At 42.7% G+C, this 72,089-nt stretch overlaps 1 protein-coding gene across 1 annotated transcript; it reads left to right on the top strand.

Moving 5' to 3' along the window:
* The first annotated feature begins 23,190 nt into the window (after positions 1 to 23,190).
* Positions 23,191 to 69,307, top strand: Kiaa1210 (KIAA1210 ortholog). Its single transcript, XM_052749410.1, has 11 exons — positions 23,191 to 23,251; positions 30,707 to 30,860; positions 34,355 to 34,481; positions 42,008 to 42,163; positions 51,412 to 51,589; positions 55,870 to 55,968; positions 59,714 to 62,373; positions 62,425 to 64,249; positions 65,179 to 65,366; positions 67,124 to 67,220; positions 69,141 to 69,307. Exons 1-11 carry the CDS (start codon positions 23,191 to 23,193, stop codon positions 69,305 to 69,307), a joined length of 5,712 nt encoding a protein of 1,903 aa, XP_052605370.1.
* Positions 69,308 to 72,089: the final 2,782 nt, after the last annotated feature.

Raw genomic sequence — 72,089 nt, 5'->3', positions numbered from 1 at the left:
AGCCACAGTGATGGAAAGTAAACAGATTTTGAGATGTAAGGGAGACCTTGGCATCAAGAGAGGTGAAAAGAACCAGGAGACAGGGATATAAGGAGAAGGGAAAATTTGGATTCAAGGAAATCGTCTTGCATTTTTTTTAAGCTGTCACAATTTTCTAAATCTATTCTAAGCTGTATTTTCAAAATGTATTCCATGTAGTTCCTCGATGAAGGAATTTTTCCTCGATGGAGCATTTTCTCAAAATAGTAAATCCTTTTTGAGATGTAGGCTCTGTAACTCAGGCTAGCCTCAAACTTAGATTCTTCTTGCCTCTCTCTGTCTTTTAAGCACTGGGATTACAGGTGCACGCACCACCACATCCAGCTTTCAGCATATTCTTAATATATGTGCCCAGTGCTGTTTTTGAATTTGTGTGCAAATTTTAAGCATTGCCAACAGGGAGCGTATAGCCAAGATAGAAGTAGTCATGTGCTTCACTATTGAGTATGTTGGTATACATGGTCATTTGCCATTCACTAGCAAAACTATTTGTTCATTTGCCTAGCTCTCTTCAGCTCTTACAAGTAGTCAGACTTGGAAACCCAGCTTACTCATTGCAGCTACGGAACGGCTGATCTGCAGGTCCAAAGTGGCCTTCCACGGCATTTGGAATAGCACTTCATCTGGGGTGTATGGTGAGGTGGTTTGGGCATGGAGATGTGGAACTAAAACCCACTTCCTGCTCTTTTCTCAATGTCACCTCCACAGCATGTTCCTATTTCCCTGGTGTTGAGAAGACATGAAGCAGTCACAAAATTAGAAAATCTGTATTAAACTTCATTAGGGAAACAGTTTTCTTGGTGGAGGGTACTAATCATGGGGGAAACCTGAAACACACTATAGTGTGAAGTTAGCCTTTTGGCCACACGTATTAATACCCTGTGGGCCTAGTCTCTGGGAACCCTGCTGATCTCTGTATAAAGTGTCCTTGGCAACTGTTTTAAAGGAATATCTCCAGATCTCTCCCCTCATTGCTGTGCCTTCTCTAGGGCCTTGAGCAGATGCTGTGGAAGTTTACAGGGCTTTTTCTATGTGGCTCACTATAACATCAGACAACAGAGAAGTTGAGAGTGAATGGTTAATGCTTAGACAAAGAGGGTGGTGATGGTCTTGCTGGTGGGAGATGATGTCACCACGCCCAAATAAGCAATAAGCTGGTCCTCTCTGGGACTCAGAGCCAGGTCATATTATATTCTTCCTTTAAACCCCTAGGGGTTTGTTTTTCATGGCAGGATCTGTTGCAGCCTGAGGTATTTGGGGTGGAAAAGGGAGACTCTGTGGATTCAAAAGCCTGTGGCCTCAGGTGGATAAATCTGGACTTGAGCTCAAGGGGCAGCTTATTTTACAAGTAAGTCAGGGACTGTAGCTCAGTGGACAGAGTACTTGCCTCAAAAGTATGAAGCCCTGGTTTTGATCCCCAACGCTGCATAACTGTGGCATGGTGTTGCACACCTGTTATCCCAGCACTTGGGAGGTAGAGGCAGGAAGATCAGAAGTTCAAGGCCATCCTCTGCTACAGAAAGTTTGAGGCCAGTTTGTCATACATGAGACCCTATCCACCCCTTCCCAAAATGAGAAAGGAAAGACAGAAAAGAAAAGGTAGGGAAAACAAAGATAGTATGCTTGAGCAGGGTCTATATAAACAGATGATAGACTCCCTCCCAGGACCTGAAATGTGCAGGAGACCCAGTACACAGCAACGGTGTGCGCTATACAGCCAGCTTTGTGCTGAATTCTCCAAGTGAAACATTTCTTTTTCCTTCTCAGAGCCAAGCAAGCACAATACCTGTTGAAGGATGTTGATTGAATCAAGCTCTGCTGGAGGAGCTAGCTTCTTAGGGGGCGCTCCTCCCAGGAAATAGTAGTTCGCAGGAGCTGAGGTACGGAACAGTGGCTCAGAAGGATTTAATGAAAGGAAGACAGGCACTTATAGGTGAACAGGGAGAGGGCTTAAGTTTTTCTCTCTGAGCTCTTACTTGGGTTCAGGAGAGGAAGACCAGGAGGGAAAACATGCTACTCGAATATTCGTGATCCTCTCAGTAGCCTTGGGGCACTTCCCATGGCATAGCCATTTAATATTCGATCCCCACAAGGGTTTTCCTAGAATCACCATTTGGCTATATCACTAGGATTTAAAATATCCCCATAGGCCTTGCAAATGAAATCTACTAAAGAAGCTAACAAACAACTCCCACCCCCGAACTTGGACTTAGGTCTGTCTCCTCTCTGTCTCACAAATGCACTGGGGATTTTATCTCTAGATATATACATTTATTACATGAGTTGGAAGTGTTTGAGATATTTAGCCAGTAGTGGAAATGGGTATGTTGGAGCCACTCAGATTCCAACAGATATTGACTCCCTTCCAAGAACCTCACTGGAACTTTTGCTCTAATCGAATGAGTCACTGGGTTTTGATGTTTCAATTCTGAACTGGTTATTGTAGGTATAGCTTTTGCTCCAGATAACTAGTTATTAAGTTCTGTTATTATTTTCGTGGCTATAAAATGGCACCAGGTAACCAGAGAGTTATCAACATGTCTGTAACCATCCTATTGGAAGAAGGAAGAAAATAGCTCCAGTTTTGCCTATGTGACACTATGTTGTAGGTGGGAGATGAAGGAGACATAGAAGAGTATTGACCATGATCAGATTCTGTTAAGGGTAGGGCAGCTGACTCCATGGGTGGGGAAATGTTGTGTTTTTCATGCAGTCAATGACAAGATTAGAATTCTGCGTACCACAGGACAGAGAAAGGATTAGTTAATCAACAGTAGAGCAGAAGCATGTATCAAGGACACGTGACACCTGGAGGGGCTGCAAAGGTCCGTTCAGCCTAAGGCAAAATAGTGTGCTATAGTGAACTTGCTTTTGGCAACTCCAGTTTCTCCTGTGATAGACCGATCCTGTCCTGAGCACAGTTTCCACTCCAGATATTCTGGGTCTGTGTCTTGTCCATCTCTCTGGGTTTTTCTTCTGCAAGCCTCTGGAAGGAAGCCAAGGCTGTGGATTTCCCCTTGGCTAATAGCTTGCCATTCTGTGGCTCAGAGAATGCTCTTGGATATATTGACATGTGCCGGTAAGTCTTTGGGCATTTATGGAATAACACTCGACAATGTGCATTGGTAGGCTCTGTGTGCTTACTGGCGGTCATTGGGAGGAACTAGTCAGAGTGATGAGACACTCATATCATGCTAGCCAGTTTCTCCTCAGTAAGAACAGAATTCAGGAAGACAAGACGGACGGCTCTGCAGTCCTGATTGTGGAGTATCTATGATCAGTCATGCACTGGTAACGCTCCCCTACCAGGTACAAAACTTCCTTGGTACCCCTGGGAGCAATGTGGATTGCTACTTTAAGTTAGACCACAAATAATTGACTTTTTCTGAGATCCTTGCTAATATGCAGAGTCCTGTGCATGTCTCGATAGTGGCCCACAGTCTCGGATCCATTTCCCTATGCCACCTGCAACCAGTTCTCCTGAACCTGAAGACTGGCTGTATGCCAATTGCATCCAGGGAACAATAGTGGTAGCGAAGTCTGCCTCCATTTGAGTTCTCAATTGAGAAAGACAAGTTTAGGTCATTAGAAAGTACCAGAAATGTGAAGCTGTGATTTCTCAGCCAGTAAGCTCAGACCCTGTTTCTCCTCTTCAGTGCAATTCAAAGTATGTCCGATGGTCTTTAGTGATCCTCACAGCACTCTCATTCCCCCCTCTCTTCTTCTCTGCTTCTAAGAAATTAATTTATTTGGTGCTGGAGAGATGGTTCCACAGTAAAGAACATTGGCTGCCCTTCTAGAGGACCCAAGTTCAATTCCCAGTGCCCACATGGTGGCTCACAACTGTCTGTAACTTCAGTCTCAGAGGATCCCACACCTCTCCTGGTCTCTGCTGGCTCCAGGCATGGATTCAGTACACAGACATACACACGGGCAAAATACACACACACACACACACACACACACACACAAACCTAAATACATAAATAGAAAAATAATTTATTTTATTTTTAATTAAAATATAATTACATCATTTCCCTACCCTTTACTCCCTCCCTCCAACTCCTTCCAGGTCACTGGTATTCTTTTTCAAATCCATAGCCTCTTTTCTTTAGATGTGTGTGTGTGTGTGTGTGTGTGTGTGTGTGTGTGTGTGTGTGTGTAAAATAAACATATAACTGCAACCTGCTGAGTCAATTTAGTGTTGCTTGTATGTTTTGGTGTGGGGGCTGACCACTTGGTACTGAATAACCAATTGGGGGCTCATCCTTTCTCCCTCTCTCAGCATTCATTAATTGCCTGTAGCAATTCACCTAGGGGTGGGACGCCATGAGATTTTCCACATCCATGTCTACATGTCAACTGGTGTTGTCCTTGCTCAGATCTTCATAGGAAGACACACTGTCATACCTGGAAGACAAAGTCTCACAGCAGACTACCCGGTCCTCTGGCTCTTAAAGCTGTTCTGTCCCTACAGATCTTCTGTGATGTTTCTGAAGCATAGGTGTGGGGATTATGTTGTAGATGTATCAACTTGGGCTGGACATCCCATGGTCACTTGTTCTCTGCATTTGACCAATGGGGCTTTCTGCAATGGTCCTATCTGATGCAAAGCAAGGCTTGATGAGTGCTGAGAGCTAATCAATAAATTCCTCCTGCTTTCCCCACCCCCGGCCAAGCTATTTTTTTAATTCATTTATTTATTCACTTGTTTACTTATTGTGCTGAAGATGGAACTTGGGACCTTGTGCATGCTAGAAAATCCCCATGTCACTGAGACAAACCCCCGCTTCCCCCTAGTTTTAAAGAAATGATGTTAAAACTCCATTTCCCAGGCAAGTAAGACACAGTGGGTCCTGCATTTTGCTAACTGACATTTACTCTGTGGTGTAGGCCTATCAGGTTTTCTGTTCTCCAGAACAATGCGAGGATTATTAGGTGTTAATGGAGTGGCAGGCACATGGGGATGGAATAAATGCTGTCCCTTGGGTAATTTCTTGACCTTTGATTATTTACAACATATTTAAAAATATTTGCTTTGTAAAATTCACTTAGGAGGGAACATTTTGAAAAGCATTTGGAGATTTCTCTGAGGGCACAGTTGATGGGTTTCACTGGAGTGAGTAGAAAATTTCTTAATAAAGAAAAATGAAAGAAAAAAAAGAATTACAATCCACAAAACAAGAAAGAAACATTCCAGGGAGCCATCCATTTGTTAGACCGAGGTTCTGTGTCCTTTGGAAAAGTCGTATTTCAGCAAGAACCTAAATTTCAGCCTGTTATATAGGAATGCATATATTTGTTTGTAAACTTTTTTATTTTTTATTTGTTTTCCAACAGAATTGGCAAATGAATAATTGTATATGCTTATGTTATACAGAATGATGTAGCTTGTGTGGGTGTGTGAGTGCACACACACGTTTTGGTATGTACGCCTACATGTGTACCTGAAAGGCCAAAGAAAGCCCACTGTTCCGTTTTCATCACTGTCTTATCTTATTCCCCGAAGACAGGGTCTCTCACTGAGCCTGGAGCTAGGCTGGGTGGCCAGCAAACCTCAATGATCCTATCTCCATCCTCCACAACACTGGGGTTATAGATATTCATGGACACATCTTGCTATTTTTTTTCTTACACCTGGGTGCTAGAGATCTGAACTCAGCAAATGCATTTACCACTGAGCCACCCGTACAGTCCTCAAGCATGATGTATCGTACACACTGTGGTGTAATTAACGGGTTTACTGCATTCCATAATTCTCTTCTTGCACTAATTTCCTTTCAGTCCTTTGAAAGTGCATTTTCTGCTGAGCTAACCTCCATACTAAGAGTTGGTTCACCGATTTCTCAAGTAACCTAATTCTTTGTCATTTGTGACTTCCAGAAATTAGTAACCAAAGTGTAGTGGGTAATAGCACTGGCATTTCTCACTCAATTCTCTACACTTTCATATCTTCTTAGTTTTGCTTTACAAGCCAATCTATCTCTTACATGTCCTTCACAAATCTCCTAGTTATGGTTCATGGCTATCCAATTTGAAGAGCTAGGCATCCTACTTATGCCTTCTTGGCATAGTCGCCATAGTTCAGCTGCTTGCAGCTTGAAGTTTTTATGACTTCTTCAGTAGCTAGTAAAGCCACTCATTCAACACAAGTGAATGCACTTTATAATCCACCAGAAAAATGTGTCAACAAGCTGGCTTACTTTCAGAACATCAGGTTAACTTAGCAAATAAAAAGGTTTGCCATTTGATTGCTTCAAATGATATCCTTGAGCTAGAGGTTCATATGATATCCTTGAGCTAGAGGTTCCCAAACTTCCAAGTGAGGTGGAGGGCAATTTTGCTCCCTCTGGAACATTTGGCAAATCTCTGAGATATTTTTTGGTTGACAAAAATTGGGAGGAAGGTACGATACTGACATCTAGTGGGTACACACCAGATATGTCACTAAATATTCATGGGCTCTTTCCTTCCAAATGCACTGCTAGTGAAAAATACTGTCTTTAATCTTTTACCAAGGCGTAGGTCTGGAGGACTAACCTAATGAGAAAGACTAACATTAAGAGTGTTCCAATCATGCCTGTCCACTAGAAGCTTCCAGTGATGGACATGATCTCTACCTGTGCTGTTTAATGTAACAGCCATAAACACGTATGGCTATTGAACAAGATTTGTACTAGTACGACTAAGGAACTGAATGTTTAATCTTAGTTAATTCAATTTAATTTGAATAGGAGATGCCACATGTGGTTAGTGTCTTCTGTATGGAGCTCTGCTTTATTACCTTTAAATTTTTAAATTTTAATACTTATTTCCTTTTCAAAAATTGACAAAATGTGTTTGCTTTTAGTGTACTTATTTACAGATAATTAAGAAACAAAAGGGATTTGTGAATCATTTACTTCCAATTATCAATAAAAACTAGAATTTAAATTTCTCTCCATTAAAGTGACAAATTAATCTTAAGAGCTTTGAAGAAGGGACTATATAATATGGTGTTGCACTACATATGAAGTCTGTTCAGATAGCATGCTGAATATCCCATCAAAACATTCTTTCTATGTTGTGTTGAGTATTGCAATATCATTAATTATTTTTTAATATTTGTATTTATTCTTTAAAAATTTGTACAATATATTTTGATCATATTATTTTCACGCTTCCAACAACCCTTCCCAGATTGTCCCCCACCTTCTACACATCCAACTTCATGTTTTTTCTCTCTTGAAAAAAAAAACAGAAAATAAACAAACAAGAAAAAGTATGGGGTATGATTTGTGTTGTCTAACTGTTCGTGAGCATGGGCCTGAGTGCACTTGATGTACCCAGTGTCACTCCATCAGAGAAAACTGACTCTCCCCCCAATAGCTATCAATTGCCAATAGTGCCTCCTTCCCCTCTTTCATGTTGGGATTTGGTCTGACTTGAGCTCGTCTAGGTCTTGTGCATGCTCTCACAGTCTCTGTGAGTTCATATGTGCTTCAGTCCTGTTGTGTCTGGAAAACGCAGTTTCCTGGGAGTCATTCACCACCTTTTACTCTTACAGTCTTTTCATATTGTTTTCCCTGAGCCTTGAGTTGGAGGGGTGTGATATTGATGTAAAATTTTATTTTATGTACATGTTTTTTTGCCTACATATGTATCTGTAGCTTACATGTGGGCCTGGTGCCTGTGGAGGTGAGAAGATGCCAAATTCTCTGACCTTACATGGTAAGCCTTCTGATATTGTTGCTGAGAATCAAATCTGGATCATGTGCAAGAGCAGTAAGTGTTGTTAACCACGAAGTTGTCTCTCCACCCACCATGGAGCTCTGCTTTAGGGGCATAGTCCAGTAGAACATTAGATTATATCCACAATACCACTTCATAGCTTTATGGCCTTGGGTCTGCCACTTAAGCCATTTGAGTATCAGTTCCCCCATCTCTAAAACAGAAATTAGTCAAGGGACCCACTGTTGAGGCTTGTGAGTACCAGATGAAATGATGTGTGAGATGAACATGTGTAGTACAATGTCCAGTGCAGAGAGATGTTGGATATAATTGACAGAGATCTGTAATAACGTTTAGCAGTTGGTATTATGTAAATGAAAGGCTTAAGAACAAAATATCGGGCTGGAGAGATGGCTCAGAGGTTAAGAGCACTGACTGCTCTTCCAGAGGTTCTGAGTTCAATTCCCAGCAACCACATGATGGCTCACAACCATCTGTAATGAGATCTGGTGCCCTCTTCTGGCCTGCAGTCATACATGCTGTATACATAATAAATAAATCTTAATTTAAAAAAAAAGACACTAAGGACTAATTAAATAAAAAACTAAAATCTCCCCTGAGATATCATTTAAATGCTACTTTAGAAGCAGAGACCTGGCTTTGGGGCCTCACAACAACTCTAGAGGCATGTCCCTATGCCTCTTTGGGCCTTGGTTGGTGCCTCTCTTTGTGGGAATAATGAACATTGATACTCACAGAAAGGCCATTTGCCCAGTGGTCCACCACTCGGAGTTGCAGGGAAGTACCTTGAAGAGGCACTGCTGCCCTGTTTCCGTGGGATTATCCTCAATCTGGTCCTCAGCCCTCGATAAGAATGTCTGAACTGGGAAGGTGCACTGGAGAGTAGCAGGAAGGTAGGTGCTACTCGCAGTGCTGGCCTGGCCAGTAGTGTGTCCTTACAGTGTGTCAGGATAGCTCACACACCCGGTGTTTGGGGCTAGGAGACCAGAGCACTGTATGGACTGAAGAGATTCCAGGCTTCTAATGAAGAATTAAGGCACCTGGCCCAAGGGAAGAAAAGAGGGCATCTCACGGCAGGCAGCTCCTTAGCTAGGGAACCACCATGCTGTCAAAGACCGTAACTACCCAAGAGCTCAGCTACCTATCTAAACCAAGAGACATGCACGTACACATGTACCTACTTACACATACCAAAATATTTTGGCTTCATGCAGAGGAAGGAGCTTGAGACTTCAGAGTCATTGGGGTTGAGTTCACACAATGCTACTCTTTATATGGCAGTGAGTGAATCCCTTAGCCTTTCGGGGCCTTACTTTTGTTGTCTGTAAAATGAGGTGATTCTTACCTAATATAGTCATCACACTGTTTAGATCAGATACCATAGGTTACCCTCCCCAGAGTTCCCTTGTCCCCTAATGCTCATGACCTACGAGCAATCACTAATGGATAAGTAATTCATGACCAGGCTCTGCTCCTTTGAGATAGGATAAAAAAAGGTGCAAGTTTCTGCTACTGGCATGGGGCTTTTGTATAAAGAGAGTGGGGTGGCTGGGGATGTACCTCAATTGATAGAGTGCATATATGTCATGCATGAAGCCCTCGGTTTGATCTTACTGTATAAACTGGGCAAAACTGAGGCACACCTGTAATCCCAGCACTTGGGCAGAAAGACCAAAAGTTCAAGGTCATCCTCAGCTACTTGATGAGTTCAAGGCCAGCCTGAGATACATGAAACCCTGTCAGAGAAGAAGGAGGAGGAGGAGACAAGGAGAGAGATCTCTTAGAAACAGACCAGAGTGAACTATACATCACAGAGCTTGGAAGTAGTTTCAAATGCAGCTTATGAGGATCCTTAGAAGCCTTTTTGGACTTTGGAAGTTCCCTCCAAGAGATTATCCCAATTCTGTACATCAAAGACAGGCTTTCTAGGGACAGTGGATTGCCCAGGATTCCACCATTGAAGCTTCAGCAATAGCTGTGCTTTTGTGAAGCACTTTTAGTGGCAGACAATGAGCCAAGGGCATAGGCTGGATCTTGTTAGCTTTGCCCTCACTGATCCAGAAGCTTTCAACTAACCCTTCGGTTACCGGGGGGCTTCTGGAGAGAGGGTGAAGATCTGTAAGATGTGGCATAGCTTACTTTGGAAAACCAATGAAGGGAAGGGAAGGGAAGGGAAGGGAAGAGAGGGAAAAGAAGGGAAAGGGAAGAGAGGGAAGGGAAGGGAAGGGAAAGGAAGGGAGGGAAGGGAAGAGAGGGGAGGGAAGGGAAGAGAGGGGAGGGAAGGGTAGAGAAGAAAGGGAAGGGTAGAGAGGGAAGGGAGGGAAGGGTAGAGAGGGAAGGGAAGAGAAGGGAAGGAAGGGAAGGGTAGAGAGGAAAGGGTAGAGAAGGGAAGGGTAGAGAGGGAAAGGAAGGGAAGAGAAGGAAGAGGAGAGGAGAGGAGAGAAGAGGGATCATTTCTCCCACGAGGAGGGGAGTCTTTGAATGGGAAAGCTGAGTCAACATGTACGGACTGTCACTATATTGTCCCCATGCTGAGACCTTCCCATATGCAGAGATTCATCAAAGGATTTGTGATAGAAGGGCCCTTCTCTATTTTGACACTGTTCTGAGCTTTTCTTAGTACACAATAGGTATTCAAATGACTGTTATTAAGTAAATGAGCCATCACCATTAACCTATGATCTAGGTACTAAACGGCTCCATTTAACAGTTTAGGCCTCAGTTCAGTGTTTTGCCCAAGATCATGATACACAAAAGTGATTGACAAGAGGCAGGATTCAAACCTAGATTTTTCCCAACTCCATAGGTTTGCAAATGTGTTATACTTCCTCCCCCAAAGATCAATGTGTCTGATTTCTTTGTCTCTGAGAAACATCTTCTGAGAAGCTACTGGATCAGAGAAGCAAGAGCACAGCCCAAAGATGTGACTTTATAATTTCCACACCTTCGTTCACCTGCTCGAGCCAGCTCCCAAACTCTCCTGCTAGACATAGTCTATCATGTCTATTTTATAGGGCAGGAAGCTGAGGTGTACAGAGATTGTTTGACTTGTTCAAGGCCACACAACTTGTCAGAGTCTACATCAGTGATTCTCAACCTTTCTAATGCTGCGACCCTTTAATGCAGTCCTCATGTCGTGGTGACCTCCAACCATAAACTTATTTTCTTTGCCACTTCATAACTGTAATTTTTACTATTGTTATGACTAGCAAAGTAAATGTCTGACAGGTAGGATACGTTATATGCGACCCCAAAGGGGCTGTGACCCACAGTTTGAGAAACACTGGCCTACATCAACTGGAGCTTCTGATCTCTAAAAAGCCTTCAACTCTGTTAGGGAGACTTTCAGCCAAGGCTCGGTGGAGGAAAAATCAGCAATAGGCTTTGTATTGTTTGAGCTGTTAACAATTTTTGAAGTAGAAACATAAAGTAGTTTATTCGTCTGATTTGAACTCAAGTATGAACACTTCGTGCTGAATTATCTGTTACAAACAACAAATTTAAACACGGAACTCAGTTATTTGCTACAGCATGTAAGGGAGACGCTCCAAATGAGGGCTAGAAACACTAAGTAGCACAGTGAAGAGATAGGAGCATGGGAAAGTCTAGATATGGATAAGGAAAGAACAACGGTGCTGCAGTAGTCATTGTTTTTCAGAAAAAAATTGACATTACTGAAGACTGATTAAGTTGTGTTGTATTTGTATAGCCTTTGTTCCTTATTTCCCACAGTGTGGCCTTCATGGGCCAAAGAACAGCTTTTTTTCCTACAAGCTGAGGGTCATGGTGCTACTTCTGCATCCTTATTTGGATTTTGTTTTTCCATAAACCTACCTGTTCTGGGAAAATGGAAAATAAGTCAGAGGAATACTCTTTTGAGACCCATGGGGGTGGTGTGGAACGAGGCTGTGACCCCAGGGCTGCAGAGGTGGGGAAAGGGACCTGTGGGGTTCTCTGGCTAGATAGCCTAGCCTACCTGATCAGCTCTGGGCCAGCAAGGGATTGTATTAGAAAACATTGGGGTGGCTCCTGAGGAAAAACAACATCTGTAGCTGTCCTCTGGCCACCATGTTAAAGTGCACCCACACACCCCTGCATTAAAGAAAAAAACAAAATAAAGTCTCTTTAGAAGTAGAGGAAAGAGTTCGATGAATTTTCACCAAGTCTGCAGCTCTATACATTTTTAAATGGATAAAATCGCTTACATTTCTAAACAACTGGAAAAAAGGAGTTGTACTGAAAACACAGCAGCCTTTCAAGAGGCCTCCTCTCCCAGCCAGGCCTGGCTGCTCAACTCAGGCTGGGTTGGTAGTGAAGCTGCAAGGAGGGACCTTGCTGAGAGGAACTGGGAACTTGGGAAGAAGGTCCCAGTGACTCTAGAATCCAGAGTGCCTGGATGAAAATGAACCCCAGCCTCCAAAGCTAGCTCACCCTCTGAGCACTGAAAGGAGGCAACTGAGGCCAAGGTTTTGAAAAGACTTGATTTATTTAAATGTCTTACAACTAATTGATGGCACGGTTCAGGGTTGTGTTCTTCAAAAATCCCTGGAGTCCTCCCTGGAGACTCAAGTCTTACACATTTTAAAAAATAACATTCTACTTGGACTTTGAGGTGGCTCCCTGATTAACAATGCCTGCTGCTCTTCCAGAGGACCCTAGTTAGGTCTGAAGCACACAGCAGTCTGGACTGGAGCAGGCCCATCATTCAAGTGTTGTTGCTGGGAACTGTGAAGACAGTGGAGACTTTCCTTCCAGTGTGGCCTTTTTGTTACTCAGCCCCTAATGACTAGGGATTCTTGAGCCTAAGACACACAACAGTTTTCAGCCCTCCTGCTTCTCGTTACCACTTTTCCTTGAGGGAGTGTCGCCTAGTGGAAAGAGCTTTGCAAGTATCAATGATTTCTTATAGTGGCAGTCAGTCCTGTTTCTTTTCTTGCTTAGGAATGGTTGAAGTAAACTAGTATGAAATGCTTGGAATGCAGGCCCTTGGGTTGGGTGTTTTTGGGAGGAAGAAGAAACCAAGAAACTCCTTTCTGCTCTTGGCTTTGGGCTTTTCCTTCCTTCCTTCCTTCCTTCCTTCCTTCCTTCCTTCCTTCCTTCCTTCCTTCCTTCCTTCCTTCCTTCCATGTTTTGTTTTGTTTTTTAAACAGCATCTCACTGTATAGCCCCAACAGGGCTACATAGACAAGGCTGGCATAAAGAGTCTCCTGAGTCCTGGGATTAAACACACAAGCTACTGTGCCTGGTTTTCTTCCTTTGTTCTAAAACAAGATTTCTCTATGCAGCTCACACTGGCTTTGAACATGAAATCCTCTGTCTTGCCTCAGCTTCCAGGGTGCTGGGATTACAGATATGTTACCATGTCTAGGGTTATGGGCCTTTTTCTCTTTTCTGGCTAGCTGCCCTATATCCTTGCCCAATTCTAGGCCATGATTCAACTAAGACACTTTTCTATTTTGTCCTGTGGAAACTTAGGGCTTCAGGACATTCCTTTTCCCAATCCATTGCTCTGCTGCCTCCTTCTGTGCTCTGCCAATACTGTTCCAGAAACTTTGAGATTTTGCTCCAGTCCCAGAACCAAAAGGTCTATCTCCTCCACCAGAGCTTCCGTGATTGTTGCAACCTTACCTGACAAGTCCCTTTAGTACTGTTGCTTTAAAAGGTGGTTGGTTACCTTGAAAATACTCATGCCACTATTTAATGAGTGGGCACATCTTTCCTGGCTGGTTGATATTTTAACTCATAGGATTTACATCTAGTAAGACCATCAATGACTTTTCTCCCCCAGCAGCCTGAATAACATCTTCCCCTGCTATGAAAAATAACTAGCGGGGAAGAAGCTTCCAGATAAGTTGCAGCAACAGAAGTGTGCATGCCTTCAACAACAGAATCTTACCATCCAGTTCTAGTGGCAGACCAAGAGCAATGAAAATGGATTGTATTGCTTTGGGTGTCCCATGCCTGGCATTGGGATTTTTCTTAAAGAACACGGCTTCTGGGAGCAGTATAATCTACTCACACAGGGTGCACACTTCAATCTCTCTTTATTTAAGTTGCATTTTTAATTAGCTTACCAAAAGGTTTCCATATAGCTTTTCCATACAAGTTTCACTTTGTTTAATCCTTCCCCCAGCTCCTTGTCTCCTCCAACACCCACTCCCCATTCTCACTTAAACCTTTCCAACCCCATTATTCCATGACTTCACATTCACGTCACATATGTTCTACCATCCTTCCCCCACTTAAAGCCTCTCCTCCCACCCCCTACTGATCCCTTTCTAACGTACTGGCTTACACAGGCACGCCAAGTTCAATACGCAAATCTAAAATTTAAAGCTGGGATTCACATGTGAGAGACAATATGGCCCATTTGTCTTTTAGGACCTAGGTTACTTCACTCAGTATTATATTTTTCAGTTCCATCCATTTATCTAAAAATTTCTCATTTTCATTTTTGTTTACAGCTGAATAAATTCCATTGTGCATATGTACCACATTTTCATTATCCATCCATCAGTTAATAGCCATCTTTGCTGACTCCATTTCCTAGCTATTGCAAATAGAACAGCAATGATAATGGATGTACAAATATCTTTGCCATAGGATATAAAGTTCTTTGGGTATATGCATAAGAGTGGTACAGCTGGGACATGCATATGGTAGTTTTATTTTTATCTTTTCCGAGATTTCCATGGTAGCTGAATCAGTTTAAACCTTCTTCAATAGTGAATAAGAGCTCTCCTTTCCCCACATCCTTGCAGAAAGTTCTTGTCACTCATTTCCTTTAGGGTAGACATCTAGGGTAGATTGATCCTCAAAGAAGTCTTGATTCTTAATAGATTCTGTATAATTCTGTATATTGTTTTGCCATTTCTAGGTCAGTAATTTCTGGGACTATCTTAATTGTTTCTTTACACCTACCTCTTTTGCGTTTGGATTTTTTCCAAGGACCCAAGGTGCATCTTTAAGTTGCTTATTTGAAACCTCTCTGAATTTTTGATTTAGGCACGTAGAACTATGGACTTATGTTTTAAGACTTCTTCCATTGTAACCCATAGACTTTGGTATTTTGTGTCTTAATTTTTATTCAGTTCTAGGAATTTTTAAATGTTCTTGACTTTTGCAGTGACTCATTCAACATTAAGTAGTACATTGTATAATCTCCATGATTTTGTTATTTTTTTTTTGTGGTTTCTCTTGCCTTTGATTTCTAGATGTAGTCCACTGTGATCAGATAGTATGCAGAATGTTATTTCAATTTTCCTGTATTTTTTGAGATATTTTTTGTGACCTGATATATGATCTATTTTAGAGAAACTTCCATGGGCTACTGAGAAGATTCTGTATTCTGCAGTGTTTAGATAGAATGTTGTGTAGATATTGGTTAAGTCCATTTGATATGTGTCTTAGTGTTCTATTGCTATGAAGAGACACCATGACCAAGGCAACTCTTATGAAAAGAAAGCATTTAATTGGGACTTGCTTACAGTTTTAGAGGTTAGTCCATTATCATGATGGTGGGAAATGTGGCAGTAGGCAGGCATGGTGCTGGAGAAGTAGCTGAGAGCTTTGCATCCTGATCTGCAGGCAGAGAGAGACTGAGTCTGATGTGATCTTTTGAAACCTCAAAGCCCATCCCCAGTGACACACCTCCTCCAACAAGGCCACACCTTCTAATCCTTCTAATCCTTCTCAAAACAGTTCTACTCTCTGGTGACTAAGCATTCAAATTTATGAGTATCTGTGGGGGCCATTCTCATCCAAACCACCACAATTTATATAATGCCATTTACCTCTGATATTTTTTCATTTTATGATCAGGGTGAACTTCCTCTTGGTTGAGAGTTGGGTATTGATATCACCCACTGTTTATGTACTATCATTAATGTTTAATTTTATTTATGAAATGTGGTGCACCTCTGTCAAATGAATATTTGTTCAGAATTGCAGTGTCATCTTGGTAGATTGTTCCTTTAATTACTATGAAATGACCTTTCTGTCTCTTCATCAGATTTGGTTTGCTATCTGTTTTGTGAGATATTAGATTAGTGACATCTGCTTGTTTCCCAGTTCCATTTGCTTGTAATAACCTTTTCCATCTTTGTACCCTAAGATAGCATCCATCTTTGAAAGCAAGATGTGTTTATTAGAGGCAAGAAACAATAGATTCTGTTTTTATTTTTAAGTCCAATCTGCTAGTCTGTGTCTTTTGATTAGAAATTTGAGATCATTAGCATTCAAAATTATTATGGAAAAATGTATATGATTTCTATCACCTTGTTGATTTTGTAGTGCTTGGTGTTTTTCTAATTCTCATTTGTTTAAACACTGTTGTCAAATATTTAATTTCATTCCTGTAGGCTCTTGAATGTGTTTATCATTCTCTTCAATTCAAAGCCTCTGTAGAGGAGTCTTACTGTTTATAAGCTCCTTTAGTGTGCTTTGATTGTGGAACATTTTTATTTCTCCTTACATTATGGTAAGTATTTTTGCTGACTATAATAGCTTTGGTTGGCAGTGGTGACCTTTCAGAACTTGAAGTATGTCTTTTCATGTCTTCCTGGCATTTATTTATTTATTTATTTGTATATCACTTGGCATGTTTTTATTGCAGTTCTCAATGTGTTTTCTGTGTTCTTTTCTGTCTCTGCCTACTTGCTGTTCTGTATGCCCCCTTGTACCTGAACAAGCCTCTCTCTTTTCCTAGATATGGAGATTTTTTGATTTTTTTTATTAATTAAAAATTTTCATTTATTTTACATCCTGATTGAAGTTTCCCTCTCCTCCTCCCGTTCTCTACCTCACCTTCCCCCCATCTCTGTTCAGAAAGGGACAGGCCTCCCATGATATTGGGAATTTTTTTTACTATGGTTGTAATGAAAATATTTTCTATGCCTTTTGCATGGAGCTCTCTCTGTGTCTAAAATTTGTTGATTTGGTCATTTCAAGGTGTCTCAAATATCTTCCATTTCCAATTCATATGTTTTAAAATATTTATTGTCAACTTGGATTGAGCATACCAGTTCCTCTACCTTGTCTTCGTACTCTGATATTCTGTCACCCTTCACTCATTCTGTTGGTGAGGCTTTCTATGGAGCATTTTGTTTGACTTACTAAAATTTTTATTTCCAGCATTGTTTCAGTTTCACTTTTTCCTCAATATTTTTATCCTATTGTTGACTTCTGTTTTAATGTCCTGCATTGTCTTTCTTATTTCATTCTGCTGTTTGTTTTCTCTTAAAATTCGTTTAACCATTTCTTTGTTTCTTTGAATATAGTTATCATATATCATTAACCAAGTAACTGGTAACATAACATCCATAATCAGAAAATAGAGATGAACACATGCATGCATGTTGCTCATTTTGCCTTTCCATTTCATACAGTTAGAGATCTTTTGCTCAGGGAATAGCCCTCCCCACATCAGTGACCATAATGAATGTAATCCCTCCCCCAGGAGTGCCCAGAGGTCCACCAGGCAATTCTAGATTCTAAAGTTGAGAATCAACATTAGTAATCACAGGGAAGATCTAGACTGCTTTCTATTTCGTTACTATCATGAATCCAGCTGCAATAAACATAGATATGCAAGTTTCTCTGCAGTAAGATGTAGAATCTTTTGGGTAATTTTCGGGAGTAGTATAGCTGAGTGGAAAACTTAATGAATCAAATAAAACATACAGTGGAAAGCATCACAAATAGATTAGACCAAGCAGCAGAAAAAAAGATCAGACATGGAAGGTGGGCACGGAAGCACAGGAAGAATTTAGAGTCCCAGACAGATGTGCCCAGAGGAGAAACTCACCCTAACTTAACATTGAAGTCAAGATGTCAAAGCCATGCAATAAAGAAATAATATTAGAAGCTGTAAGAGAAGAATGCCAAGCATTTGAAAAGATATCAGATCGTCATCAGAGCATCCAGCAGAAAACTAAAAGCTGGAAACACATAGCATGGTAGATGTGAAAGCAAATAAGTGTTAGCCAAGGTTGCTAAATCCAGGAGTGCTGTCTTTGAGAATGTGTTGAGAGGGCTGGAGAGATGGCTCATCACTTTAGAGGTCCCTAGTTTGAGTCCCAGCATATACATAGTGACTTACAACAGCCTGTGACTCCGTTTCTAGGGGATCTGACACCCTCTTCTGGATCCAAGGGCACTGCATGCACATGGTGCCCAGATATCCATCCAGGATAAATACTCATACACATCAAATAATTGTAAAAAGATAAGTAAATAAATCTTAAAAAATAAAAAAATGATGGAGAAATAAAGACATTTCAAGACAAGACAAGTACAAAATAAAGCAATCCATGGTCACCACGCTAGTAAACAATAATCTCGGTAAGCCATGAGGCAGTAAGCAGCACTTCTTCATGGTCTCTGCATCAGCTCCTGCCTCCAGGTTCCTGCCTTGAGTTCTTGCCCTGACTTCCCTCAGTGATGAAGTGTGGCCTGGGAGTTGTCAGCTGAAATCATCTCTTTCCTCTGTAAGCTGCTTTTGGCCATGGTGTTTAGAAAACAAATTAGAACAGGGTTTCCTAGAGACAGGGCATCACTATAAAGCTCAGAGGTTTCTGAAACCTACTTTGTAGCCTTGAACTCACAATCCTCCTGTGTCCACCTCCTTCTTACGCCGTGCTTTCATGTGCTTTCTTTTCTTTTGTCATCAGGGAGTGGATCGTTTTCTATAGCAGTCTGAAGTCCTAGGTTCTACTCCTAACTTCGTAAGTTGTATGTGCCATATACTTACCATGTGAGCATGGGTAATTACTTAGCCTTTCAGCTTCCATATTCCTATGAATGAGGGGATGAGAACAAATAGTACCTCCCTCACAGGAAAGCTCTGAGGATTCAGTGAGAAAGTTTCTGAGAAAAACTCTTCTGTGTCAGCACGTACTCAGTGTCCAGTAAACAGCAAACATACACTATTTTATTTTGCCATTGTCTCCATAGCATCTGAAACGGACCTGAGCATACACTATGCATTCACACAGAGTCTGGGTGTGGCAAAGGGGAGAGGCCCTGAGGAGTAATGTTCTGACTTGGTTGTGTGGTTCAAGGTAATGGGTCTAACAGTAGCTATTTCAGGTAAAGTAGACAGAAAGCGGTGCCATGGGTGGCGTAAAAGATGACATTAGGAGCCAGAGTACCTTCAGATGATTCTGCTCATGTGTGAGGTAGCAGCTGCTTCTTTTCACAGTTGAAGGGATGCCTGTAGATTTAAGGTCTAAGGAAATTAGAGGTCCAAAAGGTTTGCAAGTATCACCCTAACTGAGAATCTTCAGGGATCTCATTTTCTGGGAGGCATTGTTATTTCACTGGGTATGCACCCACCGGGGATGAGAGAATCCCTGTTGAGAGGAATTTTATTTAGAGACCACTCTATTTCACACCAGACAGAACAGAGAGAACAAAGAGTATTTGTTGAGGCCATGGGGTGATCCGCAGACTGTGTCTTCCAACCCACACACTGTGGACCAAAGTTTCCCAAGATGAAACCAAAAAGTTACAAGTTGCCTTCACAAAGGTTAGATTGATCCAGCATGAGAAAAGGGCATACTCTCAAGGCCTGGTTTCTCATCCTCGGGTTCTCATCCTCCGGATCCAAGGTCCAGGGAGTGGCTTTGGGTGCCTCCCCTCCCTAGTCCCTGTTCCTGACTCCCCGCTGGTGCCTCTGGTATTGTAAGGACAGGGAAGATCTGAGCCAAATCCCACAGATTCCAGCCAGCTAAGGGAAATTCGTATCCCACAGCAACATCCATTTCTGTTTCTTCTGCTCTTGTTCCTGCTTCACTTTTTGAAGAGGATCACTTCTCCCAACTAATTATATTATTGACTGTTAGGAACTGTAATAGCAGTAGCCGTGACAAAAAAAATAAAATAAAAAAATCTCAAGAATACCCTACTTGAAACGGAGGTGAAGACCAGTGGGGAGTTTGGGGATGGTACTCTTGACACATGCTCTCAGTAATACCTTCATCCAGACTTTGTCTCCAAATTCCAATCACCTCTCACTAATAGCATCTAATCACAGACCTGTCGGTGGGTGAATACATTTATTAGGTCAGAGCCCTCAAGTTCCACTTATTTACTTATAGACAGGGTCTCTCTCTATGTAATCCTGGTACTCACTATGTAGACCAGGCTGGCCTTGAACTCGCAGTAATCCTCCTGACTCTGTCTCCCAAGTGTTGGGATTGAAGGAGTGCACTACCTTGGCCAGCAAATCATCTCAATGAATATCTCCACCAGCTGGTCTTCAACAATGCCTTTGAAAGAACACTTCATATCCAAACTCTAACACTGAGGCTAGCCCAAACCTGTGAGTTCAGGCCATCCTCCTACCTCAGTCTTCTGAGTGCAGGGATCCTGTGAGTTCAGGCCATCCTCCTGCCTCAGCCTTCTGAGTGCAGGGATTACAGGCTGTACCACCATAACTACCTATAAGGTCTCTGGTTTCTTGATGGCTGTCAACCAAAGGTTGCTCTCAGCTATAAGATGCTGCCTGCTGTTCTCTGCTTTTCTGGTCTTTACACCATGACAATTTGTTCTGACAAGGCCATCAGAAAAGCATCTGCTGCAGCCTCAAATCGCTGACTTCCACATCTAACATCTAGACCCTCTTTTACTGGGCTCACATAATTAGATTAGGTCCACCCACACCCAAGGGGAGGGAGCATGTAGAGCAAGCATACTGGGAGTGAAAAGCTTGAGATCTGTTTATGAATTCTATCTACTGCTGACCCCATGGAAAGCATTTATCCTACCGAATGGGTTGTGGGATTTTGTTGTTGTTGTTGTTAATGTTTCAGAATATAATTTAATTATTACATTTCTCCCTCCCCTTTTCTCCCTCCAAACCCTCCCTTATACCCCTTCCCGCTCTCCTTCAAATTCATGGCCTGTTTTTTTTTTCACTAGTTGTTAAGGCATGCATATATGTGTGTGTATGTTCATACACATCCCTAAATATTCCCCGCTGAGTTCATGGAATGTTACTTTTATACATGTTTTCAGTGCTGACTCTTTGGCACAGGACAACCAATTGGTGTGTTCTTCCCTGGAGAGACTATTGAATGGTTTTGAGAACATAAGGCTAACTGCTTTCCATGCTGGAAAGGAGACAAAGCTGGAATCCTCGAACCTAGATAAGGCCGTGTGTGAACAACTTCATCAGCCCCAGAGTATGGCCTCTTGCCTTTGTTTTACCTTTAGACCCTTCACAGATTTTCAGCAAGACAGCAGGAAGGAGGAGGAGGCAGCTCTGGGGCAGCCCAGGGAAGCAAGCATGCCTTTCCACTCTCATCCTTCTGTGTGTGCCTGTGTGGTGCCAGGATCAAATCCAAGGTTGCGTGCATGCTCCTCTTCTGACGGACATGTTTAAAGATGACTCAGTAATTCAATTTGATATCTCTGTGGGGCCAGCCTTGATGATGACCATTTTCCATGAAGGTCTCTGTATAAAAACATGTATTTTCTCATTCCTTACCAGTTTTTCTCATAGGACTTCATGCAAAGAAGTCCTTTACTTGAAACGTGTCCCAAATTGTTTCCATATATTTAAACGAGAGGACCACTTTGGTACTGACTCCGATTTTGTGCTCCAGCACCCAGCTTTGTCTAGTATTGCACCCGTCCTTCTCAACCACACGTCGTAAGTAACTTGTGTGCTTAGTGCTACTAGGTAATGATGCTACTTAGATAAGCAAAATGTTGTCCCTGCCCACCAGGTGATGCCACTTCTGGAAGACGTATGTGCAAAGGGCCAAGAGCATGATCGGGGTAGACATGGGTGTTTGAGTCACGTAGAACAAGAGGGAATGAAGGGTATGGGCCTTTGGGAAGATGGCATTCCAGACATAATGGACAGGCTGTGCACAGTTCAGATAAAGCAAAATAAAATAGTATGTTTAGGGAATGGCTCATGATTCTAGGACACCACAGTGTGGGAATGAGAGTACAGGAGGCTGCTGGAAGACGGAGGGGAAAAGGAGCCCCCAAGCAAATAGAGAGCTAGGGTTTTAACCTTCAAGCAGCAGAAAGTTGGTGAATAAGTTTGAGCAGAGAAAAGGGCTAATGCAACTGTTTAGTGTGACAAGAAAAATATAAAATATACTATTCACATTTTATAATGATTCCATGTTGAAATAATATTTTGTTTAAATCAGATTCAATAAAATACCTTATTAAAAATAATTTCACCTGTTTTCAAAGTTGCTCCTTTTTAAAGTGCTGCTGCTAGGGAATTTTCATTTGTGCATGTGGCTTACAATTGTGTGTCTGTTAACGTTTGCTGGGCTAGGACATTGTTGATAAAGAAGAGGGCCAAGGACAAAGGCCCGAATGCTATGTTTCAAAATCAGGGCTAGAAGAATGGGCCGTTAGAGGAGCCTGAGAAGGACCAGCCAATAAAGAAAGAGGAAAATTTGGGGAGTGTGATGTTCTGAACCGGAACTGATACAAACGTCTTAAAAGGGAGAGTAGGAGAGCGAGAGATGCTGTGGGAAGCCTGGCTTTAGGCAGAGCGGTTCTGCTGGGAGGGGACCAAGCCCGGCGGTTCTGGAGCCCTCGCTGGGACAAGCACAGAGAATTCCAATGAAGTCATAGAATGAGTGAGTAGAGACCACTGGTGGATTTTGTGCTAACAAGCCCGAGAAGTAACATGAAAGGATTGGCAGTGAAGGGGAGGTTTATTCGTTTTGCTGTGATGGTGGCTTTGGTGAGGAGGGGAGAAGATGTTCCACAGGCCCCACCTGAGATGAGTGGTTGCTGGTGGTGATGTCTTCGGGGCGTTTAGGATCCGTTGAGGGAAGTGAGGCCTGTATTCCAGAGAAAATTTCTGACTGAACTCTGGGGTTAAATCGAATTCCTTCTCGTAGTGACACTGAGTTGCAGGGGTGTCCGAATACTCTTTTTTGCTTTGTTCTTCCTTTGTCTTTCATAAGTTTCTCTTTTGTGGTTCTCCTTCTACCACCGGCTATGGTGAGTCAAGGACGATGTGAGCCTAAGATGGCCGGGCATCATGTGCGACCGGCTCCTTTGCCAGGGGTTTCTGAAGTTCAGACATAGTTTCTTTCCCTCTGTGAGGCATGCGTGCTGGGAAGTACCGCCATGTTCACTAAGATGGCCGAGAGTGTCACAGTGATTCCTCAGCCATCACTCCCCCCCTCCCCCAGCCCTAGGCAAGATATCCTGTATATCCATGTATTTGCCTCTTCTGGCCATTTCCTATTATTGGGATTACTGTCTTTTTAAGACATGATACCTACCCCTAGTCGCAATTGCATTTGTATGTCTTTTCTTGAATAGTTTAAGAATATAACTTATGAATAAGTAGCAAGGTGAAATGATTTCGTTGTCCTATATATTGAAGGAATCATCTTTTCCTCTTTTGTTCTGAAGGTTTTTAGTGAGTTTACCATGGCTGAGTCATTAAAGGAAGTGTCCAGCAGCATGGAAGCTTTGGAAGGCCCAGAGGAGGGTAAGTCACCTGATCAAACCTCAATGGCCAGCGCTAGATTTGCTGTGTACTGCCATCAGGAAAAAAAACCCAGTCCTATCAGAAAGGAGACCATTAGAGGGGAATAAAGGGAAAAGAGGTCTTAAAGGAGAAGTGGGGAATTAAAAATAAGTAATAGAATACATGTGACTCAAAAGCAAAATGGAGGCTACTAGGCCTAGGAAGTGGACCAGCAGGAAAAGATGGAGGGATGGAGGAGGGTGGGGCACGGGAGGGGAGGAGCAACAAGGCCTAAAATCTTTGCAGAAGCTTCTATTCACTACAGTAAAGGTATTTCTGCTTGGTCATAAGTAATAACCAGAACTGAATCACAACATCACGAATTCCATTAAGGTTTCATTGCAGATAGTAATTCAGATTCAACCAAGGGAGGGATTTGTAAAGGGGTCAGAAACAAAGAGGCCATCACAGGCATCTAAGTTCAGAGTATGAAACATCTCACATGCACGTCCTCGCTTTGAATGTTTATGCATATGTGGGTGTGACTGCAAAACAGGCAACCATGATGGCGGCGGGGAAGGGGTGTTGAGGAAGGGAGGAGGCGGACCGAGCACAGCAACCAAGATGGCGGCGGGGGAGGGGTGTTGAGGAAGGGAGGAGGCCGACAGAGCACAGCAACCAAGATGGCGGCGGGGGAGGGGTGTTGAGGAAGGGAGGAGGCCGACAGAGCACAGCAACCAAGATGGCGGCGGGGGAGGGGGTGGGGGGGGCGTGGGGGGGGAGTGTTGAGGAAGGGAGGAGGCCGACAGAGCACAGCAACCAAGATGGCGGCGGGGGAGGGGTGTTGAGGAAGGGAGGAGGCCGACAGAGCACAGCAACCATGATGGCGGCGGGGGAGGGGTGTTGAGGAAGGGAGGAGGCCGACAGAGCACAGCAACCAAGATGGCGGCGGGGGAGGGGGTGGGGGGGGGCGTGGGGGGGGGAGTGTTGAGGAAGGGAGGAGGCCGACAGAGCACAGCAACCAAGATGGCGGCGGGGGAGGGGTGTTGAGGAAGGGAGGAGGCCGACAGAGCACAGCAACCAAGATGGCGGCGGGGGAGGGGTGTTGAGGAAGGGAGGAGGCCGACAGAGCACAGCAACCATGATGGCGGCGGGGGAGGGGTGTTGAGGAAGGGAGGAGGCCGACAGAGCACAGCAACCAAGATGGCGGCGGGGGAGGGGGTGGGGGGGGGCGTGGGGGGGGGAGTGTTGAGGAAGGGAGGAGGCCGACAGAGCACAGCAACCAAGATGGCGGCGGGGGAGGGGTGTTGAGGAAGGGAGGAGGCCGACAGAGCACAGCAACCATGATGGCGGCGGGGGAGGGGTGTTGAGGAAGGGAGGAGGCCGACAGAGCACAGCAACCAAGATGGCGGCGGGGGAGGGGGTGGGGGGGGGCGTGGGGGGGGAGTGTTGAGGAAGGGAGGAGGCCGACAGAGCACAGCAACCAAGATGGCGGCGGGGGAGGGGTGTTGAGGAAGGGAGGAGGCCGACAGAGCACAGCAACCATGATGGCGGCGGGGGGTGGGGGTGGGGGGGGCGTGGGGGGGGAGTGTTGAGGAAGGGAGGAGGCCGACAGAGCACAGCAACCATGATGGCGGCGGGGACAACCGGATGGGGAGATGAAATGGGAGGAGAATCAACAAGAAAACGTTATCTGAAAATGCCACAAGGAAACCTAATACTTCGTATGCTGATAAATAAAAATATTAAATTAAAAAATAAAATAAATTCCATTTGCAAACCTTCTTCAAATATGTATTCATTAGCTAAATTGTGGGGCCATCTATGAGTGATAGATGAATCTGAGAGGAATTCATAGAAATAGATAATTCAACACTGATTATATAAATAATGAGTTTAAACACTGAGTATAAAATAATGGGTTTCATTGTGAAGTTTTAATATATGTATGTAACTCAGTTTTAATATGGTCACTCCATTGCCATTTCTCTTCCCAAAGTATATTCAAAAGTGGAACTATGAGACACAAAGTGAAAATTGACTTTAAAGACAGAACCAAATGTAATAGCTGATTGGGTTGTTTTTTCATTGGTTTGCTGAGTTTTCTTCAGTCATGTATGGCTTAAAAGACTATCTAGGAAGCCCGAGAGTAGAACCTCCAGAGAGTTATTAGGCACTGCAGAATATTCAAGAAATGGATGTGAATGAATGAATGGATGGATGAACAAATGAATGAGTGAAATGACTCCTCACCAAAGCAGACCCAACTAAGTCATCAGTTGACTGAGCCTGATGCCTACAGAAGAGGGCAGCAGTGCGGTAATCTTGATGAAGGCTGGATAGAGGGAAATGCTTTGGGTTTGTTCTCTAGAATTTTCAAAAGATCACATTTAAAAAAAATGGTCATTTGGTGATGGAAGGGAGGTAAAGGTTGTCATTTTATATTATGCATTTTAAAGCTAAATTCAATTCAGATGGAATGGACTGCCCATGTGCATGATGGATAAGCAAACACAGGAAGAAGTAGAAACAATTTCTTTACTGTATTTAGTTGTGATTTCTTCTGCAGGTGGTGGGGAGCAGCCTTTAAAGGGCTGTTTCATAGCACGTGGCACGTTCATTCAGATTTTTGTTGAGTAATGATTTGGAAAATTGCTTGCTGTTTGGAAATTGGTTTGGAGACAGAAATCAATGGCTTTGTTCAAGAAAGCCAGATAGCTGTCAGCTGTCGGCTGTCAGCGCTGTGTTCTCTGACTTGTAACAGCGACACCTTGTGGAGACACAAGTTATAGGCCTGCAGGGTGTAAAGTTTTTACCCCTACCTGCCTAACTACCCTTTGTATTTTTAGTGGCTTTTGAAGACCAGCATTTTGTGGCTCATCTGCTGGCAATTTAAAAGCAATCCTTACAAAAAAGAAACCCTGAAAAGGCATATTTATATACTCATATCTGGCAAACATCTTTGTATTAGGATTTCACAAATGTGCCTAGCAAATGGTTACTGTCTAAGGTGGTGCCCTGCTTCCATGCCATGGCTCAGGATCACTGAGCATCCAACACACTATGTTTGCCAGTTTGGTCTTTTTGTGTTGCCCCAAATCCCTGTTAGCAAAGCTATGCAAATGCCATACTCACAGCAGTTAGCCCCCAAAGGTACAATGGAAGTATTCCTTATCCTCTAGTGCCTCTAGTGGAAAGAGATATGCATCATTTAAAGTATTTTGAATCCTTCTGGGAAAATAAGTTGTTCCTTCCCTTCAAAGAACGCAAAATGGGTGAGAAAAACCGAATCTGTGCATATTGAAATGCTAGCACACGAGTCATCCTGTTAATTTAGGAGGATAAAATGTGTGTGAGTGTGATTTTGTCTACTCAGGACATGATTATGTTTGGCAAGTTTGGCTTTACAGCCTTATCAGTTTTTTTACTCAGCCATTCCAGTGTTTGCTGGTTGTGTTACAAAGGGAGCTACCAGCTGTTGATGCGTCTATCTTGTCTTTGCTGGTTTGTAAGAAGTGGGTTTGCAACTCCAAAATATCTAGCTTTGCTTTCCTGGCACCCATTCTGGGATTTTGAAGCAAAGGGGGGGGGGGGTGAGGGCCCTATATTTCTAAGCATGGTGAATGTTTATAAGGTCAGTCCTGTTCTGCTTGTTTCAAAAGCAGATGGTAGTGCTTTGAATGGCTGAAATGTATCAGGTTCTTTCCTGCTTAGCCCAACTCTTCTCTAACGGCCTGCATTAGTGATTGGTGTGTTGGAGCTGGCTCAGACTTGTCCAAACTGGCTCAAGCCGGTTTCAGAAACTGATTCAAAATGGCCACGGTAGGAGTGTTTCCACTGCACCAATAGGTGAAGAGTGTTGTAAACGGAGGCTTTTCTCAGTCCCACCCCACTTCCAAATAATCACTCAGAGGCTTGTATTAATTATAAATGTTTGGCCAATGGCTCAGGCTTATTGATAAATAGCTCTTACATTTAAATTAACCCATTTCTATTAATCTATGCATGGCCATGTGGCCCATGACTTACAGGTCCTTTGGCATCTTGTTCCTTGGGCAGCTGGCTTGCGTCTCCTCTGACTCCACCCTTCTCCCTGCATCTCCATTTGGCTTTCCTGCCCAGCCTTATTCTGCCTGGCTATAGGCTAAATTAGCTTTTATTGTCAACCAATGAGAGCAACATATATTCAGAGCATACAGAAGGGTCCTCCCACAGCAGAGTGCACACCAGGGCATTTCCTCACAAGGGGCTAACTGTGAAGCTTTTCTGGCACAAAACTGCAGTTATGACTGTAGCAATTAGAACTGTACCGGTAAACCTTAGTTCTATACTCCCAGCACTCAGGGTAGAGGGGCAGGAAGATTAAGGGTTTGAAGCTAGCCTCATCTATGAAGTGAGACCCTGTTTGTTTTTTTTAACTCCACAATTACCTAGATTTAAGAAATCAGATGATTTTTTTTTTTAAAAAAAAAGCCAAGCCTGGGGTGGTGGCACTCACCTGCATACCAGTATTCTTGGTGTCAAGGCAAGTGGATCAACAGTTTGAGGCCAGCCTAGGATACATATCAAAACCCTTAAAAAAAACCTCACAGTTTCACAGATTTACAAAGTTAAAAGATTAAAAGATTGATGGTGCCGGCCTAGAATACCAGCACTTGGAGGTGGAGGCAGGAGGATAAAGAGTTTGGGGCTACCTTCATCCACATAGTGAGACCCTGTTTTTTTCCCCCTCACAACTTTGATTTAAGAAATTAGACACTTAAAAAAGAACACCTGGCCTGGGTGGTGGCACAGGCCAGCAATTCCAGCACTCAGTGTGTGGAGACAGGAAGATTGTGAGTTCCAGGCCAACCTGGGCTACAGTGTGAGACCTTGGTTTTTAAACTCCCAAATTTTTTAAACTCCCAAACTCCAATTTTTAATTTAAAAATTAAAAGACTAAAAGAGAAAGTCTAGGCTGCAGTGGAGGCCTACATCAACTAGGGTGTAGCCAAGCCTGGGGTGGTAGCAAAGTCCTACAATACCAAACTCCAGGTGTGGAGGGAGAAAAATGAGTTTTTAAACCACCACAGATTTCTAGACTAAAGAAATGAAAAGAGGGGCTGAATAGATGGCTCAGAGGTTAAGAGCACTGACCACTCTTCCAGAGATCCTGAGTTCCATTCTCAGTAACCACGTGGTGGCTCACAGCCATCTGTAATGGGATCTGGCGCCCTCTTCTGGAGTGCGGGCATACATGCAGACAGAGCACTGTATACATAATAAATAAATAAATCTTGGGGGAAAAAAAGAAATGAAAAGAGTAAAAGATAAGGCCTGAGCTGGTACTACAGCTTGCTATACTGGCACTCTGGGTGTGGAGGTAAGAGAATCCCAAATGAGAGGGCAGCCTGGGCTGTAGTGCAAATTCTAATTGGTCTTAATAATCAAAACCTGGAGTCAGATATCGGGGTAAATGCTGAAAGATCAGAGAAGCAAAGGAACCAGCCACTAGAAAAACCTCTTACCTCTACTGAATCTTCAGTCCAGCAGAGGCTGAGCTCCTGTCTCCTCCCGCCTTAGATTCCTGTCTCCACCTCCCTAGTGCTGGGATTAAAGGCATGAGCCTCCACCGCCTGGCTCTGTTTCTCTTTTAGACTGGATCAATCTTGCATAGACCAAGGTGGTCTTGAACTCCTGATCCTCCTGCTTCCTCCTCCCAAGCGCTGGGATTAAAGGTGTGTACCACCACTGCCTGGCCTGTATGGTTAACTAGTGGCTGCCTCCACACTCTGATCTCCAGGCAAGCTTTTTGTTAGAGCACAAACAAAATATCACCACAAGACCCCGTTGTTTTAATCCCCACACTTTCCTAGACTTAAGCATTTAAAAGGTTAAAAGAGATGGTCAAGCCTGGGGTGGTGGCATAGGCCTCCAATACCAGCCCTGAGTGTGTGGAAACCAGAGGATGGAATTTAAGGACACCTCTCATTTACACAGAGAGGCCTTTTTAGAAAAGAAACACACACAATGCCCTAGATTTAAGAAATTAAAAGATTAAAAGTGAAGGTCAAGCCTTGGTAGGTGGCATAGGCCTGTAATAAAATCACTTGAGGTGTGGAGGCAGGAGGATCAAGAGTGTGTAGCCTGCTTAGGCTACATATTGGGACCTTTAAAAAAACCTCACAATTTCATATATTAAAAAAAGAGAACAGTAAAAGAGAAGGCAATGCCTGGATTGGGGGCACAGGTCTGCAGTAGCAGAACTTAAGTTTGGGGACAGCAGGATCAAGTGTGTGAGGCTGGCCTCTAACACATAGTGAGGCCCCGTTTTTCCAACCCCCTCAATTTTATAGACTGAAGAAATTTCAAAGTTTAAAAGAGAAGTCAATGCCTAGGTGGCGTTACAGGCCTGCAATACCAATACTTGGGGTGTGGAGTCAGGAGAATTGAAAGTCTGAGGTCTGCTTTTTCACCCCTAGAATATTCTACATTTACAACATTAGAATGTTAAAAGACAAAGTCAGGTCTGGGTGGTGGCACAGGCCTGAAATAATGGCACAGGGGGTGCAGAGACAGGAGGACTGAGAATTTTTGGCCAGCTTGAGCTACGGGGTTTTGTTTGTTTGTTTGCTTTTTGCTTTTGTTTTTGTTTCTTTGCTGTTGTTTTGTTTTGTTTTTATCTCTCACACTTTATGAGACTTAAGAAATTAAAACACAAGGCCAAACCCAGGGTGGTAGCGAAAGGTTGTTGTACCAGCCCTCTGGCTGCTCAGGCAGGAGGAACCCAAGTTTGAGGCCATCCTGCACTACGGAATAAGACCTTGTGGGTTTTTTATTTTTAAAACCTCACAATTTCCTAGATTTGCAAAATTAAAAGAATAAAGATAAGGCCATATTTGGGGGTGAGTATCACAGGCCTGTAATATCAGCACTAGGGAGGTTGAGGCAGGAAGATCATGATTTCAAGGCCAGCTGGTCTCTCTCTCTCTCTCTCTCTCTCTCTCTCTCTCTCTCTCTCTCTCTCTCTCTCTCTCTCTCTCTCTCTCTCTCTCTCTCTCTCTCTCTCTCTCCATATATATATATATATATATATATATATATATATATATATATATATATAGTGATATCCTGGGCCTTCTCTTCAACAACAACAACAAAAGATGAAGGCCAAAAAATAAAATGCAGATGGGCTTTCTCAGTCATTGGAGTCATTGAAACTGACAAGCAAATGAGTACTTTATGAGTTTGGCCTAAATTGAGGTAGCCTTAAGACCCCAAACTGTGACCTGGGTTGTTCCTTTCCACAACAATCCAGACACTTGCTTACTGAGTTTCTAAGGGTGTCACAAACAAATGAGTGGCACAGTGGGGACCAGAGTCTAAATCTGCAAGGCCCCTGAGATCACAGCTCTCTTCCTGTCACTACAGCTCTGTCTGTCCGCTACCTTCACTTCCTCTCCCGCACTCCACCTCACATCCATTTCTCACTTCCAGGAAAGAAGAAATCCAAGTTTAAAGCCTTTAGGAACTTTTTTGGCAAGAAGAAGAAGAAAGAGCCGGAAGGTGTCCCAGAAGGGACAGAGCAAAAGCCAAGGTTTTCCAGCGGCAGTCTGAAGTCAGTGGCAGAAGTCCAAGTGATGGAGACCAAGTAAGCACGGGGGGGGGGGGTGCGAGGGGGGGCCTGGAGCTGCATCGAGAACAGGCATGAGCAGGTAGCAAAATCAGACTGCGAGCCTACTGCTCACGAGGAGCTCGTGGCCCGTTTCATAAAGTCAGGACGGCCCATGTCATGCAGAGTTTCGGTCCTTGGGCCTGGTTTGCTTACCTCATCCCTAGGCTGCAGATCCGGAAAATGGAATCTAGAATCTAAACATCATCTTTCTCTTTCCTTGGGATATCCTGCCTGTGCCTGCAGCTGTCCCTAGACCAATCGGATCTCCCTCTATGGAAGACTTCGGTCAATTCTCATGACGTTAAACTGCAGACATTTAGAGGTGCCACACAGAGTACACCATTGCTCCTAGCCATTCTCTGAGGCTCTGCCGTGCTAAGATTCTCCCAATACTCCCCTCCCCTAAACACTTCCCATAACATTATGGCATTAAAGTATCTATGGTTCTTTAATGAGTGTACCCACGATGAGGACTTTCAGATAGCTTTGCCAAGGGGAAGGGTGTTGGACAAAAGGGCTTATTTCATACCTTACAAGCAATGCCATTGTAGAACATTGTCTCAGAGTTCAAAGTAAGACTAGAAGAAGCCTGTCTACACAACAGAGGGGTAGGGGATGGAGACACTATCTGGTTTACCCTGCATTGTTTCTGCAAATTGGTAATGGCTATTTCTACAAAAAATGGTAGCTTCTCACTCCAAAATAGTCTCTTTACTCTGCTGTATTTGCCACCGTCTTAGAGTTTCTATTGCTGTGAAGAGAGACCATGACCATGCCAACTCTTATGAAGGAAAACATTTAATTGGGGCTGGCTTACAGTTTCAGAGGTTTAGTCCATTATCATCATGGTGGGACATGGCAGCTTGCAGGCAGACATGGTGCTGGAGAAGGAGCTGAGAGTTAATGCGTCTTGACCCACAGGCAACAGCAAGTGGTCTGAGATACTGTGCTTGGCTTGAGCATATATGAGACCTCAAATCCACCTCCACAGTGACACACTTCCTTCAACAAGGCTATACCTACTCCAACAAAGCCACATCTCCTAACAGTGCCACTCCCTATGAGCTTATGGGGATCAACTACATTCAAACTACCACAGCCACACTAAGAAATGTTGAGAGAGACATAAGGGGGATATTTTTGAAAGAAGCATAAATTAAATAAAGTATAACTGAAGAGCCTGAAGATCACTCCTGGCCTTTGTCCCTTGCTTAATGTGCTAGGACAAAAACCTTAGAGAACGCCACTCAAGTGTTTAGAAGAGAGATCAGGGTTTTCAGCCATGTAAACAATCAGTCAGCCATAAAACTTACAGCCAGTTGGGTGTGGTAGCACAAGTTGCAATGACAGTACTCTGGAGGCAGAGGCAGGGTGATCTTTACGAGTTTGAGGCCAGGTTGATCTACATAGCAAGTTCCAGGCTATTCAAGGTTACATGGTAAGATCCTGTCTCATGCAACAAACAAATAAAAAAATAGACATTTTAACACAGTACAACTCTAAGACATACTGGTTTGATATTTCCACGTTGAAGCACAATAGTATGAAAATATTGTCTTTCCTATAATTGAGCCATTGTGTTTCCATAAAAGTAGAAAACACTGTAAGTACAAGAAAAGCACTGCAACTCTTATCATATACTAGTTTGGAATCTGAGCTGAGGTGTTTTAGTGTCCATTGGCACTGTGTGACATGAGGAGTGCAAAGTGCATGTGTTGTGGGTTCAGAAGCAAGGATGCAACGAAAGCACACAACGCAACATGGATGAACATTGCCAGAAACACCCCAGATTCATCATGCAGTTGATTCCGAATTAGTTTTCAATCACTGCACATTTCCAGTTATGTAAACCCAAATGGGATTGCAACTCACAGTTAAAAAACAAAACAAAACAGGGCTTTACAGTCACCATTCCAGCATGGATAAAGGAGGGCATCATGAGGCTCTACCCCTAGTTGAGGATCTATTGGCAGTTGATGGCTACTAGAGAGTGTCAATTTTCTTAAGAGGTGTGGCCTTTGGTAGGTTTACTATGCTCCAATGGATGGCCCCACATGGGAAGCACTAATTAGAGACAGTGAATTTAAAAAGGGGATGGAAGAGGAGAGGGAGAAGTGGGAAGTATAGGAGGAGTTGGAGGGGGTAGGAGGAGTGAATACTATTTGGTTATTGAATCCCAAGTGGTCTGCCCTGAAAATATATGCAAATAAGCAACAGTGAATGGACTCAGCAGGCTATGCTTATATATTTATTCATATATTTATGTATATCTGTAACAGTAATTAAATTAAATTAAACAGTAATTAAATTAAAAGGTCCTGATTTTGAGAAGGAGGGAGGGGAATATGGGAGGGGTTAGAGGGTGGACAAAATGACATAATTATGTTTATGTGACTTCACCCAGAAACTGATGGAAACACACGCAGAGACCCACAGCCAAACATTAGGCAAAGCTTGGGGAATCCTGCAGAAGAGGGGGAGGAAGGACTGTAGGATCGAGTGGGGTCAAGGGCACCTCAAGAAAACTCATAGAACCAACAAACCTAGAGTTATAGGGGCTCACACAGACTGAACCGACAACCAGGGAGCCTGCATGGGACTAACCTAGGCCCTCTTCACATATGTTACAGTTGTATTACTTGGTCTTTGTGTGAGATTCCTAACAGTGAGAGCGGGGGCTATCTCTCATTCTGTTGCCTGCTTTCAGGACCTATTACTCCTTCCAGATTGCCTCATCCTGCTTTAATAGAAGAGGAGATGCCTACTCTCACTGCGACTGGATATCCTACAGCTGGCTGATATCCATGGGAGGCCCCCCTTTTCTGAAGAGAATCAGAGGAGGAGGAGTGGGGGAAGGTGGAGGTGAAGGGGGAGGGACTGGGAGGAGAGGAGGGAGGGGAAACTTTGGTTGCGATGTAAAAAAAAAAAGTAAAAAAAGAAGAAAAAAATCTTCAGCAAATTCTGTCACCAAAGAGGCCACCTCCAGAGAAGGCTATCCAGCTTTTATTTTGTGCATGGATACTTAGGACTATTCCACATAAATATAATGCTGAGAGTTCTACATCTTGGCTTGCAGGCAACAGGAAGTGAACACTGGGCATAGCTTGAGCAAAGGAGACCTCAAAGCCCACACTTCCTCCAAGACCATACCTACTCTAACAAGGCCATGCCTCCTAATAGTGCCACTCCCTTTGGGGGCCACTTTGTTTGAAACCACCATATGTATGTATGTATGTATGTATGTATGTATGTATGTATGCATGTATGTACTATGTGTATATACATTGCATGTGCCCATACTTTTGTTTTTGTGTTCTTACTCCACATCTCATAGACCAATTTCTGTTTCAGCACACATGCATCTCTGTCCTGCTTCCAAGCTGTCTCTGGTATCTATATCATGAACATACCTTGTTCTTTGATTCTGAATCCCTTGGACTGCTTTGAAAAGACTTTTCCTTTCCATGTAGGCCTAAGAGCAGCATGGGAGCCAAGGCCATATCCCACGATAGTGTCTTCTGTTTGGAGCCTGAGCCTGAAGCATCAGCAAGCAAACTGCGCTCTTCTCCAGATTCCCAGAGAGGCAGATCACAGCAGGTAACAATGAACTTGACCTCAGTCCAACTAGACACTATTCTATCTGACCCCTCCTCAAAGGAGGGAGGAATTTGATCCTGATTATCAGCTAATTCTACTTCACAGCAATATCTTAAACATGAAATAATACAATATGTAAATAGGTGTGTAACTATGTAACATGGCCAACACATTGTTGACTGCCATTAGTGTACTTACTTGACACACTCTAAGGATACCATCATTATTTTGATAGTGGAGAGTTCACGATTTCTGTGCTAGCATACCAATCCCCAAGCTTTTCTCTCTCTCCCACAGAGATCTCTTATCTCCAGATCTCTGTCGAAAGTCACAGGAACTGATGCCCTTGGAGCTTCGAGTGGATCTGTGGGCCACTATGAACCCAGAAGTGAACGCTGGGTCTCAGGTTTCAAGATTTCTGAGGTAACACCATGGAAATGTGTGGCACATGGACAGCTAAGCCAGAGAGATTGTCTTAGGGTTTCTATTGCTGTGAAGAGACAGTATGACTATGGAAACTCTTATAAAGGAAAACATTTAATTGGGGCTGGCTTACAGTGTCAGAGTTTTAGTCCATTATTGTCATGGAGGACAAACATGGCATCGTGCAGGCAGACATGGTGCTGGAGGAGGAGTTGAGAGATCTACATCTTGATCTGCAGGCAGCAGAGGACAGACTGTGTGCCACACAGGGCATAGCTTGAGCATATCAGACCTCAAAGCCTGCCCCCATAGTGACACACTTCCTATAACAAGGCCACATATACTCCAACAAGGCCATACCTCCTAATTCTGCCACTCCCTGTGTGCCTATGAGGGCCATTTTCATTCAAACCACCACATTCTACTCCCTGGCCCCCATACACTCGTGGCCTTGTCATAGTCCAACTTCAAAAGTCCCCGTAGTCTATTGCAGTATCAGCACTGTTTAAAAGTCCAAAGTTCAAAGTCTCTGCTGAGACTCATGCAATCTATTAACTATAATCCCTTATAAAATCAAAATGAAAAAGCAGATCACATACTTCCAATGTATAATGGCACAGTTTCAAAACATAGGCAATGAAACATAAATGAGTAAATACTGGACCAAAGCAAGACCAAAAACCAGTTGGGCAAACTTCAAACTCTGAATCTCCATGTCTGATGTCCAAGTGCTCTTCAGATCTGCAACTCTTTTCAGCTTTGTTGACTACAACACACTTCTTTCTCTTGGGCTGTCTCTATTCCCTGTTAGCAGCTCTGCTTGGCAGGTATCCCGTGGCTCTGGCATCTCCAAGATTTGGAGGTCTCCAAGGCAATCCAGGTTTCACCTTCATAGCTTCACACAATGGCCTCTCTAGGACTCTATGCAGGGATACCCTGCCACACACCTGGCCTCAGCAGCTTTCTTTAGTTGTGGAGGAAGATTCCATAACCCCTTTCTTCTATTCTTGACCCTAAAGCCAGAACAATGTGGATGAAGCTGCCAAGTTCTGCTACTTTGGGACTAGAACATGGCACCATTGTTCAAATACATTTTCACCAGCTTTCTGTTTTCAATGGTTTCCTTCACAGCCTAAGCTTGACTATCCTGGAAGTAGTTCTGTAGACCAGGCTGGCCTCAGACTCAGAGATCTGCCAGCCTCTTCCTTCCCAGTGCTGTGATTAAAGGTATTACCCCTATATCTGGCTCTAAACTTTTCTTTAACTCCTTTTCACAAATTGGAAGCTTAGCTGGGTGGGGACTTCCTCTGAGGTCACCAGTTCCTTTATTCCACTCAGCATTAGGCTTAACTCACAGAGATCTGCCTGCCTCTGCCTCCCAAGTGCTGGGATTAAAGATGTGCACCACCGCCTGAGCCATAATTCTTTAATTTAGCCTCAGGCAGATTTTTTTTACAAGGGCAGAAAATAGCCACATTCTTCACTAAAATATCATAAGAATGATCTCTAGGCAACATACTAATATTCTACTCCTCTGAAACTTCTTGAGCCAGGCCCCACAGTTCAAATCACCCTCAGCACTACTGTCTTTCATGCTCCCACTAATATGGCCCATTAAAGCCCACTTAAAGCATTCAGATACTTTTTAAATCCAAAGTCTCAAAGCTCACATTCCTCCAAACAAAAACATTGTCAGGCCTATCACAACAACACCCTAGTTCTTGGTACCAACTTCTGTCTTAGGGTTTCTATTCTGTGAAGAGACACCATGATCATGACAACTCTTACAATACAAGGGAAAACATTTTACTGGGGCTGGCTTACAGTTCAGAAGTTTAGTCCATTGTCAGCATGGTGGCATGCAGGCAAATAGGGCACTAGAGAGGGAATTGAGAGTTCAACATCTGGATTGACAGGCAGCAGGAAGAGAGAGTGATACTGGGCCTGCCTTGAGCATCTGAAACCTCAAAGTCTATCCCCAATGACATACTTCCTCCAATAAAGCCATACTTCCTCCAACAAGGCTATACCTATTTCAACAAGGCCACATCTCCTAATGGTGCTACTCCACATGTGCCTTTGGGGGCCATTTTCAATCAAATCACTACCCAGATCTATGCTCGAATTCTTGCCCTGAAACAATGGCTGTGGTTGTAGGACCACAGCCTTCCTCTGAGCCTTCCTTTCCTCATCGACATTGTACAATATTAATAGCCCCCTCAAAAATTTGCTTATGGGGATTGAGTGAAGACTCTGAAAGGTTAAAGAAGTCATTCAAGGGACTAGAGAGATGTCTCAGTGGTTAAAAGCACTGAATGCTCTTCTGTCTGTACCCTGAAGCACTGCCCCTAGTAGGCAGAAGGTAACTGGTAGGTACCTGGCTACCACCCGGGGCGTGGCCAAGACAAGGACCCCTTAAGACCTGGGATGAGATATGCTCACTCTCTCTTGGCTACCTCGTGATCTTGGATGCTGGATGCTGGATGCTGGTGCTGTGTATCAAGGCAAAATTGTCCAGAAAACCACGTTGGACCAAGCCCCCCCCCCAGGGGTGGGTAGGTACCTAGCAGTTACCTGCTGCCTACTAGGGGCGGTGCTTCGGGACACAGACAACCATCCCTACACAGAGGACCCAAGTTTGATTTCCAGCACCCCATGATAGCTTGCAATTATCTGTAACTCCAGTTCCAGGGGATCCAATACCTTCCTCTGGCCTCCATGGGCATCTGGGACAGGGTGCACACGCAGGCAAAATGCTCACATACATAAAATGAACGTAAATACAACTAATAAATATTTTTAAAAGAAATGATTCAGGACCACCCAGCTAGTACATTGTTGACTTAGAAATGTGTTCATGTGTGTTAACCTCAAAATCCATGGGCTTCCTATACCCCACTTCCTAAGATTCTCTAATTCTTCATATCTGCCCAGATATGGCAGCTCTCTTATGGTCCCAACAAAATTTATCATTTACATAGGACAGCCCCTTGCCTCCAGCTAATCCTAAACTTGTAAGATACATCCATTCTTCAGCCAGACACTTCTAGAACTCTGATCCAGAGGTGCTCTTCATGGAGCTGGTGTAAATGCCAGGGCACCAGTTTTTTAGCAGCTTGTCTCTCATTTACTGGTGGGTTTCCGCCTGAGCATCCCTGTGAAACTGGGGAAGCCACACAAGGAGACCATTCCCCACTGGAAAGCTGTTTTGTTTTGTTTTCACTTGATTTTGTATTTGGTAAAAAATAAGTTGAGTTTATTTCTGACACATCTGTTTGAGGTTTCAGGTGACTGACTCTGGTTTCTGAAGTGTGTGCAAATTCTGCTGGGTGCATTAATCTTGAAGGGTGGGGAAGACAGCACTGAGGGATTCAGAGGAGGGCATAGCTCTGTGGTGGCGGCCCCTGGTGCCACTGGACTGCTGCTTTCTTGCAGCACATTAGGGAAAGCATATTCTCCTGTACTTTCCAATACTCAGCCTGAAATAGCAACACCAGCTTTTGCATGCCCATAGTTACACTCTCTACCCCCTCATGGCCATTCCAAGTGTCATGGATTGTTTCTTATATTTGGAATGAAGCAGCCTAGTTCCTAGTCTCTGTACTTTTGCCCTCTTTTCTTAGTCCCCGCAACAGAGAAATTTTTGTAGTAGAGTTTCAGACATTAACTGTACAGACATTCAATCAAAAACAAGAGCTACTTTTTGAGAGGATTGCAAGGAAGTATTCTAGGGGCTTTATTTCTCATGATGAAGGGGATGGGAAAAACCACAAGAGTTCAAAGGCAAATTTTTTTTTTTTTTTTTCCACGTCAAGGTCTCGTTTATTGACTGGGTATTGAGGCTTATAAGCAGGGCTTCAGGCAGGGAGGGGGAGCAGAGGAAGCAAAAGGAGCGAAGAATGGAAAATTCCTAAGGAAGGGTGAGGTCGCTTTGGTCCCAGGCCCCTGCAGCTGGCTGATTAGCAGGTTTTCTTAAACGACCAGTGTGGGCCTACGTCTCATACACTGTTGGGCATGCCTGCCTCCTCCTGTGAAACATGCCCAGGGACAACAGAGGGCGCTGCATTAGTTTTTTTTTTTTTTTTTTCTATTGCAGTGATAAAGGCAATGACCAAAAGCAACTTGGGGAGGAAAGGGTTTATTTCATCTTATACTTCCAGGTGAACAATCCATCACTGAAGGAAGTCAGGACAGGAACTCAAGGCAGAAACACGGGGGCAGAAACATGGGTGCAGGAATATGGGGGCAGGAACATGGGGGCAGGAACTGAAGCAGAGGACACGGAGAAACATTAGTTACCGGCTAGCTGCTCATGACTTGCTCAGCCTGCTTTCTTATACCACTCAGGACCACCTGCCCAGGGATGGCAACACCCACAATGGGTTGGGCCCTCCTCTATCAAGTAGTGATCAAGAAAATTTCCCATAGAGTTGTCTACATGCAATCTGATGAAGCATTTTCTCAATTGAGATTTCTCTTTCCAGATAACTCTGACTTGTGTCAAGTTGGTGGGCGGGGGGGGTGGGGGGGTGGGGCGGGGGGAAGCTAACCAGGATAGGTGATAATATGTCGTAAATGACCATTTTAACCTCTGGGTAGAAAACTCCCTTCAAGTGCCAATATGACAGCACTACATGAAGGTTAATTGATGGCAAGGGTCCCAGGCGTCAGCCAAGGTGGCTGGCACTTTCCTGTAATATAAGCATTTATGGTGCTGAGGCAGGAGGACCTTAAGTTCAAGACTTGTTTCTTCTCCATAGTGAATTCCAGATTCCCCAGTTTTGAGGCCTTGTCTCAAAATACCAAACACACATACATACACAAAACCAAATGAATCAAGCCTCCTTACATTCAGTGTTCCATAGATCCTGGTGGAAGTATAGAATTGTCCAGTGCCTGCATCCCTTGAAGAGTTTGGGTTCATTTTTAAATAAAAAAATTTATATGTGTGTGGGGTGGGGGTATGTGCACATGAGTGCAGGTTCCCACAGAGGTCAGAGGTGTTGAGTTCCTCTGGAACTGGAGGTACAGGCTATTGTGAGCTGCCTGATGTGGATCCTCTGCAAGAACAGTACATGTTCCTAGTCACTGGGCAATCCCTCCAGGCCCAGGGCAACGTTCTTAGTGGATCATAAGTGACCTTCGTAGCATCTAAACATTGTGAGGGAGGAAATCCAGGTCTTCACTTGTGTCTGAAATACTAAGAGGGAACCAATTTTATTCCTTTCCAGACCTTCACCTGACACCCTCTCTGATGTGTTGGGAACACTTTTCTTACCACTCTCAGGCCCAACTCTCATTTTCCAGTTCTTCGTAAGGGAGCAATAGACCATTGGCTCTGACTGTTGCCTGTCCACTTCCTAATCATGGCCTTCAGTATGGTACCTCCATCCCAGGCGCTTACTACTCACGAGGAAACAAGAGTGGTTAAGGACACAAGCTATCAATTTGGCAAGCTATTTCAAATACTTGCCTTGCAACTGATAGGATTATGAGCAGTTACATCATCTCTCAAATCTCATTTTCTCCATATAGATAATGGAGATCATTACTAGTAAACATTTGTGAGAATAGTGCTGTTTAAATGAGATACATCTGTGGAGATTTCTCACTGCCTGGTATTTTATAATCCATTAGTGAAAGGTATTTGTCATTGTTTGTAATAATTATCATTAGACTTGGGCTTAGGGATGGTTGGTTGTAGCAATAGTTGATTCAGGCTCAGTCCCTAAGTTCCCAGTAGAGACTGGTAGCAATAAGGGAGCACTAGAAACCCTGGCCAGGAGTTATCCAGGAGCAAAATCTTGGCAAACTTCCACTGTGTCCATTTTTCTTTGGCTAGTGTCTGGAGGTTCTATGTCTTGAGCTATGCAGAACCTTAGACAGAAGCAAGCAATGTTGGCTCTAGAGAAGAAATAACCACATTTCATGAATTATTGTAGGCCCAGTTCATAGGATTGGGCATGGCACACTGTAGATGGTACAGTCTTGCTGAGCACAAGTCTCTAGATTTTTCTTCAACATTCCCAGAAAAATCAACCTTAATGATATTAAGACAAGAAATAAATATTGTCAAGATCCGGCCCAGACAATTCTTGGAGCAAAAAGACTAGAGATTGTAGTGTGGAAGCTAATCTCAGATCATAATCTCAAGATTTTGCTTCTGTAAGCACCAGGCTCCAAAGACATAGCCAAAATTCAAAGAAAGATCAAAATGAAACAAGATTTCTAGATAGAATCCAGAATGGGCTAAAACCAAGACTCTGGCTTTAATCAAATAAGAAATTAGGAGTTTCTGACTTTGTTTGGGGATTGGCAAAACTGTGCAGAAACCCAGAGGCAAAACCAAGACAGTTGGCCTTTGATTTAAGTAGGTATTAGACACGAAGGCAAGGAGGCAGGAGATTACTTCCTGAGCCTATTTTTCAGTTGTTATTTTATGTACATACATATACATACATATATAAAGGCATACATACATACAGGCACATTCATATATATATATATATATATATATATATATATATATATATATATATATATATATATATATATTCCCTGATGAATTAGCATTCAAATATATGAGCCTGTGGGGGCCATTCTTATTCAAACTACCACACAGCACTTTCAGCTTAGACATTTGTAGAAGTTAGAGGACAAACTCACAACCTCAGGTGTTTATTCTTGCCTTTCAACCTCCTTTCTTTCAGACAGGGTCTCTTTGCTGTTTTTCTATTGTCTACATCAGGCTATCTGGCCTGCAACTTTCCAGAGAGTCTCCTGTCTCTGACTCCCATCTTGCCATCGAGCCAGTGGCATTACAGATGCTTCTACCACCCACCCTAATTTTACATGAGTTCTGGGGATTTGAACTCAGATCCTCATCTTTGCACGGCAGGAACTTTCACCTACTGGGCCATCTCCCAGACCTTATTAGCATTTTTCCTTTTACATAATGCTAGATTTCATTATGAATTTTTTATATATGTAATTTTTTTTTCTTTTTTGGCTTGTCAGTCTTTCACCAGTTAAGGAACAAAAGAACACCAGTAGCCTGGGAAAAGCGCCCAAGTTTGAACCTCTTCCATTCTCCCTTTTAACAGATCCCACCTCTGCGCTTACGGAAACTCAGTATCAGCCCGAGTGTTATCCGATCCCAGAAAGTCTCTAGGGATTCCAGAACAGCCTTTTCCGGTGACAAGACACTCAAGAGCTGCAAAAAGAAGTCTTCATCACAGCATTCACCAACGCCAAGGAAGGTGACTATTAGTTCTACTCTTGGGGATTGGTTCGAGGGTGGCCTCCCATCAAAGACATCATTTCTTGTTCTATGTTCTCTTGCCAAACCCAACTCCAGGGACAGACCAGAGTGGTACTTTGTTTGGAAAAGAAATTGCTACTCTTGGCTTTTGCATAATGGTTTACATTTTCCATTTAGGTTTACAAACCAGATAATTACCAGTTTAACCCATACACAATGAAAGACACGGTTTCTGAAATACACAATAGTTTACGATACGTTCAGTTATTTTATGAAAACTAAAATAGAGCTTTTTTAACAAAAGCAAACACTGTATACTTTTATTTTATTAAGAAGTCTTTTATTCATTTTGCATACCAACCACAAAAAAGTCAGAGGTTAGGTAATGTAATATTATTTCCTAACTGTCTACTGCAATAAAAGGCAGTTGGCACATGAGTGGGAGAGTGTGTGTATGTGTTTTGTATGTTTAGATCTGCCAACCAAATAGTATCCATTAACAATTGGCAAATTAGTAGATTGTACTCATGCTGACAGCTCCATTTATCTTAATTGGTTGTTGTGAACTTACATGGATTTAGAATTTGGAGCCATTAGTACTGGGAACTAAAAGTAAACAGAAACATAATTTATACCAAAAATAACTGCTGGAACAAAACTATCTTGTTGTGAAGAATTCTGTAAAGGCATCTGGGGTTAGAGCCCAGTGACATTGTACCTGCTTAGCATTTGCATGAAGCAAAGCAGCCTTTGGTTAGAGCAAAGTTAAAGCACAGACTGATATAAGGGGACGGGAATCATTCATTTATGGAATTGGGTTATGACTATTTTCTGCAGAGCACCACTAAATCAGATGGATTGGAATGGGCAGTCTGAGTTGGTGGAAAGATTGAATTAGATACCATTTTTTATTGTGGGAAAATGTGGTTAACATAAAATTAATCATGAAAACTATTTTTAGAGTACAGTTCAGTGGGATTACATACACCCATCATCACTATCTAGATCCAGAGCTTGTTTGATTCTCCTAAATGGAAACCCAGTACCCGTGAAGCAGTGACTCCTCTTTCCTATCTTCTGTCAAACTGACAACATTAATTCAGTTTCTCTGTCTTTATTTTCCTATTTGATATAAATGGAATGAATAATATGAGGAGTTTATAGATAGCTTCTTTCATTTAGCATATTGGTTTTGAAGTTCACCCATGTTGCAGCATGTATCAGAGCCTCATTCCTGTTTATGGCTGAGTAACTGTCCTTTGTAGGTATCACACTCTGTTTAGTCATTCATCCTTTGATGGATATTCATGCCTCAAAAACAGAACAGCCCCTCAGATCGAACTGAGCTGAGTCAAGTTAATATAAGGCAGAAGTTGAGTCTTTGGGATTATGGTGTTATTGCTAATCATCCCCAGACATTATAGTCTGTGCTCTTTCTGCCATGATTCCAGATTTATTACTTTACTACGGTGAATCTAGGGGGCATTCAGTTGGCAGCATGCAGTTCTAAGGAAGCAACTTTCATTGGCATCCCGTAGACAAACTGGCCTGGGTAGATGATTCTTTAAGCAGATAGGTGACTCAGTTTACCCATTCTGGCCCCTAACTCTTTTTTTAAAATTTATTTTTATTTTATTTTTCTTTATTAAGAAATTTTCTACTCACTCCTCATGCTATCCACAGATTCCCCCCTCCTCCCTCCTCCCACCTCCCAGCCCTCTTTCCCAAGCCACCCCGCATCCCCACATCCCTCAAATCGAGGTCTCCCATGGGGAGTTAGCAGAGCCCAGCTCACTGAGCCTAGGCAGGTCCAAGCCCCTCCCCGCTACACCAAGGCTGTGCAAGGTGTCACACCACAGGCACCGGATTCCAGAAGCCTGCCCATAGACCAGGGACAGATCCCGATCCCCCTGCCTGGGTGCCTCCCAAACAGTTCAAGCCAAACAACCATCTTCTGTGTCCAGATGGCCCCGAACTCTTATCCCCAAATGCTTCCCCACAAAGCCAGTTCCCATTGTCTTCTCACCGAACAACAAGAAGGAAACTAAGCAGAATAGAAAACATCCAGATAGATCAGAGTAACAATGATTCCATCTCTACGTTTTGGGAGCAATTTGCTGGCTTTTTCTTCTCTCCGCTGCTTCCCTCTACTGACAGAAGGGGGAAATGCATGCCACCAATTACTGCCCTAGGTGCTCAGGCTTGCTTTCTCAGAGTCCCCTGGGTTGGAATTGGGAGGCTTACTTAAGCAGTTGCCACCACAGTCTCTTTCTTCCACAAGTCCTTAGGCAGAGAGTGGGATTCCTGGTATGTTTCAGTTTCAGTCTGCAAAGCATGTGGCTTTCTCCTAGATAACTCTCCCTCCTGCTGATTGAAACCTCTAATCTAGTACAGGGGTCCCCACTTCTTTACATTAGGCAAGAAAGGCAGTGAGCACGAGCAGGTATCTCTGCACATCACATATGACATGTGACTCTGTGTCTGATCTCAGTGTTTGTCATGCAGAGGAATCCAAATATCCCGTAGTAGATAGTTGGACTGAGCAGGGTGTAATTCACCTCACACTTTAACCAGGGGATCTCCTTGCATAATGCTTCCCAGCACCCCATCATCCCCATGACTTTGGTCATCTTTAGCCACAAGGCAGTGATAGAACTCTTTTTTCAGTACTGGGTTTAAGAGGAAAAATAATTGTATGGGAAAGAAGTTGCGCACACAGGACCAAGTAAATCTTCTCCCTTGTGAACAGGGTGGCACAGGTTAAAGTCACAGCTGATTAAATACCCCGCCTTAGTCCCCTCAAAGAGTAAATGTTTCTGTGTTAACGTGTGGTAGGTTAGGTTCTTCCATTATGTTGGCTAACGGAGTTCATTTAGATCGCCGCACATCTGCTTCTTTTGATCACGATTCTTGTGTTAGTTTTGGTGGCTTTCTTCATAATCAATTCACTCTTCATGTTTATAACTAAGTCTCTGAAACTCAGAGCATTCTTTGTTAAATTCATATGATAAATCAGAGGGGAGTGGAATAACACCTTCCAGTTATTACGTGGAAATTGGCGGTGTACAGAGCACTCGGCTTTCTCTCTAAGATTTTAAGATAGAAAAGGAAAGACACTAGCTGCCCATTGTAGGTGAAACAAGTGACTCAGAGAGGTGAAAGAATTTGGACAAGGCCACAGAGCTGATCAGAGATAAAGCTGAAACTCGAACCCGGGATCCCTACCCATGGTCCATAGCACTTTTCACTGAGCCATGTGACTTTTAGCAGTCCTATAAATTCGAATGGTCGATCAATGCGTGACAGTTGCAATGACATTGTTTATTAGCTAATACAACAGGGAAGCTGACACCTACCTCACTGCCACCATGTTAAATGTGGGCTGCCCTATAGGAGGTGTTTCCTGTGGGAAAGGCATTGTGTTAAACATTTCTCATGTGTCATCTTAGTTGATCTTTGCAACAGCACAGCAACGTCTCTATTATTGACTGAGACTTAAAGAGGTTAAGAAACTTGAATCAGGAAATGGTATGGCCAGAACCTCAAATTAAGTGCTATTTAATTTCACACAGGAGGAAACCCAGGGCCTCGTGTTCACAGAGCGCATGCTTTAACCCGTGTGCACTCAGCCTCCATGCTGCATGTTCTTATTTTTAAGTGATTAAATGAAAAAGAAATTGAAGTGATTGTGCTAGGAGGGAGGATGCAGGCTACAACTGCACTTCCACCTCCTAGAATGTTGAAGTTGGAAAGTGCTGGCTCAGCAGTTTTTATGTACCGAGGATTTGAGTGAATCAGTAGCTGAGTGGGCACCATCAGGAACGGGGACAGACACTTCTTTAGCACATCCAGGGAATAAACAACAACGACAGCAACAACAAAAACCTACCGGTAACAAGAACTCTTACAACCTGTGCCAGCATCTCTTAGCACAAACACCTTTTACTGGGAACAGTTTTTCCACCAAGATCTGTACATTACTAAGGCAGTGTACTTTACAGCCTCAGCTCACACAGACCCAGGCTCCACAGCACCTCAGTGTCAGACCCTCCTGGACAGCTACAGAATATATTTGCCACAAAGTTCCAACCTTCCCCAAAATATTTGATGAAACCTGAGCCTAATAGTCCCTAGGTTTCCAATTTTTAAAGGTTGGCTCTCACCATATAGTTAGCCTAGGCTGGCCATGCACTCCAAAACCTGCTGCAGCCTCTCAGTTACTGGGCTTACAGACTGTGCCAAAGCACATGACTATTATTCTTACTTAACACAAGAGAGGATTTTCTCTGTCCTGAGAAGCCAACCCATACTGTTCTCTATCTGTTAATCCCAAAGATGGGAAGAGAAAGACCATCGACTCGAATAACCATGGCCAAATTAGTTAAAGCAAGTTTTTGTATTCATGTACATGGGCTGCCTTCCCATAAGGCAAGGTGCAAGAGGTCAGCATTGGACGTGAGGAAGACTAGGCTTTTTTTTTTATAGCTGAGGGGTAGGGGTTACAGGAGTAGAATATAAGCATAACAAGTTAGTCCTAACAACCACCTGAAACAAAGACATGATTGCAAGGTGGGCATAACAAGGTAGTCATAACAACAGGTAGTCATAGGTGGTCATATGACCTTTTGAAACAAAGGCAGGGTTGCAAGATGGTCATAAACAATTTTTTGAAACAAAGACATAATTACCATTCCTGGAACAGACAGTACAGAACCATTTGTAGTTAAGGTTACAGGTGGGGCATAATCCAACCCTTGAGAAACAGAGGTTTAATTATAAACAGGAATGAACCCAGTGTGTCTTTACTATAAAATGGCTTTTAAGCCTACTATGGAGGCAGGCTGGTTCTTCATATCCCTTCACCAGTATCTTATCAACTACAAAGAAAGAGAGGGAAGCCTAACACAGAGAGAAAAAGATGCAATCATTAAAAGGATGACCTAAGTGTGCATTATTGACTGAGCTGCTTCCTGCTAGGTCTAAATACTTGATAGGAGGGAAAATAGAACTGAAATGTGTTTTAATTTTTCAAAGCACCTCCATTAACCTAGCTAATAGCAAGAGTGTCTAGTCCAATCCCTACCAACCAGTACCGAAAGATCCCTTTGCTTTGCCCAAATCCCCAATCAGCTTTCTTTCCCAGGACGGATGTCCATATATTCAATCCTCTCTTACACACAGAAGAGGGGAAAACACCTCCATCTTCCTTAACACTGTGCACATGGGTACAGATAGTGTGAGCTTGTCTGAGTTCAGATGGAGGAGCTGGGAAAAGAAAACTAGAGAAAGGAGTCCCATTCCCTTTACTCACTTTTCCTTTCAGAGTCCTGCCAGAAGGACATTTGATTTGCTCTTCCTAGGTAACTCATACTATCTTATGATTGACTCCCTTGGTAACTGTTCTAGGGAGATACTAAACAATATGGCTGAGGGAAGAGATGAGGCATAAGAAGGAACCAGAAGAAATCCATAGATTCCTCTAAGACAATTAATGGAATTATTTATGAACTCCATGTGCTTTCATTTGAAAATGTGCTAGATCAGTTGTCAGTCCTTATTCTCTACTCTGGCCCTAAAATACCTAAAATGACAATCTGAAAGTCTGCCAAGCCATTCCCAGGCCCTTTTCCTGATATTCTTATGCTCCAGCTCTGTTTTATTTTGCTTTGAATACTAGGTATTGAACTCAGGGCCTTTCACATGCTGAACAAATGCTCTACCACTGAGCCACACCCCCAGTTACTGTCAGGTCTCACTTCTGGATGATTTTAATATGGGGGTCCCTGAATCTTATGTTAAGAAATACTGTTCAGAGCTCTAGAGTATATACAGTTTGTTTAACCCACTGGCGGGTTATAGGAAATATGTAAATCCAAAGATACTCCATTTCCACACAACTCACTGTGAGCCTACAAAAGAGCCTCTGGGGGCTAGTTTTAACCGTATGTCTGAGTACAAGGCCCCATAGGTGATTTTTCTATGTAGTTTTTAGTTCAGATTGGAGGATAGATGTAGGTCAGTGCTTGGGTCAATGAGAGTTGAACTGGTACAAGAAGACTAGCAGTTGAGGTTAAGTTTGATGGCTTCTTGGCTGTGATTGTGATGGGAATAAATTAACTCCCTCTTCTACACACCCAATCTGGAAATTGACAGGTTCTTGTTTAGCCTGATCTTTCTGTGATACTGTAGAATAGTTGTCACTGGAGCAAAAATGCTATTATGTAGTGTTCATACTGCAAGGTTTGGGAGGTCAATCAAATTAAAATTGCTCTGTATTTTTTGCCATTTTGGCATCTTAGGTTGGCTTTTATACAAAGCAAGTTGCATGGTATCCTTTTAGGGTTTCCACATCTAGATCTCTTTCGTTTAACTGGAAATAGTGAGGTCTTAGATAGAATGACTAAAATGACACAGGAAACACAGGAGCTTGCTTGGCCAACATTTAGACCAGCAAATCTGGTAGAAGCTTTTAACGCAATTAATTCACCAGTTAAAATCATTGCTAATCAACAACTATGCACTAACACACACACATAAAGTGTATAAAGAGTATACTCAGTCTAAAGAGGCAAAGCAAGGAAAGGGTAGGCACATTCAGTTGGCACATTTCTGGTCTTGCAATCACAAGGACTTGAGCTTGACCCCCAGAATTCACTTAAAAAAGACAAAAGAAAAAGCCAGGTATGGTGGCATTTACTTATAATCTTAGCACTGAAGAGGTGGAGACAGGTGGATCCCTGAAGCTTGCCAGCTACCCAAAATAGCCTACCTACATCGTGAGTTCTAGGCCAATGAGAGACCCTTTCTCAAAGGGAAAAGGCAGCTAGCACCCGAGCAGCAACATCTGAACTTGTCCTCTGGCCTATGTGTGCATGCTTGTGCACACAGATGCACAGAACAAACAGACAAACTGAAAACATGAAATTTCTTCTTTATGGAGCTCAAACTGTAATGGAAAATATGGACAATGAAAGAGATTATGAAAGAAAACATACATAAGACAGTGATGAAAGTGTTGGGGAAAAAACGATGCAAGAAAGAGGTGGAGCTGGGGAGATGGTTCAGTGGGTAAAGCGCTTGCTGTACAGGCATGAGAACCTGAACTCAGAGCCTATGGAAAAACCAGTTGGGCATCACATATATTTGTAACCTCAGTGCCAGGGGGAGGGGGCAAAGACAGATGGATCCCAGGGCCTCACCAGCCAGTCTAGCCAAAATGGCAAGTTCTAAGTTCATTGAGAGACCTTGTCTCAAGAAATTAGGTGGAGTGTAGTTGTTTTTTTTTTCTTGTTTGGGGGCTGCCACCCAGCTCCCAAATAAACACACAGAGACTTATTCTTACTTATGAATGCCTGGCCTTAGCTTGTCTTGTTTCTTGCCAACTTTTCTTAACTTTAAATTATCCCCATTTACCTTTTGCCTCTGGGCTTTTTATCTTTTTCTTAGTTCTGTATTTCTTACTTTCACTCTTATTCCATGACTGACTGTGTAGCTGGGTGGCTGGCCCCTTATGTCCTCTTCCCTTCTCTGGCTACTGCTTTTCCTCCCAGATTTCTCCTATTTATTCTGTCTGCCTGCCAGCCCCACCTATCCTTTCTCTTGCCTTGCTATTGGCTGTTCAGCTCTTTATTAGACCAATTAGGTGTTTTAGATAGGCATAGTAACACAGCTTCACAGAGTTAAACAAATGCAAGACAAAATAATGCCACACATCTTTACATCATTAAACAAATGTTCCACAGTATAAACAAATGTAACACATCTTAAGCTAATATTCCATGAGCCGGGCGGTGATGGCACATGCCTTTTAATCCCAGCACTCGGGAGGCAGAGGCAGGCAGATCTCTGTGAGTTCGAGGCCAGCCTGAGCTACAGAGCGAGTTCCAGGACAGGCTCCCAAACTTACACAGAGAAACCCTGTCTTGAAAAACCAAAAAAAAAAAACAACTAATATTCCACAACAGTGGAGAGTGATAGAGGAAGACATCTGATGTGTTGACCTCTGGCCTTCATGGGTGCACAAATGGGCAAGGCCACCTGCATACACATGCACAGCACACAGTGTACACACACACACACACACACACACACACACACACACACACACACACACACACACACACCAATGATAAAATGTTTAAGTAGGTTGGCTTTGGAAGGCTTCCATGAGAAGACAGATTCTGAGCAGAGACCATACATAAGTGAGGGAGCTTACATACATGGACATGGTGGATAACATGCCTATCAGTACAAAAGCCTCTGGAGAGCATGTTTAGACTGCAGAGCAGCAAATTAACAGTGTTTCTGGATCAGCAAATGGTAGAAAGTTTAGGACAGAGAAACCAGAGAGAGACACAGTCATGTGAGGTTAACTGGGGCATAGATCTTATCATACACTCCTAAGAGGCCAGAACCATAAGATGATCTTTATGAAGCTCAGAACAATAAAACAAGGGAAGTTATTCCATGTGCTGAGCAGTCAATTAGTAATTGTAAGTGATGACACAAGCCAAATTATACTGGGAAGAGGTGTTTATAAATTAATGGATGACAGTTGCATAAAGAAGTTAAGAAAAGCCAGGCGGTTTAATCCCAGCACTTGGGAGGCAGAGGCAGGCGGATCTCTGTGAGTTCGAGGCCAGCCTGAGCTACAGAGCGAGTTCCAGGACAGGCTCCCAAACCTACACAGAGAAACCCTGTCTTGAAAAACCAAAAAAAAAAAAAAAAAAAACAACTAATATTCCACAACAGTGGAGAGTGTAAAGTTAGTGGGCTCTCTATGAAAACGCAGCTTGCAAATAGGCCTTCTTTCAACTGGATTTTCTTTCTGCACCTAAATGTCCAACACTTCAGCCCTGAAGCCCCATAGAGTTTCGTTCATACAAGGATGCACCTCGCTCCCTAGCCAGATGTCTTCCTGTCACTAATAAGGAAAGATGGGACACAAGAACAAACAAACATTCCACCTTGTAAACTCCACTATGTGCTTGTGTTCTAATTGTGAGGGCAACAGGACACCTCTGGTTGCTTCCTGAGTGAGGGGGCACCCCCAATTTCTTCATATTTCTTGCTTTCATTTACAAAGGAACCAAAGTGTGGCATTTATACAGAAAGGGGAAAGAAAGAGAGCAGTCATCCATGAAAGGTTTTCTTAGGCATTCCTTAGCAAGGAAGAAGCATTTCTGGCTTCAAGGGCAGTGGCAGCATCCGCATAGATTGATTCATGTATTTTTTTCCACACTACAGAGCATCTCGGAACTGTCCTCAGATCTATCACAATCCTCTCAAAGCAGCACTCAGCAGCCCTCGGGGTTCAGTACCCCAGCCACTTCACAAGGCTGCTTGGATTCTTCAGCTGCTAAATACAAGATAGCTTTAAGCCCCCGGAAACTGAAGAGGAAGAAGACCATTTCCTTGTCTGTAAGTCTCTCAAGAGATCCTGCATCAAACTGTGAGAAAAGATGAGTTCTGGCCTGTACCCACTGCTGTTAGGAAACTGTATGTGTATAGATGTGTCTGCCCTTCAGACACTGGGCCATGGCATTGTTATCTACAAAGTTTATGCTTCAGAACCATGCAACTGAATTTTTAAAAAAAAAAGATGCCCAAAATATCTCATCATGCTCTAAGTTTGTGGTTTTCTGTTGGGCCACATTCAGAGATATCCCTGGCCAAGTGTGACCATGTGCTGCATGAGGGCTACAGGCTGGACACAGTTGATGGGTGACCCAGTAGGAATAGTAATGTATATACCACATTGTCTTGACCTTGATGCATGTAGTGGGTGAGAAAGACTGTTGGTTGCATGAAATGTCCTATCTATTTGACACTTCTATAAAAGGGAAAGCAGAAGCAGAGTTAACCCTGTACAACCTACTTATTGGTTTAATGCCTGGAAATCCCCTCAGTCCTCTCTGCAGAGGGTATTCAAGCCTAGTCTGGATGAAGACTCATTTACTTATTTATTGATTGATCATATGAGACCCATGAGTTATAAACTGCTGTGTTGCTCCACTCATCTTGAGACCAAGCTTTCAGCAACTCCAATCATTCAGAATTCAGGTGATAACTATTCCAAAGACCTCCACATGTTGCCACAGAGTTCTGTATGAGTTACTAGCAAGCAGAGCTATATTTAGGCAAAGCTAGGAAGTTAGAATCATGGCAGTGGGGTTTGGAGAGATGGCTCAACGGTTGACAGCTCATATGCTGTCAGTACCCATGTCAGGTGGCTTACAATTACCTGTAACTTCAGCTTCAGTAATTCAATGTCCTCTTCTGGACTCTTTAGGTACCTGCAGATACACATGTACAGACCCACACAAAGGCACATAATTAAAATAAAAACATATTTTTAAAATGTTTTCTTAAATATCACCTGTGTTCAAGGCTATTCCTCACTTTCTCTTCTATCAGGTTCAGTGTATCTGGTTTTATATTGAGGTCTTTGATCCACTTGGACTTGAGTTTTGTTCAGGGTGATCAATATGGATCTATTTCCATTCTTTTACATGCAGACATCCAGTTTGACCAGCTTTCTTTTTTCCATTGTATAATTTTGCTTCTTTGTTGAAAATCATGTGTTCATAGGTGTGTGGATTTACTTCTAGGTCTTTGATTTGATTCCATTGATTAATCTGTCTGTTTTTAAGCAATTAAAAACATGAGGTTTCTAATTATTATTGCTCTGTAGTACAGCTCAAAATCAGAGATGGTGATTCTTCAGAAGTTCTTTTATTATGTAGGATTATTTTAGCTATCCTTGTTTTTTTGTTTTTCCATATGAAGTTGAGTATTATTCTTTCAAGGTCTGTAAAGGATTGTTGTTGTTGTTGTTTGCTTTTGCTCTTTTAGGGGTCTGCTACTCAGCTCCCAAATAAATCACACACAGAGGCATATTATTACTTATAAACGCCTGGCCTTAGCTTGGCTTGTTTCTTGCCAACTTTTCTTAACTGTAAATTATTCCATCTACCTTTTGCCCCTGGGCTTTTACCTTTTGCTTAGTTCTGTAATTCTTACTTTCACTCTTACTCCATGGCTGGCTGTGTAGCTGGGTGGCTGGACCCTTGCATCCTCCTTCTTCTCTAGCTACTTCTTTTCCTCCCAGATCTCTCCTATTTATACTCTCTGCCTGCCAGCCCCGCCTATCCTTTCTCCTGCCTCACTATTGGCCATTCAGCTCTTTATTAGACCATCAGGTGTTTTAGACAGGAATGTAACACAGCTTCACAGTGTTAAACAAATGCAAGATAAAATAATGCCGCACATTTTTGCATAATTAAACAAATGATTCCACAGCTTAAAAAAGTAACACATCTTAAAATAACATTGTACAACAAATTGTGTTAGGATTTTAATGGGGATTGCATTGAATCTGTAGATTGCTTTTTGTAAGATGACCATTTTTACTATGTTAATCCTACCTATCCATCAGAATGTGAGGTCTTTCCATCTTCTGATATCTTCTTCAATTTCTTTCTCAGAGACTTGAGGTTCTCGTCATACGGGTCATTCACTTGCTTGGTTAGAGTTTCCCCAAGATACTTTATATTATTTGTGGCTATTGTGAAGGGTGTTGTTTCCCTGATTTTTTTTCTCAGCCCATTTATCATTTGTATATAGGAGAACTACTGAGTTTTTAAGTTAATTTTATAACCATCCATTTTGCTGAAGATGTTTATCAGCTGTAGGAGTTCCCTGGTAGAATTTTTTGGGTCTCTTATGTATACTATTATATCATCTGCAAATAACGATACTTTAACTTCTTTTTTTTCCAGTTTATAACTCTTTGATCTCTTTTAGTTGTCTTATTGCTTTAACTAAAACTTCAAGTACTATATTGAATAAATACAGAGAGAATGGACTGCTTTGTCTTGCCCCTCATTTTAGTGGAACTGCTTTGAGTTTCTCTTCATTTGATTTGATGTTGGCTGTCGGCTTGCTGTATATTGCTTTTATTGTGTTTAGGTATGTCCTTTGTATCCTTGATCTCTCCAAGACTTTTATTATGAGGGGTGTTGGATTTTGTCAAAGGCTTTTTCAGTATCTAGCAAGATCATCATGTGGTTTTTTTTTCAGTTTGTTTATATGGTGGATCACATGACAGATTTTCATATATTGAACCATCCCTGCATCTCTGGGATGAAGGCCACTTGATTATGGTGGATGAATTTTTTGATGTGTTCTTGGATTTAGTTTGTGAGTATTTTGTTGAGTATTTTTGCATCGGGACTTAGAGACTAAACTGACAACCAGGGAGCCTGCATGGGATTGACCTAAGCTCTCTGCATAAATGTTATGGTTATGTAACTTGGTGTTCTTGTGGAACTCCTAACTGTGTGAGCGGGGGCTGTCCCTAATGCTTTGGCTCATTTTTGGGACCCTACCCCTTATACTAGGTCGGCTTGCCCAGCCTTAATACATGGGGGAGGTGCTTAGTCTTACTGCAACTTGATATACCATGTTTTGTTGATATTCATGGGAGGCCTGCACTTTTCTGAATAGAAATGGAGGAGTGGATGCTGGGGGGTGGGAATGGAATAGGGGAGGCAGGGTTGTAGGGACTGGGAAGAGAGGAGGGAGGAGAAACTGTGGCTGGGGTGTAGAATGAATAAAGAAATAGATAGATAAATAAATAAATAAATAAGTAAATAAGTAAATAAATAAATAAATAAAATCACATGCATGAGGACCTGAGTTTGATCCTCAATACCCATATAAAAAGAAGGGTACAAGGAAAGATTAGCCTCCTGCATGTTGTCCTCTGGTCTCCACACACTCTCTGTGGCACATGCACATACATTTGTATATGAGTGTGCACACACAAACACACATAAATAAATGAATGTAATATAAACCTTTAAAAAGGAAAGCAAAGAGCTAATGCTTTTGTAAGAGATTTCCAATTAAAGTTAAGAAATCAAAGATACTGGTGTTTAAAAGGATGTGTCAGCAGAAACAATTTTGCCATCAAATACCCAATTAATTCTTTGGGTATTCTGGACTAAAATAGATGGAAGAGACCCGAAGATTGGCTAGCACAAATATTTTATAGGGAGAGCATGAAAGTACAAATAATGCAGGTACTCATCCAAAGTTGCCTCTGTCTTTCAGACGCTACACCTATGATGTCTCACTAACATGACAGCCTAAACATGGGCTGAACAATGACACATCCATAGACATGCCACAGTGACTGAGAGAAAACCCGTGAGGGCCCAACCCTACACAAAGAACTACAGGCAACTAAGGACTACTAAGATCGGGAGAAAGAGTCTTCCTTGGGGGAAAAGCATATCAATTGATTTATCAATACCAAATGGTCAGCCCTGAAAACATACATATAAGTAACATTATATAGAGGGAACAGGTAATAGTTAGGAATATATATGTATATATGTATATATATGCACACAATAATAATAATTAATACAAAATAGGCCATGAATTTGAAAGAGATCAAGAAGGAATATGTGGACATATTTGGAGGGAGGAGAAAGAAGGGGCCAAGGCCTATACAGGTATTGGGTCCCTGGACACCTCACCACAACCCAGGGAGGCAGGCTCTCCATTATGGGAGACGACCTGCGACCCTTCTGACATTCTGCCTTCTGCCTAGCTCACTGGTATAAAGGTCTGAGGACCATGCCAATAGAATGAAGTTCTTTGTTTTTTTTTTTTAAACTTTGTTTCAGGCCAAAGAAAAGCAGGAAGAGCAGTATCCTTTGCTGGGGATTAAAGAAAAGGCTATAACCAAGCCGAAACAAGCAGACCAAAAGGAGCAGAAGAAGGACAACACAGGTTAGCATACCTTCACTGCCGGCCCGTGGATCTCTGGCTTTGATGCACAGTACAGTGTGGTGGGAGCTATAAACAAAAATGCCTCCAGGGCTGCTACCCTGGGTCCTCTTGGGATTTTCAATGTCCTGTGTATACAAGTGAGCTGGAGAGAGGGTTCTGCAGCTAAGAGCATGTACTGCCCTTTCAGAGGACCTCAGTTTGGTTCTCAGCACTCAAATAAGGCAGCTCCCAACTGTGTGTAACTCCAGCCCCAGGGGAATCTGACAGTGTGACTTCTGTGGGCACCTACCTGCACATACCCATAGACATAATTAAAAAATAATGAAAGCTTATGCATGCATTAGGCCCCAAGACACCTCACCACGACCAGGGAAGCAGGATCTCCACTGTGAGAGACTTTGTGTGATTCTCTGTCCTTCTGCTTTCTGCCTAGCTTACTAGTGAAAAGAGCTGAGGACCTTTTCTGAGGTATATACCCATACATATAATTTAAAAGAATCACAAAAACAAAGCTTTTAATTAAAAAAGAGGTTCATGCAAGTACAGTCCGAGATTCTCCAGCTAAACTGGCAAAAACAATGTTTGTACAGGCTTTGTGGAAAGGATTACACGTGGTTTTCTATCCTATCTAAGTGAATTTTCAACTGGAGAGGCGAATTCTTTGTAAATGTGTTCAATTCTTTCAAGTGAATATGCTTGCTGAGTGATGCAGCTCGTGACGGCCTCTTCAGTATTCTTCCCCAACAACATAAGAAGATAGGAACAAACTGAACTGGCTCTCCCAAATCATTCTCATAGGAATCACCTTTCTCTTCCAGTATAGAGGAGAAGGTTTGCTGTTCACAGTGACTTCACATATTTACGGCTACTAGAGCCATTCTCATAGGAATCACCTTTCTCTTCCAGTATAGAGGAGAAGGTTTGCTGTTCACAGTGACTTCACATATTTACGGCTACTAGAGCTCGTCTGCAGTTGCAGCCAGATATCCTTGGCAGCCATCACCTAATCAATTTCCAAACGAATACCATCAGAGTGAAAACTCTGTGTATGTGTGTTTGCATATGTGCATGGATGGATTTTAGTTTTAGCTAGATGGCAAGCTAATTTTGTGCAGTGTTTCACAAAATTAAATTTCAGTTCCATCACTTAAATTGAATGGTTATCAGGGTTTTCTATAAATGATTTCACATGTGGTTTCAAAGATAGGGCTTCTTTAAGCATGACCCAGACAAACAAAACACTAAAAAAGTCTTTCAAAGAAGGACAAGAAGGAGGAAGAAAGGGACATGGATTAAGAGCGTAATCTCATTTTTCACCCATGGAGACAGAGCTGAGTCAATATCCCTGGTCTACCTTGGTTGCTGTTGCACAGGAAAGGCCTGATCTAGAAAGAGCAGAAGCTCTTCTTTGTGCTGTATGCTGTATATGCAACCACTAGGTGGCACGACTGACTCAATGTCTGTGAGGAAGGAACCACAACTGGGGCTTTACCACCTAGATCAAACTGCACAAGAAAAAGTCCTGAAAAAAGCACTTGTATTCAGAAGGTTTCTCAGGTCCCACCTGGCCCCCTTGGATCCACAGCTGCTTATAAAATAACCACTCAGAGGCCATTAGCTGAAGCTTAATACTGACTAGCTCTCACACTTAAATTAACCCATAATTCTTACCTATATTTAGCCACATGGCTTGGTACCTTTTCTCAATTCTGCTTTCTCATCTTGCTTCCTCTGTGTCTGGCTGGTGACTCCTCCTCTGCCCTTCCTCTTCCCAGCATTCTCCTAGTCTGCTTGCCCTGCCTATACTTCCTGCCTGGCTACTGGCCAATCAGCATTTTATTAAACCAATGTACAAGAGTATTATCTTACAGCATTTCCCCTTTTCTGTCTAATCAAAAGGAAGGGTTTAACTTTATCATAGTAAAATTGCATAAAGCAAAACAGTTATCAAGCAAGAATTATAGTTACAATATCTAGTCTATTTGTATTTGGCAAGTTTAAAGAAAATATTCTGCCATCTATCCTATTGTGTGAGTCTAAAGTTTTATATCGAATTTATCTTTTATCATAACCAAGGAAAATTATAATTATAACTATCTCATCTTCAACTACATCAAAGACCCTAGAAGGATATAATATTACCTAAGTAAACAGGAAGGGCATTGTAAGCAACTTCCAAAAGTCTAGAATGATGGAGATGGCTGGTTACCTGGACAGTCCCTCAAAGTTCCTCTGCAACGTTGGGTCATCCATCTTCAGCCCACAGGCCTAGTCTCTCAGTCATTTTTCCTGTGTCCTGTAGAATGTCTGGCAGTCTCCTCTGCAAAGCAGGAACCTGAAGAACCATTTTGCCTTGTTTTGGCAAATTCAGTGGTCATTTTCCTATGGGTCCTGTATGTCCAGTTTATACAACATATTATCAGCAGTCCAGGCAAGAGCAGCCTCTTGCCCAAATGGCTAATTTTGCCAAGAAGAAGATAAACTCCATATGGAGTGTCTTTGATGCTCATCTTCCTTGAAGTAATTGGTGCTGCCAGGAGCAGACGTGTCTCATTGTTCAGAAAAGTCTAAGTTTTTAAAACATTTTAAATGCCATATTCTGTAAGTGTTTGAAGATTACCTACCTAATTGAAATATATCTTTATATACCTAAAAACTTAACTAACATGACTATAAGTTTGATTGTCAAAGCTGACTAGTTATTAATTAGTATTTCTTAATTATACATTACAATTTTAAATGAGTTGCATGAACATAATACCTTAAACAAGAATAGAAATATATATATATATATAGTATAACAAAATTAACTTTAAATTTGTATCAGTAAACTAAAATCCATAGCAATGTAAAACATTTAAAACAAGTTGTTGCTCTTTAAAAGTTGATTAAATAATCTACCCTTTCATCTTAGCATATCTATATCAGAGCACTTACACAGATGCAATTGCTGAGGTGTTGGGAGTTCTGCTTTGAGGGTATTCAAAGAACTGCTTTACATGTGTGTTACACAGGACTGTCTTAAGGCAAGGAGGTAGAAAACAGAAGAAAAAGGGGGCCATCATCTTAACCTCTCAAATAATTCCTTTGACATTTTTCTGAAAAAAATCCATGAATCCATATAATACAGAATTTCAAGACGTTTGGATAAGTACTATATAGAAAATAAGAATATTAATCAGAAAGTAAAAATTTTCCCTTGCTGGGCTGGAGAGACAGATCAGATATTAAGAGCAATTGCTACCCTTCCAGAGGACCCAGTTTCGTTTCCCTACTTGGAGGCTCACCCACATCTGTAACTCCAGTTCCAGAGGATCTGAGGCCCTCTTTTGGCCTCTCCAGACACCAGGCACATATGTGGTGCACAGACATACATGCAGGCAAAACATCCACATGCATAAAATAATAATATGAAAGTCATTTTAAAAGAATTCTTGCTCCTGCTCCAGTCAAATTTCTCAAATGTAAACATTGTTACAAAATTACAATTTGCCTCTTTTTGAATCTCACACCTAATGGTCAATCAGACTACTGATGAAGTGCTATCTGCTCATAGGATTGAAATTTCCCTTTGATATAAACATTTCCCACAACTTAAAGCTAATAGTGAACAGGGGAATGTCTTCTGCATAGTTACATCTTCATATCAGGGAATTTAGTAGTAAACTTAGCCAGGGAGGAGGAGTACTCTTTTAGGAAATCGAAAGCACACACATCTCTCCTTTCCTTTTTACATTTGGTACAGGGCCCTCAAGCCAGGAGCAGAGCTACAAAACTGAAGCTCAGGATAAGAAGACAAGAGAGCAGACTCTAAGTACCGATGGTGCCTCAAGTACAGGACACTCGACTTCAGGATCCCAAGGATTCCAACCAAGAAGACGTAGAAGAAGGGCCAAAAGTGAGTGGGGGATCATCGACAGAAGCCTTGCACAATGTCCTCAAGAGTATGACCAAGGCAGTAAAACTGATTCCTCGCCTAGTGAAGAGGTGGTCAGCAGGGACCACTCTTTCTTGACGCTCTTCCTGGAGAAGCAAGGCAAAGAGCACACCACAACTGCGGAAGTGCAACTTACCACTCCTCAGGAGATGTCTGCAGATAAAAGAGATGTGAAGGGGGAAATGGCTGCCATAAATGCTGAAGTCCAAAGAACAGCAGCACCACAACCAACACCTACAAATGTGGCCGAGTCCACGGTTGATGGTCCACCACCCAGCCGTGAAGAAGGCTCTTCTGAAGGCAAGAAGAACAGGGATAGAGCTGCTTTGTTGTCATGGCTAAACAAATCTACAAGCCAAGAAGAGGCCACTGTCTCGAGAACAATAGAGGTCCAGGCATGTGTACATCATTCTCAAGTCCGTGGAGAAAAGGAAGAAGCATCCAGTCTTGGTTTGCAAAAGTTTCAACCCAAAATGGAGAGCACAGCTTACCACAGAGAGAGGCATGCCAGAGGTTCTCTTCAGGCTTTTTCAGCAAGTGTTTCAAGCGCTAACACAGAAGATGACGTTCCTATGCAGAGACTGCCTCTTCCTTTCAGAAGGTGGCCAACTGAAAGGGAAATCTCCTCTGATACAAAGAGTTCTTCAGAGTATGAGAGTAGTTCTGAAGTGCAACCGGGTCCCACACGTTCTTTTCAGCTCACATGGAGCCCTCAAGATGATGATGATGTCTTCCTCAAATCAGAAAATGTAAGTGCAGAACTGAGCAAGGTGGAACGGCAGCCCCCTCTCGGCTATTGCTCCCAGTCATTTGGAAAACCCAAAGCTAGAGAAGTCTCCTTAGACCTAGAAAGTTCAGAAGATCAGAGAAGCTGTGAGGAGATGACATCTGCCCACTCTTCCCAGTCCTTGGGGGAGTTTGAAGAATGCTCAGAATCAAGAAGTTTTACCATAGATTCCATCTCTCAAGAGCAGTTGTCTCCCAGGAGACATTCCCAGGCCTTGCAGGGATCTGAAGAAAAGGAAGTCTCCACAGAGTCAAGTAGTTATGTTGAGAAGTACCACAGTTCTGAGGATCTTAGCAGCACGGAGGATGAGCAGCCTCCTGAATGTTCCAAACAGACCCGGGGTCAGTTCAGAGACCAGCAAGAAGTGCCTCCAGTTTCAAAGAGTGCTCCAAAAGAGTTGAGTGTTTCTGCTAAGCCACTGCGCCCCATGCACACATCTCTACCCATTGTGAGCCCTATTATTCAGCAGCAACCCCCCATTTCAATGAACATTTCTGTAGGACAGAACAGATCTGTGGCACCGCTGCCTCTCAGCCACACTGTCAAGCCGTGGGTGAGCCCTCAGTCTGAGCATCAAATGTTTGCAGGTCCAGAGGGCATTGCTGCTGACTGGGACAAGTATACGCAGTCACCGTCCCCTAGAAAGGCTTTGATGCACCCAGTGGGGTACAATGTTGAGCAAAATGTACCCTCGAATACAGACATTTCGACCATGGGAGAGGTGGCTTCTGTGGAGGCTCTGGTTCTCAAACACCATTCTCAGCCCCCAATCAGACCAGTACTTGAGAAAGATGTTTCTGCAGGCCCAGAGCTTGCTGTTTTTAAAGATCGTATTGCTTCACAGCCTCCCAGATACTCTTCCCAGCCCTTGGTGAGATCAAACATCAAGAAGGAAATATCACTGGGTGCAGAAAGTGCTGCATTTGAGGGAAGCCGTTTTATGGAGCCCCTGCCTCCTCAGCATCATTCTCAGCCCCTGTTGAAACCCTTCATCCAGCACCAGGTTTCTGCTTTTGAAAGAGGTGTTTCTATGGATCCAAGGCTTCGGGCACACCCTTTCCAGCCATGGACAAAGTCTCAAGGGAAGCGATCATTTTCAACTCCAGAGAGCACAGCTTTTGAAGGGAACCCTTCTACGGAGCATGGGCGTCCTACCCTTTCGCAGCCTGTGCAGCAGCCTTATCAAAATGTGCCTTTAGAATCTGAAGCTGTTGCTGCAAAGATAATTTCAATGGGCCCACTGCACACCAAATATTCTGCTCAGTCTTTACCAAATCCTCAAAGTCATCTAGCCTCAGAAAATACCTCTGTAGAAGGTGCCACTTTGGTGGAGCTACTGCCTCCTCAGCCTTCAGTAAAGTCCAAATTTCAGCCACAGATGACCCAAGATCCAGTGAGCGCTTCCACTCAATGGGGCAGCCCTATGGAACCAGTATCTGTTCAACATATCTTCCAAACACAGGCTAGCCCTAAATTTAAGCAAGTGCCTACAGGTCTAGATAGCCCTGAAGCCCAAGGGGGCATCTCTATGCAGCCAGGTTCCCCCAGATGCCCTTCCCAGTCATGGTTGACTCCTACCTTTGAGCAAGTATCTGTACCCCCTGGCAATGTTCCTTCTGCATGGTCCATTCATAGTTATCCACCAGCTCCCAGAATGCCTTCTCAGCCCTTGATGGGATCAGTAGGCCAACAACCAGTTTCCTCAGGACCCATGAACACATCTGCACAACAGATCATCACTGTAGAGCCAATGTCTTCTAGACACCCTTTGCAGCCATGGCCGACTTCTTCATTTGAACAAGTCACTGTGCCCTCAGACAGTGCTGCGGCGACAGCCTGGGGCATTCCTGTTGATCCACCAGCTACCAGAATGCTTTCTCAGCCCTTGGTGGGGTCAGTAGTCAAACAACCAGTCTCCACTGAATTAGTGAGCATTTCGGCACCACAGAGCAGCTCCGTGGAGCTAATTCCTTCTAGATTCCCTTTCCAGCCAAGAGTAGATCCAGAGAGTTATACAGCAGAGGAGGGAGTTTCTGTAATGATGAGGCCTAGAAGACGTCATTCTCAGCCCCCAATAAGCACAGGATCCAGTGAAGAAATTTCCCCAGATTCAGTGAGAACTTCTGGAGAATGGGGCACTCCTATCAAGCCAATGCCTTCCAAATTTGCTACTCAGCCATGGCTGGGCCCTGCATTTGAGCAACAAACCTCAAATCTAGAAGGTTTTGCCAAAGAGGGGGATGTTTCTAAGGAGGCATGGCTTTCCAGAAATCCTTCCCAAATCATTATCAAACATCAAGTCCAGAAAACACCCTCAAGTTTTGAGAGTACCTCTGTTGAGGGAGGCATTCCTTGGAAGTCACTGCCTCTCAAAGGTCCCACCCCATTCTTAATGAGACCTAAAATTCAGGAAATGTCCTCCAGCCTAGAGAGTGTTACTGCTCAAGACAGCTCTAAGAAACCACAGGGCAGCAGCTCTTCTTCCCAGTCATTTGTGAAGTTTATGGCAGAGCAAATCTTTTCAGGGACCACTGCTAGTGAGACGGACATTTACACGAAGCCTATGCTTCAGAGCCGAAGCCGTCCTTCCAGATCCTTGTTGAAGCCCAAACTCGAGGAGCAAACTTTCCTATATAACTGGGATGATGAACCCAAGGAAGACACCGCTTTGAAGGCTCTGCCCATGAAGCAGCCTTCACAGCCACTCAGAAGGCCCGAAGAGTCACAGGAAATTCTGTCATATTCTGAGGGTGCCCCTGCGAAGTGGAGCAGTTCTGCGGTGGATGTCTCTCAGCCCCTCGGAAAGCTTGAGTATGGCCAGAAAGTCTCAGTTTCAGTCAGTTTTCCCAAAAAGTGGGTGAGGTCTGAAGAACAGCTGCCTTCCACACAGCCTTCTCAGGCCTTCAATGTAGCTGGGCAGCAGCCTCCGATTTTATCAACAGGCTCTGCAAATGTTCCTGTGGACTGGAGCTATCCCGAGGGGCATTGGGCTCCCGGTCAGCCTACTCAGGCTTTCTTGATCACTGACTATCAGCAACAAGTTTATTTAAGCTCTGCTAATGCTGCTGCTGAAGGGACCATTTCTCAAAATACTGGCAGCTGGTCTTGCCCAGATTCTCCAAAGAAAGCCACGAAATACACACAAGGCTATGGGGACCTCATTCAAAGCACCCCAACTTCTGTTCCCAAACCTGGAAAGCTCACTACTGGTCCTGCCCAGAAAGCATTCGTTTCCACAGGCGCTTACTCCAAGGAGGAAGTTCCTCAGGGTCCTGATGGAAACGAGAGCCCTTCGGTCATATCCACCAGCAAGGCTGATGTCGAAAATGTTTTTGGAGTGCGACTTCGAAGAATTTCACAGAAGGGTGGAACTGAGAATCTAGATCCTTGCACGCCAGTTGTCCCAGCAAGCAAAGAATGGATGGACAAAGGAGCTCCCCAGGGCTTCAGTGGAAGCCTAGGGAATTTCAGCCAAATACTTCGCTTTGCAGAAAAACAAGGGAGCAGGCCCAGATATGAAGGCCCTTTCAAGAAGCCAGCAGTTTACAGGCCTCCAGGTGAGAGTTTTGTCCCTCCAGGTAGAGGAAAGACCTGCAAGGCAAAGCCTTGGATGGATGGACTGTGAACTCTCTAGCCTCTAGGCTTCCTACTGTACTGTTGCTTTGACAGGACTAGTTGTGGGTTTAGAGGTGGGGCAGTGCCCCATCCTGGATGAGTAGATTCAGAAGGAACTTCTTTGTAGTCTTCCTTTTTCCAAGGATGCAGCAGTTCCAACATCCATGCACATTTCATTAATATACTCATAATCACCTCCTCTTCCTTCTCCATCTAACTCATGTGTAGTATTCTTTGGGCAGACTCCTATGAGTTTCTAAAAAAAATAATAATAACTTTAATACACCATGTCACTTTAATCTGCCAAACAGATCTCCAAAACTCAGTTCATTAAGAGCAATATGTTTACACTCTTACCCTGAAATCATCTTAATTTAATCCAGATCAAGGTGACCTGCTGAGTACTACTTTTTTTCCAAAAACGTTGTGCCCTCGGTATCACCCGTGCATAGTCTTGTCTCTGCCTCTGGTCACAGCTATTTCACCATGACACTTGCACAAGGGACAAAGAAGTAACAGACTATAAGATTTTTCTTAGAGTTTGAGGGATTATATCAATGGTCTGAGTCTCTGGCATCTTGAGAATTTTCTCAGCCTGTCAACCATTGTCTTGCCCTGATTTGGGAATGTGAAGAGGGATAGCTAAAGGAAAGAAAGGGTTCAGTAAGGGATCCACAACTATTTAACTATTTAATCTTGCCTTCCCAGTTTGTAGGAAGGGTACAAAAGAGAATGGCCCTTCTCTAAATGCTATCTATTTTTGTTTGGCAACCAGAAAGGATCCCACTTGGAACACTATTGTGGGCAACCTCACCCAGACTGATGACCCTCTGCCTAGCTTCCGTTCTAATTCTTTTCATTTCTTTTTCAGGAAAGACCTCTAATTGGAAGGCAGATTACACTACAGAACCAGCTTGGATCAATGTGGCGAAACAGAGGCAAAAGGGCTTTGTATCACACTTTCTCAAAAAAACGAAGACCAGAGCTGAAGCTAGGTCTGAGACCAAGGAACCAAGATATGAGTCAAATTATGAGCCAGACTTGGAAATTCCAGTAAAGGTTAGTGGAGCCACTGACTAAGCTTGCACTGGGAATTATGTCAGACATGCAGTGACCATCTCTTATTGGGAGCATTAATCAAGAACAATTCTTCTTTAAGGGTCTTTATTTGTATTCACACAAATGTGACAGCCTTGGTGCTCTTGAAGCATTTATGAAAAGTAATGGATATGAAGATAGTCTATAAATCAAGCCTTGCCCTAAATATTCTAAAGCAGGATTCCATGAAATTGGTTGCATAAAAAGAAGTAGATAAAACAACAACAGCCCTATCACTACAAACAACAACAATAAAACAGAGATAACCAATAGGGTAAAAACTGAGCAACTATATATTGCACCTTTAAGTACATGCATATGATTTTCATAAATGAGAATCAAACTATAAACACAATAGGCCCCTTTCCCAACAGAGACTACATTACAAGAGTCTCTGTGGATGCCTGGAGCTGCACATAGTAAAGAGCCCTATAAGTGAATGCCCTTTTAATTTTAACTCATTACTTATACGTTGTGACTATTAACTTTAAAAATTTGAGCTCAAAGCTAGCATTCCTCCCAATTTCAAAATCAGATCCTATCATATGTAAACATGTTGATTCAGAACAGTTGTGTAGAGATCAACTTTAAAGGCCTAAACAATACAGTTACACCATTTCCTAGTGGAAAAAGCACTTCTAGTCATATACCAACAAGTTTGGGAAGGTAGAAAATTGTATAGTGCTCACTGAAACCAACTGATCAGATTTGTTTGTAACCATCACATTCTGTTAGCTCACAGCTAAGTGGTGGTACATGCTATAGAGAAGGTTGTTCTCCCATCCAAGTAATAACCAGTTCTTGCACTACTTAGCTTCTGAGAGCAGTGGAGATTGGGCACAGTTAGGGTGGTATGGCCATAGACAAGAGAGAAGGTATTCTCCTATCAGTCTGTTCACACTATTTGTGTGACTAGATAGCTTTTCTTCCTGATCTGAAAGGTGGCAAACTTGAGTCAGCTTGGGTATTTGTTAATAATTTAAGTTCTGGGACTGGAGAGATTACTCAGTGGTTATGAGGATTTAGTGCTCTTGCAGAGGACATAGGTTCAGTTCCCAGCACCCTCATAGCAGCTCATGACCATCCATACCTCCAGTTCCAGGGATGCAATACTCTCTTCTGGCCTCAGGGGCAGTGCCTCTGGTGTACACACATATATGCAGCAGAATACTTGAACACACAAAATAAAAACAAATACATCGTTAAGTAATACATATTCCAAATAAATCATTAAATATGTATGTATGTATGTATGTATGTATGTATGTATGTATGTATGTATTCTAAGCCCAAGGAGCTTTGTGCTATCTTTTGTTATTGATGTATATAATCAATTTCTATAGTTATATATTTCTATCTAGATGTATACTTCCGAATCAATATCTCTATCCTTTATCTCTTTTTTTCTGATTATTGTTCAACTTATAGTACCCAGGACAGGGATTACTGAAAGGATGATAACTGGCGCTGGTGGCAGCGCAGAGCAGAGAGCAGAAAGAGAGGGTCAGCATCAGGCTTTTAAGGCACAGATTGAGTGACCATGCTGTGCCATACGTAGTCGCGAGCACCCCCTGATGACGTAAGACACAAGACCCTGAGCTGCACATGTGCAGGAGTGAGGGCAGGATCCTAACACTTACACCATGTGATCCTCTGAGTAGTTTGCCATCGTTATTGTCAGTACTTACAAAGGTTTTGTTTTCATTTTGGTATTACAGGAACATGAACCCATAGCTGGTACCCCGTCAAGAATGACTTTTTCTTCCACTGTTCCCAGACAGGAGATGTCAAAGCTGTACAAGTCTACAAAAACAGGTGAAAGCACACATTCTGATCTGTCAAAACTAGCCATGGAGGAATGTGGTGAAACGTTTTGCAATTTCAAGTTCACTCAATGTATTTCTCTTATTAGTCAAATCAGCTTCATGATTCTTTCTTGTCTCTTCCATGAAATGCAACAGATTTACTTTAAGAAAGTCCAATTGTTATATCTGAGTGCAGTGCACAATTTCCATAGGCCTTTCTAGTCTCTCACCTCACTGAAGAAGCTGGCAAGGCAAGGCATAAAACGTTCTTGTGCTAGGTACGAAAGGAAAGTACCAAGTCATTTTCTAGGTGTAGCAAAGCAATGTTTCTTCACCTGTTCTAACCTCAATGAAACTGTTGATAATCCACTGTAAAGGACCAGTAGCATTGATTCATTGAAAAGGCTCACTTCATACACTCTATATTCTGAGTAGGGGTGTGAGACATGGGGGTTTGTTGAATGCTGCAGATAAATGTGACAGGAAATGATAGACTGCGACCTCATCAGTGAGAGTTATGTACCAGAGGGATTTCCTCAGCAGGAGCTGAAGGAGAGGAGGATAGATATTTTTAAAATAATGTTAATCTTTTTTGATTCTTTAGGAATTTCACATCATGCACCCCAATCCCACTCACCTCCAAGTCCCTCCATATCCTCCCCTCAACCCTGCAGCATCCACCTAAAGAACACCCCCAAAATTTAATTAAAAACAAAACAAGCAAAGAACCCCACTTCACTCCTCTGCCATTACCACCTCTCCAACACCTCTTCATTCATTTTAGTGGCATTGAGAGCTGCAGTGTGTCACACAGTATATATATCCTTTTGTCCAATCAGCCTCATCTGCAAATGTTCATTGCAATGAATCATTGGTCTGGTTCAAGGCCTCTGGCCTCTGGTACACCATCATCCCTGGACTCTTACTGAAACTGGAGAGGAGGATGGACTTACATTCAACTCAGGAACCCATTATTTCACTGTGGAAATAGCAGTCATCATCTTGATCCATGTCTTATGAGCTGTATATTCCTGAAATGTGGTTCTCAGCTCCCCTGAAGAATAGATCCACCAGGAAGCTTGTTAAATGATAGATAGTCCTAACTGCTTCCCTACTGATTCAGTTGGTTCAAGAAATTGCGTGGACACTGACAGTTTTTGTGTTTCTCTTTTTTGTTTGTTTTGTTTTTGTTTTTTGTTATTGTAGTTGTCATTTGATTTCAGTGATGTAGCCCAAGCTAGAGCATCAAACTCCTAGTCTTCCTGCCTCAGCCTCCCAAATGCTGGGATTACAGGCATATACCATCACACCCAGATACACTGGCATTTTAAAAACATTCCTAGATGATTCCAATGTGTAGTTAGAATTGAGAACCATTTGTTTAGTTGAAGCTTTTAAGCTGTAGAGCAGGATGAGGGAGGGAGTGGAGTTGGAAAACAGAGTAGTCTGTCTGGCCACAGTAGTTGGCAGAGTATTATTTCTCTGGCTTTTATTACATAGATCTATTGAGCCATCAGTTATTTAATTTCACAATGTTAGTGACTAGTGAAAAGAGATCTGAAATTAAAAAAAAGGAATAGGTATAATATGTTTCCCTTTGGGTGTGAGTTCAAAAGTATAAGATAGTCAAATAGTAAATGTCAAAAGATTGGCTGTCACACCGCAAGAATCACCTCACGTGCCTTGCCATGGCTATGATCCTGTAGCCATTTCCAACTTGATGCTGCCCTGGACATACATACCTATTGCGCCATTCACCCAAGCTCTGATTTTTAGAAGTCTGACTTCTCAGAGAACAATGTTTGGAAAGTACTAAGAACTGGGTGACCATAGAAAACATGCAAGGATGGTGCATTTAATTTCATCTTTAAATATATCCCAGTGTCTCTGGGATTTCTGACTGTTTGCATGTTGTTTGCTGTGATTCCAGTTGCATTTGATGATCAGAACTTGCCTCATCCATATACCAGTGAAAGAGAAACCAGACGCTCTTCCAGTCTGCCACCCAAATTTTCACCTCCTGAGGAGCCTGTGTGGTTCGCAATGGCCAAGAAGAAATCTCAAGCATGGAGCCAAATGTCAGAGATCATGAAATAAATAGCTCCTGGACAGAGCATCAGCATTTTCAGTAATAACTGCCAGTAGCTGTGGTAATTTCATATAACATTTTTACTAGGGCTAGTTTTTATTTAGAAAAATAACATTAGAAATAGAAATTAACATTTTAATTATTTGAGTGAAATAAATGCTACTAATGTCTAACCCTCAGTAAGTCACTACCAATATCCCCAAACCCAGCATGTTCTCCAGAAAAGTTAGGCTATAGAAATGCAAAACATTGTGCCTTAGAAGAAAGAAAATAATCGTATTTTGCTCCAGCAACTAAAAAGATTGTCATTTCTTTCAACCAAATAATTTCAATGGAAAGATTCAGGTAATTTAGCCCAGGGAATGGATGTACTTTCAACCAAGAAGATGGCAAGACCACTAGTTAGACTGTGTCTGGGTCCTCTGGAGAGTGTCCTTCCTCTCTGGCTCCAGGCTTAAGGCAAAGAACTCTGTGTAACTCAGCATCTTAGTTACTTTTCCTATTGCTGTAATAAATTCTCTGATAAGATCAACCTAAAGGAGAAAGGGCTTATTTTGGCTTAGAGTTCAAGTGTGCAACCCATCATAGCAGGGAATTCTTGGCAGCAGGAACTTGAGGAAGTTGGTCACATTGCTTTTCCAGTCAAGATATGGAAAGTAGTGAATTACTGTGTTCAATTCACTTTCTGGAATGCATATATATTCCAGGATCCAAAGCCTATGGAATGGTGTCACCTATGGCAGGTGGGTTTTCCCCACCTTAATTAACTTTTCCATGTTCAATTTCTCCACATTCATTCTATCTCTCAAGTTTAGCAAACATTATGAGAGATCTACATTTAGATGCCTTAACAGTAAACCTAACTCCAAAGGACATCTTAATTCCAAAGGACATCTACTTTTGTCACATTGTGCTTGCTTTGCTTAAACAGACATGCAGCTTTGAACATCTATGTTGGATGCTTCCCCATTCAAAACCAAGTTTAGAGAGGCAATGAGATTCTATAGCTAACTTAAATAATTGGTGCTGGGTTTTGCTGATGATGGTAAAATGACATGCTCTACAACATCATGCTGGATTTTTCATTTAATCTATAAAACATCTCCTTATTTTGATCCTCTAGTTTTGCCCTTTTGATAATGTTAAGTTTTTGATTGACTGGATTTCATTCCATTTATATTCCTATAGTGAATAGTTTATTTAAACCAATGCCTTTAACATAGGTAATCCTAGTATATTAGCTCTAACACTTCCCTTCCCCATTTTTGTCTATACCTTCATTACATCATCCTCACTATGAGAACTCCCCCTTAATGATATCTCTCCAAGTACTAACAGACCTCAGTTTTTAATCATGAGCTTAAGTTTTTTCAGTGCCTAGAAATGTATTCTGATAAGTTTACTTGTTTCTTTTAGCTTTCTTGTTTTTTTTATTAATGCAAAGCAAATAAATTCAATAAAGCTTGTTCTGTAGTCCATTTTGGTCTGGGGAATGAGGAAGGAAGGGAAATAGGATATTGACAAAACAGACTGAAGATTTTCAATGGACCAAATATTTTAAGAGGTTGCCTTGTATACAAGTAGTCTCCACACTGATGTGTCTGACCAAGCCGGTGGTCTCCAAGAGGGCCTTGGTGGGGCGGGGAAGGGACACGGCCCACGGTGTCCAGGCAGCTTGAGGACTGTATCTAAATCATACACAAAGATAAGCTTACAAACCAGTCATTTTCAAAATCATGGAGCCACTGAGCTCATGCAAAACTGTGTGGTACACAATAAAGGAGGAAAAGGAGTTATAACATCAACTATTTATTTAGTCTGGCTAGTGAGACAATTAGCTGAGTTTCAGAATGGGAGCTCAGTTGGAGAAATCCACATTTGAGACAACCAATAAAACATGTTTTATATGATGGTTTATCTTTTTTCATGTATATTAATAATGACTAGAGAGACTAGAATGCATTTTAGAACATTCAAACTACTAAAGACCTAACCAATGTTGCGGCCCTTACTTCCCACTCCTGTTGCCCCTCTAGGCCCTGGCCTATCCCCTAGTCCAAGACCCAGGTCCTATGCTAGCTCTGGGAGCCTATACCCTGATAGGACAGTCAGATTTACCAAGGCTAGCCCATCCCAAGGGCAGAGTGCAGCCGCTAGAAGCAGACTGGAAAATAGTCAGAAATATTAACTACATGGGGCATATTCTAGCAGGATTAGGAGATCTTGTTTTCATAAGTTCCTGGCCTTCTATAGAGGAACAAGACAGTAAGATGGCCAAGGTGTGACTTAAGAAATATGGAGGCCAGGAAATACATCCTTTATAATTTGCTATTTTAACAGCTCATACAACATAAATAATAGCAAATCCTAACCAGCTTGGTGCACCAAACTACACTATGTGAATACCCATATATTGGCCCACTCTGTCCTTTCAGTTTAAGTAATAGGGACAAGAGTTTCTGTGCTTCTGCTTCATTATGTAGTTCTAACTGTAAGGAATACAATATGATGGACATTTTAAACATCAATACTGATGTTAATAAGATGGATTATAGAATGGTCAAGTCTACTTCACCATAATGGGTACTAAGACAGTATTTATTTAGTGTAAAAATCAATGCCTAGAGCTTTGGGAGGGTAAGATAAATAAAACCATTTAATAGACCCATAATGTTCAATGAGATTAAAGCAGTGATTAAGACTCCCCAAAAGGAAACCCACAATCGGATGTATTCACTGCCAAATTATAGTGACTTTTTGAAGAGCTAATATCAATGCTTCTTAAACTTT

Source organism: Peromyscus californicus, unplaced genomic scaffold (genome assembly GCF_007827085.1).
Source record: "Peromyscus californicus insignis strain IS unplaced genomic scaffold, ASM782708v3 Scaffold_10__1_contigs__length_136768540, whole genome shotgun sequence".
In the NCBI taxonomy this organism is placed as follows: domain Eukaryota; kingdom Metazoa; phylum Chordata; class Mammalia; order Rodentia; family Cricetidae; genus Peromyscus; species Peromyscus californicus.
Note: the sequence above shows the minus strand (reverse complement) of the source record. Positions and strands in the feature narration are given on the sequence as shown.

Coding starts and splice junctions, on each gene's coding strand:
- Kiaa1210 (XM_052749410.1), top strand. CDS start 23,191: ATGGCTGAGTCATTAAAGGAAGTGTCCAGCAGCATGGAAGCTTTGGAA. Junction 42,164..51,411: donor ATTCACCAACGCCAAGGAAG/GTGACTATTAGT, acceptor TCCACACTACAG/AGCATCTCGGAACTGTCCTC. Junction 51,590..55,869: donor GACCATTTCCTTGTCTGTAA/GTCTCTCAAGAG, acceptor TTCAGGCCAAAG/AAAAGCAGGAAGAGCAGTAT.